The sequence below is a fragment of the Coregonus lavaretus genome, assembly GCF_964263955.1.
Source record: "Coregonus lavaretus genome assembly, chromosome: 33".
Lineage (NCBI taxonomy): Eukaryota > Metazoa > Chordata > Actinopteri > Salmoniformes > Salmonidae > Coregonus > Coregonus lavaretus.
The window spans coordinates 25,609,367-25,662,975 of record NC_140020.1 but is presented as its reverse complement, the minus strand read 5'-3'; the positions used below and the strand labels follow the sequence as shown (position 1 = coordinate 25,662,975).

The 53,609-nt window shown below is 44.1% G+C and overlaps 3 protein-coding genes across 4 annotated transcripts; 2 read left to right on the top strand and 1 right to left on the bottom strand.

The window, feature by feature from the left end:
- The first annotated feature begins 24,389 nt into the window (after positions 1 to 24,389).
- On the top strand, positions 24,390 to 29,088 carry LOC311108540 (ribosomal oxygenase 1-like). The gene is made up of 15 exons (XM_084151187.1): positions 24,390 to 24,657; positions 24,957 to 25,088; positions 25,331 to 25,458; positions 25,552 to 25,651; positions 25,738 to 25,851; positions 26,016 to 26,122; positions 26,316 to 26,423; positions 26,573 to 26,607; positions 26,717 to 26,895; positions 27,135 to 27,239; positions 27,476 to 27,617; positions 27,815 to 27,935; positions 28,265 to 28,364; positions 28,474 to 28,560; positions 28,734 to 29,088. The coding sequence occupies exons 1-15, from the start codon at positions 24,571 to 24,573 to the stop codon at positions 28,800 to 28,802; spliced, it is 1,614 nt and encodes a 537-aa protein (XP_084007313.1). The 5' UTR covers positions 24,390 to 24,570; the 3' UTR covers positions 28,803 to 29,088.
- Positions 29,089 to 29,363: 275 nt separating this feature from the next.
- On the bottom strand, positions 29,364 to 30,580 carry LOC311108498 (NADH dehydrogenase [ubiquinone] 1 beta subcomplex subunit 1-like). Its single transcript, XM_084151130.1, has 3 exons — positions 30,493 to 30,580; positions 29,786 to 29,930; positions 29,364 to 29,542 (listed from the first exon to the last, which is right to left on the bottom strand). Exons 2-3 carry the CDS (start codon positions 29,923 to 29,925, stop codon positions 29,506 to 29,508), a joined length of 177 nt encoding a protein of 58 aa, XP_084007256.1. The 5' UTR covers positions 29,926 to 29,930; positions 30,493 to 30,580; the 3' UTR covers positions 29,364 to 29,505.
- A 187-nt stretch (positions 30,581 to 30,767) lies between these two features.
- LOC311108448 (cleavage and polyadenylation specificity factor subunit 2-like) lies at positions 30,768 to 51,099 on the top strand. Of its 2 annotated transcripts, XM_084151072.1 has the most exons (16): positions 30,768 to 30,907; positions 31,235 to 31,400; positions 31,654 to 31,813; positions 31,999 to 32,104; positions 32,227 to 32,356; positions 36,100 to 36,215; positions 36,424 to 36,611; positions 37,090 to 37,380; positions 40,694 to 40,794; positions 41,012 to 41,215; positions 41,304 to 41,378; positions 41,532 to 41,687; positions 43,365 to 43,587; positions 44,070 to 44,408; positions 48,510 to 48,644; positions 50,498 to 51,090. In XM_084151072.1, exons 2-16 carry the CDS (start codon positions 31,252 to 31,254, stop codon positions 50,588 to 50,590), a joined length of 2,466 nt encoding a protein of 821 aa, XP_084007198.1. In that variant the 5' UTR covers positions 30,768 to 30,907; positions 31,235 to 31,251; the 3' UTR covers positions 50,591 to 51,090. The 2 variants fall into 2 exon arrangements, with proteins under 2 accessions (XP_084007198.1, XP_084007199.1); XM_084151073.1 differs by lacking the exon at positions 41,304 to 41,378 and having other exon boundaries at positions 50,498 to 51,099.
- Positions 51,100 to 53,609: the final 2,510 nt, after the last annotated feature.

Sequence of the window (53,609 nt, the reverse complement as noted above, 5' to 3'; positions counted from 1 at the left end):
CACACCCCTACTAAACTACACCTCCAGTCTTCAGATCTGACCCGCTGGGTCATATCGTAATAACTCAGCACCAAAACACATCATCAACAACCCAACCTGGCTCTTTTTAAAGAAAACCCAACTAAGTGACCCAACGCCTATAACCCAGCAGTTGGGTCAACCAAACAACCCAGCATGTTTTAGTGTAGTGGCTATAAATAAATAGACTGAAACATGGGGTTGCCTATCTGCATTTACTCAATTGGGCTCATCATTAGCTAGATCCCAAATGTGATCTTTTAACTAATGAATTTTATGTCCCAAAGAACTTTCACAAACAGTTCATATAATGTAGGCCTACCTGTTTGGGAAACTTGGGGTAATGTGATTCCAGTTCATCTGTTCTTTTGTATAGTTCCCACAGTTATTCATTGGATGGTTCTCCCATCGATTGGGTTCCCGCCTATAAATATCTGGGCATTTGGATTGACAAACATTTAATGTTTAAAAAACATACGGATGAGCTAGTTAAAAAGCTAAGATTTAAATAGATCCTGCCTCTCCCTAAATAGTAGGAAGCGGATTGTACAGTCAACTTTCCTGCCAGTTCCTGACTATAATGACACCATTCAGCTGTGTAGTGTTAGGGCAAAAACCAAAACGTGCACCCCTTGGGGGTTTGGGAAACGCTGCTAGGATATTCTACACGCAACAGACCGAAGACCGCAGAAGAAGGCACAAGGGTGCTCATATGTTTTGGTAATATGCATCTCGCAGTCTTGTCTTGCAAATTCCCCAAGTAGCCTAAAGTTTGCCTCTTCCTCTCTGCTTTTATTTGAATTACACAACTTCCCCAGGCCTTTATAGCCTATCAGCTATAACATGGCAAATAATATTTTTTTGTGATAACTGAACTGTGATTTGAATTAAGTGGAGAGAAAAAAATGAACCAAAAAATTGGTTAGGGATTTCTCTTAACGTTAATGATCCCAACTTTGTTTAAACGTTTTAATGTTAAAACCTTCGCACCCCTAGTCTCAAATGGTAACTCCCTGCTTAAATAAAGGCAAAAATATACACTATATATACACAAAAGTATCTGGACACCCCTTCAAATGTGTGGATTCGGCTATTTCAGCCACACCGGTTGCGAACAGGTGTATAAAATCGAGCACACAGCCATGCAATCTCCATAGACAAACATTGGCAGTAGAATGGCCTTACTGAAGAGCTCAGTGACTTTCAACGTGGCACCGTCATAGGATGCCACCTTTCCAACAAGTCAGTTCGTGAAATTTCTGCCCTGCTACAGCTGCCCCGGGCAACTGTAAGTGTTGTTATTGTGAAGTGGAAACGTCTAGGAGCAACAACGGCTCAGCCACGAAGTGGTAGGCCACAGAAGCTCACAGAACGGGATCGCCGAGTGCTGAAGCGCATAAAAATCGTCTGTCCTCGATTTGCAACACTCACTACAGAGTTCCAAACTGCCTCTGGAAGTAACGTCAACAATGGTCTGGGGCTGTTTTTTTTGTTGGTTCGGGCTAAGCCCCTTAGTTCCAGTGAAGGGAAATCTTAACGCTAGAGCATACAATGACATTCTAGACGATTCTGTGCTTCCAACTTTGTGGCAACAGTTTGGGGAAGGCCCTTTCCTGTTTCACAATGACAATGCCCCAGTGCACAAAGCGAGGTCCATACAGAAATGGTTTATCGAGATCGGTGTGGAAGAACTTGACTGGCCTGCACAAAGCCCTGACCTCAACGCCATCGAAAACCTTTGGGATGAATTGGAACGCCGAACTGCGAGCCAGGCCTAATCGCCCAACATCATTGCCCGCCCTCACTAATGCTCTTGTGGCTGAATGGAAGCAAGTCCTTGCAGCAATGGTCCAACATCTAGTGGAAAGCCTTCCCAGAAGAGTGGAGACTGTTATAGCAGCAAAGGGGGGGACCAACTCCATATTTCACTCCCGAGTGGCGCAGTGGTCTAAGGCACTGCATCGCAATGCTAGCTGTGCCACTAGAGATCCTGGTTCAAATCCAGGCTCTGTCGTAGCCGGCCGCGACCGGGAGACCCATGGGGCGGCGCGCAATTGGCCCAGCGTCGTCCAGGGTAGGGGAGGGAATGGCCGGCAGGGATGTAGCTCAGTTGATAGAGCATGGCGTTTGCAACGCCAGGGTTGTGGGTTCGATTCCCACAGGGGGTATAAAAAACAAATTAAAAAAAAGAACAAAAAAAAGTATAATAATAATGTGACTTAACTGTAAGTCGCTCTGGATAAGAGCGTCTGCTAAATGACTTAAATGTTAAATGTAAATGTAATATTAATGCCCATGATTTTGGAATGAGATGTTCGACAAGCAGGTGTCCACATACTTTTGGTAATGTACTGTAAAAAAAAAAAAAAAGACACCCATGTCACCAAAAGTAAATGTAGACTGTTTTAGCATCTTTAAAATGGGCCTTGACAGATTTGTTATTTATTTTTCCCCCATATTTCGCCACAGCTAAATGACTTCAGCGGAAACACTGATTCACACACACAGCATTGATCAAGCCAGACACAGTTAATGTGAGAATCAATGATAATCTAATAATCGGCGTTGCAAGGCAGTGTTAAGCTCCTAATAGAGGGCAGCGCCGTGGTGGTGTCCGTTTGCACTTGCACTTTCGGAGAAAGACAACCACAAGGAGGAACCGACTGAGGCTGTAAAAGGCAGCCCGGAACGCATTGCATTACAGCGGCACGCATTAAGATGCTGTTTCTTTGTCTTCACCTTAAAGCGGCTACATCAACAGGAACATGTAAAGCTCAGCTGAAAACGTGAAAGCTTGGGCCAGCTCTATTTCAGCTCATTATCAAATCAGGAGGCAACGGCTCTTCTCCCAGAAGGGGGGAGAGGCAGAAGCACAGTCTGATGACCCAGATAAAGGATATTTTCACTTAACTGCTGAGCAGCCAGTCGATGGGTTAGTCAGCAGATCGGTGCTCAGAGCTGGGGAACAGAGCCGTCTATGCATTTGCGATTTCAAAGTTAATTTCATTTCGGCCTGTATAGAGAGGCTGCTATGAACTCGTGAGCTATTAATGTTTAGCTAACTTTCTTAAGTGATAGAATGTGTGTCAGGTGACAGTGATGAGGCAACTTGATGAAGTTGGTATGAGGAAAGGGGAGTAAAAAGAGAGAATTGAACCTATAATCATGAAAAGGGCTAAATGTAAGCCTAGTTAGTTAGCCTGGAAGGCTTTAGGCCTATATCTTTATGGTAAAGAGTAAAACCAGGCAGGTCTAGACTGGGCTCCTCAGAGTGTAGGGCCCTATCAAATCTGTGATGCGGAGAACACGGACAGAATCACAGAATCCAGATATTAAAATTGAATTCAACAATATTCAAAAATGTATTTAACTTTAGTAGGTAATCAACTGAATGTATTGAACTAGAAAACGTATTTGCCCAAGATTATGATAAGACATGAAGAAAATGCATAAGTGATTCATATTTCCCTTCAACTTTCTGAAGAGGCATTGGCGCAGGAATGCCCGTCTGTGTGTGTGTGTGTGTGTGTGTTTGTCTACCACTTTGTGTAGCTGTTAGCAATGATGCTAACTAATGACAACTGTCTTCCGGTAGATGGAAAGGCTTTCCCAAAACTCTTCTCAATTAAATGTTAAAATTGGACGTTCTATATAAAAAAAGTGTGATTGAGAGTGAAACCTTAAAAAAAGAAAATAAAAAAAAGGAATTGGGGAAAAAATAAAACCAGATTTTATAGGGCCCTAAGAGAAGTGAGTAAGGCAAGCGTCAGTGGCTATAGTTCCAGAGGTTGAGACGAGTTGAGCCACCACTGGCTAACCCTCCAGACATAGTTTAAGAAGCAAACAGTCAGAGGAACAAACTTCCCGGTTCCCACACTATACTTTCGCCAGGCAAGCGACAAGTGCCTCTCTAAATGTTTAAACAGTCTCTCTGCACATTGGCTGGGTGAGTGTGAGAGAGGGAGCCCTAGGACACTTCTGGCCAAAATATCATATCATGGTATTTAAAAGAAATTGGACGGTATTTTTATGTTTTTGAATAAAAGAAGTTCGAAATATGCTTTTTGAGTATTGCGTCACCCTAGGGTGGCAACACATACATTCTAAGTGATTTCAATGGGTCTTTCTCATTCTGATTGTTTTATACTGTTCAATTAAACTTCAACCAAAATCATTTTTCAATTTCTGCATTTCCTGCACTAACTTGAGATCATTTCCACACTGCCACGTAGGGTTGCACGATATGGGCAAACATTCTAGGCCTTATTTTTAACCAAATGTTGCAATTGCGATTTGACTTGTGATTTAGAGCAGAACACTTGGGTGAACTGTTGGAATCATGGAAATATAATGATTATTCTAATTCTATAGTTAGAATATAATAGTGGGCACTTTGAATACAGTGTTTGACATGACAACAAATGAAAATGCCAGGGAGGAGTTATTGTGACAGTGTAGGAACCAAGTGTTGACAAGTGTTTCTTAGGGGACCCTATAATCTTTGGCTAGATTGAATTTTTTCTCTTAACATATTCTTGCTTTGCGTATTCCTCTTTGATTTAGAAGATACTGTTGCACATAAAACATGCAGCTGTAGGTCTGCACCATCACTGGTATTATCAGGCTGTATAGCTAGTTACGTTTGCTCTGACCCAGTACATTTATTAGCTAGCTAGCGATTAGTATTAGCGGTTAACAAGATTTAGGCCCAACTTGCTAAGAAAAGACAAACTTGCTGTTTGCAGATGTAAGATACTAATAGTGTAATTATAGGGCGCTAGTGGATTTATATTAAGATGCAAACTGAAAACACCATCGTTGGCGTCAACATTGTTGCATGTGCTGCATTGACCATGCAGACTGAACGCAAGTGTCTCGTGGTCGAGGAACAACAAATGCACTCCTTGAGTGACAGGGGGCGGGACTAGGTCTGTGTGGAAAGCGGCATTGAGAGAGAGAGGAGAACGATGACTAAAGTAGCGAAGTAAACTATAAAAATGGACGTTGCACACGGCGAATCACATTTAACAAACCAAACATTCAAATACCGTTATAGAAGGTAAAGTAAAAACCCAAACTTGTCCGTGCATCAATATCGGTATATCGTAAAATACGGTATACCATCCAGCCCTAGGAGAGAAGGATGGCAGAGACAGAACTGGCAGTCAGGCACATCCAGAGTGTGTGAGAGACAGAGCGAGAGGAGATTAGATGTGAGTGGCCTCATATAGACCGGGGGGCATTGTTTCAACTAGATTTGGGGATGGCAGGAAGAAAGGTTTTGTAGCTTGTCTGCGGTTGTGTGGGTAATGAAAAAAACACCCCTGAAAAAAGTCTGCACAGACCTGAGGCCTGCCTGGCTGCAAAGTTATTTTGAATGTGAATTTGACAGAGAGCGAGACAGAAAAACAGTGAGATCCGGGGGCAGACAGAAGGAGAGATCACACAGCCTGTATTGTTAATAAGGCCCAGTGTAATGTGTGTACTCCTCCAGATGGGTAACGAGATCTCACTCAAATATTCAGCTCTTTGATTTTTCTGTTATTCTTCAGTTCTTGCATCGGTGTTGAAAAGTAGCCTACAGTCCTGCAACTCGCAACAACTTATTATATAGGTCTTAAAGGAAAGACTCACACATTTAGAATGTTATATTGTTTTTCTGCAATTCTGAGTGATGTTCTATCGATTCCCTGGGTCATTTAATGTTTTCATGTGTTCCTGAGTTATTGGTGTTCAAGAAGGCAGAAATCCGTCCGGTATGACGTAGCACCATGATAAACTCGCTCTCACTACACTGGAAGTTAATAGGAATACGACTTTTAGATCATCTATCATACATGTCAGATTTCAATACTGGCCGATGTCATAACTTGGGAGGATGTCTTCTCTCGAATGAGCCATTTATCATATTTTTTGAAATATTCCTACCTCGAGAAATGTGTAGTTTAACGGAGGGTCTAGCACAGGGGTGTCAAACTCATTTTAGCTCAGGGGCCACATGGAGGAAAATCTATTCCCAAGTGGGCCGGACCGGTAAAATCATGGTATATATAACTTAAAAACAACAACTTCAGATTGTTTTCTTTGTTTTAATACTATCAACATAAAACATAAAGCTGGAGCCTGAGGACAGTGTGTCCAAAATAGTACAAGCACAACATCACTATTAATCATAAAACACCTGAAGTTTATTTGAAAATTCTAAAGAAAAAGAACACACAAACACACAATGCCTCAGTGATTCACATAACTGTTTCACAGATCACAGAACTATATCAGGGTGTCTCATGCAGCACTTTAAGTGGGGTTGCATAGTTTATTTGACTCCTGACACCTGGCATCTTTTAGCTTTCACCAGCGCATCAATATCAGGCGTCACATCCTGAGTGGCAGCCAACTTCAGGATGTGATTCAAGTGCTTGTGCGTGAGCCTTGAGCGCAGCTTTGTTTTATTCATGACGTTATCCATCTTTAATGACTTGCAACACAAAGCCTCCTGGTGCAAAATACAGTGAAAAGTCCAAAAATCACGTCCTCCATTTGCAGATTGCACTTTCTCTCTGAACTTTGTCACAACACCTACTTTTTTCCCGATAATTGAGGGCGCACCATCTGTAGCCAGGCTGACAGCGCGGGACCAGTCCACTCCGACCCTGTCCAGCGCGCCGACGAGTGCAGTGAAAATATCAGCTGCTGTCGTTGTATCTGTCATCGGCACCAACTCCACGAACTCCTCGGTGACGGTCAATGTGTCATCAACTCCGCGGATGAAAATGGCCAGTTGTGCAACATCTGTAATGTCCGTGCTTTCATCAATTGCAACCGAAAACGCAATAAATGACTTTACTTTTTGCTTCAACTGGCTGTCCAAATCCACTGAAAGATCGGAAATCCTGTCTGCAACTGTGTTTCTTGTCAGGCTGATATTTGCAAAAGCCTGGTGCTTGTCAGGGCACACAATCTCTGCTGCCTTCATCATGCATGTTTTTACAAATTCACCCTCACTAAATGGTTTTGAAGCCACTGCGATTTCATTAGCAATGAGGTAGCTAGCTTTCACTGCAGCGTCACTGATGTCTCGGCTGTGAGTAAACACAGACTGCTGTTTCTTCAGACCCACCAACAGTTCATTCACCTTCTCTCTTCTCCGCTGTCCTTGAAAGTTGTCATATTTGTCGGCATGAAGACTCACATAGTGGCGACGAAGGTTATATTCTTTCAGCACTGCAACATGCTGTGAACACACCAAACATACAGCTTTCCCATTCAATTCCGTGAATAAATAGAAGGATGACAATTTTTCTTGGAACACTCTGCGTCCACTTTTCTCTTTTTTGACAGAGACATATTGGGGCAATGAGGGTGCCAAAGCACATAATGTTAAAAGTAGAAGCCGTAATAAATATCGCAGGCAAAACAAAGTAGCTCATCCGGACTGGCTGCACTTGCTTGACCTATTTGCTCTGCCCCGGTATAAACAGTTTGCTTGCTTAACACAATTGCTATTGCGCCATCCAGTGGACACAATTGGAACAGCAGTTTCTTTTATTGAAAAATTGCAGCTAATTTTTATACTTTACAAAATCATCTCGCGGGCCGGATTAAACCCGTTTGCGGGCCTGATCCAGCCCGCGGGCCGGACGTTTGACACCCCTGGTCTAGCACATTTTTCCTATTTGTCTGCCTCTATAGTCCAGGGTGCATTGCATGGTGCCATCGCCAGAGATATTATAGAAAGGAGATAGGAATCCAATGAATGAAGGAACGTATAACGCAGCTAGCTAGCCAGCCAGCCAGCCCATAGAGAGAGCATTGCATTGTGGATTTTGTAGTCGACTTGAGCTGCAACAGATTTCCACAACGATTTTCCATGTTGCTGCCAACCTTACTATAACGCCAAAATGAAACATCTGTTCACAAAAAATATTGTTCACATAGTGTTATTTAACTATGTAAATTAAAGGAATTAGTGGTTTTGGGTGGATTTTTCCTTTAATTCACACTAAGCAGCCTTTATACGATATGGTTAAGCTTGCTGACCATTGAGGACAGGGGGCCTCGATATACCTTGAGGGGGCATCATCGTTGAGCCGATATACGGCCCGTCATAAACAGTGAACAGCACGAGGGATTTAGGAATCCAGAATCAGAATACACAGACTTTGCACAGAATGTCTGAGTTTGCTGCTTGCTGAGGCAGCAACTGGCACAGGCCTCTGGAGGTGCTCTGCTACTGAACAGATGATCCCAGCAGATGACACTGTCTGCATCCCAAATGGCACCCTATCCCCTACATAGTGCATTACTTTTGACCAGAGCCCTATAGGCCCTGGTCAAAAGTAGTGCGCTATACAGGGAACAGGGTACCATTTGGGACACAGCCACTGTGTGAGCGCTAAGTGAGTACTGGGTAAGAACAGTTTCTGAGAAATGCTCAAACTGTGCCTGTGCATGTCTGATTTTCTAATAGGGTCCCTCCCTTTGTGTTTCAGTAAACTACCAACTGAAATCACTGTAATTTCACAGCAAGGAGAAGAAGAACTCTCAGGAGAAGAAGAATGAGGAAGAGGTGGAAAGCAGCTGTGGAGCAGGGCACAGGGCTGTACAGGACTGTGGGAGGGAGTGGAGAGCAGCAGCTGTTCCAGCCATGGCTCATGCCTCATCTGCAGCCAGCTGACTACCCTGAGGGCCTCTCTCTAGCTGAGTTACAGTGGACCCACAGAGAGAGGAGGAGAGACACAGAACTTTCTTCTTCTAGGACTCCTCAATAGCAGATAACTCAGCACCAATAACTAACAATGAGCTGGATTGTGATTAGACTGTGTCTGTGGTGGTGCGCTGGAGCCTCGCATATTGTCTCTACCTTTTTGCTGTTGAGCAGGTCCTGTGTGGCTCAGTTGGTAGAGCATGGCGCTTGCAATGCCTGGGTTGTGGGTTCGATTCCCACGGGGGACCAGTATGTAAAAAGTATGAACTCACTACTGTAACTCGTCTGCTAATTGACTAAAATGTAAAGAAATATGTAAAAATGGTGCGTACAGTGTGTTCAACTGACAGATGGGCCTGGGTGCCTCCAAGCCACCTCTCCAAATATGACAGATTATAAGAGCAGTTTCAGTGTAGTCCTATTGAGATGTGGACAAGAACAGAAGCAAAAGCCATGATGCATAATTTAGCATGTTGAGAAAAACTATGTCCAACCAAGAAATATTGGAAACATAAATGTGCAGGCTAGCTAACTAATTTTGATTGGGCTTTATCTGTAGCTCAGCTGGTAGAGCACGGCGCTTGTAACGCCAAGGTAGTGGGTTCGATCCCCGGGACCACCCATACACAAAAAAAATGTATGCACGCATGACTGTAAGTCGCTTTGGATAAAAGCGTCTGCTAAATGGCTTATTATTATTATTATTATTATTATTATTTACCTTCAACTCCCTCTGCAGAACAGACAACCTATGCTGCCCGTGTCTCCCCAACAACTGGGTTTCTCAATGCAAATCAGTGCACACACATCAAGTGTGGCCAGCTATTGTTCACTGTCGAGCTCTATCTTTGTTTGGCACTGTCTGACACGTCTCGTGACAAATCAATTATAATCGCGTTTCGTTTTTGTTGACGCGAGACAGAATCCTCACACACCCAAGTGAAGAACATTGTAGTGTGTGACCCCCCCCCCCCCCGTGCACACCACTACGGTGGCAACTACAGGAAAGACGGTGGTTTAATGTGAGAGGCTCAGCGATGTTAGGATTCTGAAAGTCGTGCAGTGTCTGCCTGCCATTAGAAAACTAGGCCATGCATGGTCTGTGTGATGCATTGGTGCACCCATCGTCAGGATGAGCATCTTTACAAGCGGATTTACAAACTAAAGGGCTGTGAGTGATTGCCATTTGACCCTTTCATTACTACATTCAAATTACAGACAAAGGCCTCATGGTCCTCGTTAAATCATATGTGCCTGCCTAATTCGGCTAGATAGAGGAGGGAGTGGGGTAAGTTAGTAGACACTAGACTAGCCTACATGTTAAAGTATGGTTCTGTACACAGACAGCTTTATAGAGCAGCAGGGCAAACATCTATTGTTATTAATGAAATACAGCATTAAAAAGGTCTGCAAGCAATACATTACAAGCATGAGAGAGAGAGAGAGATAGAGATAGAGGTGAAACTGCAGTAAATGCAGAAGCACTGACCAGAAAAATAGAGCGAGAACTTTTCAAGACCATTTCCCTAAAATATTTATGACACGAACAGACTGAAAAACACCTCATTTTAAAGCTCCTTGCTTTATTCCCAGTTACCCTCGCAGGCAGCTACATTAAAATAATTTTGAATCATGGGAAACATTTGTTACAGAGGGGGTAGTGCGGGCCCCTCCTGATAACAGCTGTAAATCCACCGGGAGGAGATTCAAGGCCTGAGGATGACCAAGGGCTTCAATTGAAATGCATTACATCTCTTTCCAATCACAGCCTTCTCTCACTTATTCTCTGACCGGGAGTATTTTGCATAAGTGTATTGGCTTTAAAGCTCAACACTCATTTTCTTATGTCATTGAATGCCCCCTTAAAATTGACATTTCTACTCTCTCTTTTTTTTTTTTTTTACACTTTAGGCTGCAGATTAAAAAACAGGCCGTAGGACTCTGACGCAGTTCTAGATGAGGATGCATTGGCGCCCATTAATCATGAGCTGAGGACCAGCGCACGCTTTGGAATTTGAAGGGCAGGGCAACCTTAATTAGTAAACCGGGCTGTAATCAAGCATTATCTCCAGCAATGCGAAGCCAGATATTACACCCCACAAACACTTCAACAGCTTAGTGTTACAGCATTACAACAGTTCATTCAAGGAAAGGGAAAGAATAATTAGAGAGAGAAAAAAGGGGAAGTTCCTTTCTGTATTCTAGAGTGGAGGCGGCTGGCTTCAGTGATTGATTCCATTTCAAATTCCCTGTAGCTGACGCTCTCTCTTGGAGTGTCAGATAGACACGCACGCACACACACACACACACACACACACACACGCCTCTCCCTCTCTCTGGTCAGGATTGACATCCGCAGCGGTGCGAGTTGCAGCCATCCGAGGCGAGGCGCTGCAGTGAAGTGCCCCAGGGCAGAGGGCACAACAGGAGACGCTGGCTGTCTGTGCTAATGGAGAACTGAAGCAGAGAGCAGCAGAGGAAGCAGCACAGGCTAGGTCAGCTCTATCTATGGCACACAGACAGACAGCACTGCAGTCAGCCAGCAGGACATAGTGCCAGGCAGAGCACTGAGACCAGTTTAACCCACAGGCAGGATCTGTCAAGGAGTGCAATAACGAAAAGGCAACCACACAGAAAAAAACAGGTGCTCTGAAAGTTAATGCCACAACATATTAAGTCTACCTGCCGAACATTGTCAGTGTAATGACACAAGCTTAGTCATTATAACTGTACAGTCCTATAGTTTCCTTTTGGGAGGGTGGAGTTTGTGCCAGAACTCTCAATTTCTAACAGGTATGTACACAGAAGTTAATCACGCAGCTGACCAAATGAAAGGGACACTTAGAGATTTTGGCAATGAGGGCCTTTATCCCCAGAGTCAGATGAACTTGTGGATATCATTTTGATGTCTCCTTGTCCAGTATGAATGAAGTTCGAGGTCGTTTCATGAGCCAATGCTACTAGCATTAGCGCAATGACTGGAAGTCTATGGGTATCTACTAGCAGATACCCATAGACTTCCAGTCAGTGCGCTAACGCTAGTTAGCAATTAGACTAGTTAGCAACTTCCTTCAAACTGCACGCAGAGACAAAAATGGTATCCATGAGTATATCTGACTCTGGGGAAGTAGATAAAGGCCCTCATTGTCAACATCCCAAAGTATCCCTTTAAGCAAGATTTTACTTCTGGATTAACAGAGATTAGAAGCATCCCATTGGAAACAGCGGTGTAAAAAATCTGCCAAATTAGCCTAACACTTGCACACTGCAAGCCAGTTCTAACTAAATAAATCCTCCCTCTTGTTCTCTGGCAGCAGCGGCAGCCCTGGTTTCCAGGGCCTCCTGAGAGCCTCTCTCTCTCTCTATCCCAGCCTAGGCAGCTAGCTTAGCCCATCACAGACGGAGGTAAGCCCTGCCAACAGCTGCCAGACCCTAGCCCCAGCCCACCCCCTCCTCCCACCGCCCCATTCTCCAGACACTGATGGATTGTGGGAGAGGAGCCAGGGTGATTAGCCCCTACCATGGGGGAATTACTTCGGTATACCGCCCCAATGGAGATGGCACCCAAGTCTTAATAGTTAACGGAAACATTCACACGACATAGACCTACATTTCACTTGTATGCATTTTGTATGTCAATGAAAGAGCAACAGTGGCAATATTTGGAGTTTGATCCATTCCAGTAACAAGTAAGCACCATTCCAGCAGTATCTAGCGAAACGCTTTTTGTTGTGAAAGGGACCCACGTAGACCATGTCCTGTTCATTGACAGCCTATTCACAGGACTTTATGTTCTGCCATCCCTCTAACACAACACACTGACTGGGCTTCCATTCAAATATTTACCCTTGGCCCGTGCTAGCCTAGCTATTTATTTTTAACTGCTTTCATCTTCCATCGGGATCCTCCGGAAAAAAAAGAGGGCAAACGGGGCTCCGGAAAAATGTAGCTCGGGAGAGGAAGGATTAGCTAAGTAATCCCGATAGTGAAGCGGGGCCAGGATTTAACATGCGTGTTCCTCTGCTATCCACCGTCTCTGCCAAGAGCACATGAATTCTGCCACCTCGCTCTCTCACTCCCTCTCTCATACCAACATTCTATCACAGTGCAATACCTTTACTCTTCATGCTGATTTCATCTGCCACCGATCCATTCATGTTCTCTACCTACAGTTGACTACTCTGCATATTCTTTGTAACGCAATGCAATGAACTACAGAAGTGGCGCTTGGCCCATATAAATACCTTTCCCCTCTGACAGAGCGAGAAAGAGAGAAAATAAAACAGACGTTGATGAGTAAGGGTTTAGAGCCCTCCCTGCAACACGAACATTCATCGACAAACACAGCCAAACTTCTGCACTCTCTCAGCGCTGTCGGGGAGAAAGTCGAGCAGACACTGCAAAAGGCAACACCTCTGGCTTATTTGCTCATTTATTGTCATTAAGCTGGCTCCAGTAGACATACTTACACATTAAAAATGAAGTAATTCCCCACGCACATAGACTCCTGAGCAATGGATCAAACGAAGCAGCTGCATCCATTCTCTCACAGGAGTTTCATCACCAGCCTAAGATCACCATGCGCAATGCCAAGCATCGGCTGGAGTGGTGTAAAGCTCGCCACCATTGGACTCCGGAGCAGTGGAAACGTGTTCTCTGGAGTGATGAATCACGCTTCACCATCTGGCAGTCTGATGGACGAATCTGGGTATGGCGGATGCCAGGAGAATACTACCTGCCCCAATGGCGCCGGAGAAGATGGCTGCCGTTTTATAGCCCTCTAACCAATTGTACTGTTATGTGTGTTTTTTCGCGTTATTTGTCATTTATTCTGTACATCATGTTTCTGCCACCGTTTCTTATGACCAAAAAGAGCTTCTGGATATCAGGACAGCGATTACTCACCTCGTATTGGACGAAGATTTTTTATTCAACGAGTCGGACGCGAAGGATATTCTACAGACACCCAACAAGGCCCAAATCCCAGTCATTTGCATGAGAAAGAGAGAGATATCGTGGACGTAGGTCGGGGTGCCTTGTAAGGATCTGACGGCGAGCGAGTAAACTGCCTCTTCCATCAATCCAATGTTCAATCATTTGAAAATAAATTGGACGACCTAAGATTAAGGTTATCCTATCAACAGGACATTAAAAACTGTAATATCTTATGTTTCACCGAGTCATGGCTGAACGACGACATGGATAACATACAGCTGGCGGGATATATGCTAAATATTTACATTTTAGTCATTTAGCAGACGCTCTTATCCAGAGCGACTTACAGTTAGTGAGTGCATACATTTTCATACTGGCCCCCCGTGGGAAACAAACCCACAACCCTGGCGTTGCAAGCGCCATGCTCTACCAACTGAGCTACACGGGGCCTACATCGGCAGGATAGAATGGCTGACTCCGGTAAGACAAGGGGTGGCGGTCTGTGTATATTTGTAAACAACAGCTGGTGCATAAAATCTAATACTAAGGAAGTCTCTAGGTTTTGCTCACCTGAGGTAGAGTATCTCATGATAAGCTGTAGACCACACTATTTACCAAGAGAGGCAGCGCTCCTAGTGGCCGGGGACTTTAATGCAGGGAAACCTAAATACATGGAAACTAATTTCTACCAGCATGTTAAATGTGCAACCAGAGGAAAAAAATTACTTTAGACCACCTTTACTCCACACACAGAGACGCGTACAAAGCTCTCCCTCAGCCTCCATTTGGCAAATTTGGCCATACCTCTATCCACCCGATTCCTGCTTATAAGCAAAAACGAAAGCAGGAAGCACCAGTGACTCTGTTAATAAGGAAGTGGTCAGATGACGCAGATACTAAGCTACAGGACTGTTTTGCTAGCACAGACTGGAATATGTTCCGGGATTCTTCCGATACCATTGAGGAGTCCACCACATCAGTCACTGGCTTCATCAATAAGTGCATCGATGACGTCGCCCCCACAGTGACTGTACGTACATACCCCAACCAGAAGCCATGGATTACAGGAAACATCCGCACTGAGCTAAAAGGTGGAGCTGCCGCATTCAAGGTGCGGGACTCTAACATGGACGCTTATAAGAAATAACGCTATGCCCTCCATCAAACTGGCAAAGAGTCAATACAGGACTAAGATTGAATCGTACTACACCGGCTCTGATGCTCGTTGGATGTGGCAGGGCTTGAAAACTATTACAGATTACAAAGGGAAGCACAGCCGTGAGCTGCCCAGTGACACAAGCCTACCAGACGAGCTAAATCACTTCCATGCTCGCTTCGAGGCAAGCAACACTGAAGCATGCACAAGAGCATCAGCTGTTCCGAGTGACTATGTGATCACGCTCTCCGTAGCCGATGTGAGTATGACTTTTAAGCAGGTCAACATTCACAAGGCCGCAGGGCCAGACGGATTACCAGGAAGTGTACTCCGAGCATGTGCTGACCAACTGGCAAGTGTCTTCACTGACATTTTCAACATGTCCCTGACTGAGTCAGTAATACCAACATGTTTCAAGCAGACCACCATAGTCTCTGTTCCCAAGAACACTAAGATAACCTGCCAAACTGACTACCGACCCGTAGCACTCACTTCTGTAGCCATGAAGTCCTTAGAAAGGCTGGTCATTGCTCACATCAACAGCATTATTCCAGAAACCCTAGACCCACACCAATTTGCATACCGCCCCAACAGATCCACAGATGATGCAATCTCTATTGCACTCCACACTGCCCTTTGCCACCTGGACAAATCAAATCAAATTTTATTGGCCACATGCGCCGAATACAACAGGTGCAGACATTACAGTGAAATGCTTACTTACAGCCCTTAACCAACAGTGCATTTATTTTTAACAAAAAAGAGCAGAAGTAAAATAAAATAACAGTAGGGAGGCTATATATACAGGGGGGGGTACCGGTGCAGAGTCAATGTGCGGGGGCACCGGCTAGTTGAGGTAGTTGAAGTAATATGTACATGTGGGTAGAGTTAAAGTGACTATGCATAAATAATTAACAGAGTAACAGCAGGGTAAAAAGGATGGGGTGGGGGGGGGGGCAGTGCAAATAGTCCGGGTAGCCATGATTAGCTGTTCAGGAGTCTTATGGCTTGGGGGTAGAAGCTGTTGAGAAGTCTTTTGGACCTAGAGGAAGAGGAACTACTACGTGAGAATGCTATTCATTGACTACAGCTCAGCATTCAACACCATAGTGCCTTCATCACTAAGCTAAGGATCCTGGGACTAAACGATTCCCTCTGCAACTGGATCCTGGACTTCCTGACGGGCCGCCCCCAGGTGGTAAGGGTAGGTAACAACACATCTGTCACGTTGATCCTCAACACGGGGGCCCCTCAGGGGTGCGTGCTCAGTCCCCTCCTGTACTCCCTGTTCACCATGACTGCATGGCCAGGCACGACTCCAACACCATCATTAAGTTTGTCCACAACACAACAGTGGTAGGCCTGATCACCGACAGCGATGAGACAGCCTATAGGGAGGAGGTCAGAGACCTGGCCGTGTTGTGCTAGGATAACAACCTCTCCCTCAACGTGATCAAGACAAAGGAGATGATTGTGGACTACAGGGGAAAAAAAGAGGACTGAGTACGCCCCCATTCTCATCGATGGGGCTGTAGTGGAACAGATTGAGAGCTTCTAGTTCCTTGGTGTCCACATCACCAACAAACTATCATGGTCCAAACACACCAAGAGAGGGCACGACAAAGCCTATTCCCCCTCAGGAGACTGAAAAGATTTGGCATGGGTCCTCAGATCCTCAAAAAGTTATACAGCTGCACCATCGAGAGCATCCTGACTGGTTGCATCACCGCCTGGTATGGCAACTGCTCGGCCTCCGACCGCAAGGCACTACAGAGGGTAGTGTGTACGACCCAGTATATCACTGGGGCCAAGCTTCCTGCCACCCAGGACCTCTATACCAGGCGGTGTCAGAGGAAGGCCCTAAAAATTGTCAAAGACCCCAGCCACCCTAGTCATAGACTGTTCTCTCTGCTACCGCACGGCAAGCGGTACCAGAGCACCAAGTCTAGTTCCAAAAGGCTTCTTAACAGCTTCTACCCCCAAGCCATAAGACTCCTGAACAGCTAATCATGGCTACCTCTACTATTTGCTTTGCCACCCCACCCCCCTCTTTTACGCTGCTGCTACTGTTTATTATTCATGCATAGTCACTTTAACTCTACCCACATGTACATTTTACCTTGACAAACCGGTGCCCCCGCACATTGACTCTGTACCAGTACCCCCTGTATATAGCCTCCCTACTGTTATTTTATTTTACTGCTGCTCTTTAATTATTTGCTATTTTTTACTTAACACTTTTTATTTTCTTAAAAACCTCACTGTTGGTTAAGGGCTTGTAAGCATTTCACTGTAAGGTCTACACCTGTTGTATTCGGCGGATGTGGCAAATTAAAGTTGATTTGCAGTGCCAACTGTAAAGTTTGGTGGAGGAGGAATAATGGTCTGGGGCTGTTTTTCATGGTTTGGGCTACACCCCTTAGTTCCAGTGAAGGGAAATCTTAACCCTACAGCATACAATGACATTCTAGATGATTCTTTGCTTCCAACGTTGTGGCAACAGTTTGGGGAAGGCCCTTTCCTGTTTCAGTATGACAATGCCCCCCAGTGCACAAAGGGATGTCCATACAGAAATGGTTTGTCGAGATCGGTGTGAAAGAACTTGACTGGCCTGCACAGAGCCCTGACCTCAACCCAATCAGACACCTTTGGGATGAATTGGAACGCCGACTGCGAGCCAGGCCTAATCGCCCAACATCAGTGCCCGACCTCACTAATGCTCGTGGCTGAATGAAAGCAAGTCCCCGCAGCAATGTTCCAACATTTAGTGGAAAGCCTTCCCAGAAGAGTGGAGGCTGTTATAGCAGCAAAGGGGGGACCAACTCTATATTAATGCCCATGATCTTGGAATGAGATGTTCGACGGGCAAGTGTCCACATACCTTTGGCCATGTAGTGTATTTTTTAGAGGTGGAATGAAAAACAGACCTTTCTTTCACAAATTGTGCTCTAAAGGATTAACAGATACGCTAAAAAATGATTATTTAACTAAATATTTAAATGTATATCATTTAAGAAGATTTTATTTGTGGTTTACATGATAACCACTAAAAAGCAACTAAATCCTCTATAAATACAAAACACTTGTTCAGTTTACCTTAGGTACAACTTAAAGATGTGTCTATCTATGGCAGTGGATAAGAATGCAGAAGTGTTTGTGCTGAAGCACACTAATAAACAAGAAGGCTGAATGAATTAACCTCTACTGGATCGGTGTCCCTTATACGGGACGGTTGTTGCTCAATATGAGATATGTGACTAGAATGGTGTTGTAAACAACAGCCAACTTTCCGGGACATAGACATGTCTTATATGGGCAGAAAGCTTAAATTCTTGTTAATCTAACTGCAGTGTCCAATTTACAGTAGCTATTACAGCTAAAACTACCATGCTATTGTTTGAGGACAAAACAACAAAACACTTATCAAGGCAACTGGTTTGGTACATTCACCTGTGAAGGTAAATAATGTACTTACATTCAGTAATCTTGCTCTGATTTGTCATCCTGAGGGTCCCAGAGATAAAATGTAGTGTGGTTTTGTTTGAAAAATCAATTTTTATATTCAAATGTAGGGAACTGGGTTCTACAGTTTGAACTGAGTCCACACCCACCCCGCCATCTAGATGTGTGAAGGTTAGTGTCTTTTCTGTAGGGAAGCTAATGATCTATCATTTATGACATTCATGGGAGTGTGCAAACTTACATTTTGTATTACCATAGCATTTTTGTATGTTCTCTATAGTTACAGTGGGGAAAAAAAGTATTTAGTCAGCCACCAATTGTGCAAGTTCTCCCACTTAAAAAGATGAGAGAGGCCTGTAATTTTCATCATAGATACACGTCAACTATGACAGACAAATTGAGATTTTTTTTCTCCAGAAAATCACATTGTAGGATTTTTAATGAATTTATTTGCAAATTATGGTGGAAAATAAGTATTTGGTCACCTACAAACAAGCAAGATTTCTGGCTCTCACAGACCTGTAACTTCTTCTTTAAGAGGCTCCTCTGTCCTCCACTCATTACCTGTATTAATGGCACCTGTTTGAACTTGTTATCAGTATAAAAGACACCTGTCCACAACCTCAAACAGTCACACTCCAAACTCCACTATGGCCAAGACCAAAGAGCTGTCAAAGGACACCAGAAACAAAATTGTAGACCTGCACCAGGCTGGGAAGACTGAATCTGCAATAGGTAAGCAGCTTGGTTTGAAGAAATCAACTGTGGGAGCAATTATTAGGAAATGGAAGACATACAAGACCACTGATAATCTCCCTCGATCTGGGGCTCCACGCAAGATCTCACCCCGTGGGGTCAAAATGATCACAAGAACGGTGAGCAAAAATCCCAGAACCACACGGGGGGACCAAGTGAATGACCTGCAGAGAGCTGGGACCAAAGTAACAAAGCCTACCATCAGTAACACACTACGCCGCCAGGGACTCAAATCCTGCAGTGCCAGACGTGTCCCCCTGCTTAAGCCAGTACATGTCCAGGCCCGTCTGAAGTTTGCTGGAGTGCATTTGGATGATCCAGAAGAGGATTGGGAGAATGTCATATGGTCAGATGAAACCAAAATAGAACTTTTTGGTAAAAACTCAACTCGTCGTGTTTGGAGGACAAAGAATGCTGAGTTGCATCCAAAGAACACCATACCTACTGTGAAGCATGGGGGTGGAAACATCATGCTTTGGGGCTGTTTTTCTGCAAAGGGACCAGGATGACTGATCTGTGTAAAGGAAAGAATAAATGGGGCCATGTATCGTGAGATTTTGAGTGAAAACCTCCTTCCACCAGCAAGGGCATTGAAGATGAAACGTGGTTGGGTCTTACAGCATGACAATGATCCCAAACACACCGCCCGGGCAACGAAGGAGTGGCTTCGTAAGAAGCATTTCAAGGTCCTGGAGTGGCCTAGCCAGTCTCCAGATCTCAACCCCATAGAAAATCTTTGGAGGGAGTTCAAAGTCCGTGTTGCCCAGCGACAGCCCCAAAACATCACTGCTCTAGAGGAGATCTGCATGGAGGAATGGGCCAAAATACCAGCAACAGTGTGTGAAAACCTTGTGAAGACTTACAGAAAACGTTTGACCTGTGTCATTGCCAACAAAGGGTATATAACAAAGTATTGAGAAACTTTTGTTATTGACCAAATACTTATTTTCCACCATAATTTGCAAATAAATTCATTAAAAATTACCACTCCCATTGTTTCAATAGCAGCGATGCTAATGCTGGCTGTGGGGTAATTAAAGAAAGAAAACTAAGCCATATTCTCTATCACTTTCTCTTAGGATCAATGGATGAATCACTCAATAAAATGAAGTATATATATACATTTTTGGTGTACCGCCCCTTTTACAGAATATACAAATTAAGTGTAATTTTGCTCTGTTTTGATTATTTTAGATTACATGTCTAATTATGTTTTTGCTATGATTGTTGCTTTTCCCACTAGTTTCTTATTGGTAACAAAATAACTCTAGTTTGTAACCCATACATGTAAAATATCAATATAGCTAACATATGAAATACAAATAAACTATAGTGCTAAGGCAAACTGAGGTGTGCAATTACCTCTAGTTAGTACCACTATTACTAAGGGGTATCTTTTTTTGGGACCGCTACTGAAGCTTACTGTAACAGAACAATATAACATAATTATCCTAAATCCTTGTTGTTGGTGTGGTGTCACCCTTCTTTGTACCATGATTCACTCCATGCCAATGGTACTGAATTGGCAAAGTATTGTGGCAAGCCAACTTCATTGCAGCATGCAAATCAAATGGGGAAAAGACTAACAAGTTGCATTGACTAGGTAACCAGCTAGCTTACTAGTTAGCTGCAATAAACAGCATTTTGCTGGCTTGTAACACAGACACCAAGTACTTTTGTCACCTTAATCATTTAACGTTTATTTTAAAAAAGATCAGCTAGCTAGCTAATGACTTACTGCTGGGTTGACGTATGTTTCGTGTCAGTCAGAGGGAGAGATCAAAGCAAACACGCTCGCGAGGGTACCAAGAACGACCGACACACACACAGTGCTAACGCGCCAGCTAGCTGGCTTTTAAGAGCATAATACTTGAGGCGAAATAGCTAAGTTCATTACTGAATAGTTAAGAGTAATAGACGTCTCCGCACAACAAGAAAAATACAAGAGAAGGGGGTTGGAGAAAAGGCAAAGGGGAACCATGTCTCATCTGAACAATAAACCAGCTAGCCACAACAGGCATGTATTTGCTAGCAGACGAATGCTAGTTAGCTTGCTACTCACCCGGTATGAAGCTCCAAAATGTCTCCAAATAAAACCTTCAAAAGGCTTCAAAATATATGTCGCGTTATGCAAGTTGATAACAAAATGGCATGCTCGGTCTTGAATGTAACCATGTACGCGTAGCTAGCAAGATCTCCCTATGTGCACGATCAATTTTACAGTAAGCTGCATTGTTGGAGAAGGCTAGGCAAACATACTGAAGCATTCTGGGAGTGGGAGTTGCTGTACCTTGGACAAACTGTAGGTGAAGTGCTACACCCTGTGGCCATAAAAGGTACTGAGCAGTTGTGGTCGTACTCAAAATCAAATCAAATCAAATGTATTGGTCACATAGACATGGTCAGCAGATGTTATTGCGAGTGTAGCGAAATGCTTGTGCTTCTAGATCCGACAGTGCAGTAATATCTAGCAAGTAATATTTAACAGTTCCACAACAAATATCTAATACACACAAATCTAAGTAAAGGAATGGAATAAGATTGTATAAATATATGGATGAGCAATGTCATTGTAAGAGCGGCAGAGGCTAAGATGCAATAGATAGTATAGAATACGGTACATACATATGAGACGAGTAATGCAAGATATGTAAACATTATTAAAGTGGCATTATTAAAGTGACTAGTGTTCCATTTATTAAAGTGGCCAGTGATTTTCAAGTCTGTATGTAGGCAGCAGGGCCTCTGTGCTAGTGATGGCTGTTTAACAGTCTGATGGCCTTGAGATAGAAGCTGTTTTTCCAGTCTCTCTGCCCCAGCTTTGATGCACCTGTACTGACCTCGCCTTCTGGATATAATGAGTATGCCCACATGATGTACAGTCGTGGTCAAAAGTTTTGAGAATGACACAAGTATTGGTCTTCACAAAGTTTGCTGCTTCAGTGTAATTAGATATTTTTGTCAGATGTTACTATGGTATACTGAAGTATAATTACAAGCATTCCATAAGTGTCAAAGGCTTTTATTGACAATTACATTAAGTTTATGCAAAGAGTCAATATTTGCAGTGTTGACCCTTCTTTTTCAAGACCTCTGCAATCCGCCCTGGCATGCTGTCAATTAACTTCTGGGCCACATCCTGACTGATGGCAGCCCATTCTTGCATAATCAATGCTTGGAGTTTGTGGGTTTTTGTTTGTCCACCTGCCTCTTGAGGATCGACCACAAGTTCTCAATGGGATTAAGGTCTGGGGAGTTTCCTGGCCATGGACCCAAAATGTCGATGTTTTGTTCCCCGAGCCACATAGTTTTCACTTTTGCCTTATGGCAATGTGCTCCATCATGCTGGAAAAGGCATTGGTCGTCACCAAACTGTTCTTGGATGGTTGGGAGAAGTTGCTCTCGGAGGATGTGTTGGTACCATTCTTTATTCATGGCTGTGTTCTTAGGCAAAATTGTGTGTGAGCCCACTCCCTTGGCTGAGAAGCAACCCCACACATGAATGGTCTCAGGATGCTTTACTGTTGGCATGACACAGGACTGATGGTAGCGCTCACCTTGTCTTCTCCGGACAAGGTGTTTTCCGGATGCCCCAAACAATCGGAAAGGGGATTCATCAGAGAAAATGACTTTACCCCAGTCCTCAGCAGTCCAATCCCTGTACCTTTTGCAGAATATCAGTCTGTCCCTGATGTTTTTCCTGGAGAGAAGTGGCTTCTTTGCTGCCCTTCTTGACACCAGGCCATCCTCCAAAAGTATTCGCCTCACTGTGTGTGCAGATGCACTCACACCTGCCTGCTGCCATTCCTGACAAAGCTCTGCACTGGTGGTGCCCCGATCCCGCAGCTGAATCAACTTTAGGAGACGGTCCTGGCGCTTGCTGGACTTTCTTGGGCGCCCTGACGCCTTCTTCACAACAATTGAACCTCTCTCCTTGAAGTTCTTGATGATCCGATAAATGGTTGATTTAGGTGCAATCTTACTAGCAGCAATATCCTTGCCTGTGAAGCCCTTTTTGTGCAAAGCAATGATGACGGCACGTGTTTCCTTGCAGGTAACCATGGTTAACAGAGGAAGACAATGATTTCAAGCACCACCCTCCTTTTAAAGCTTCCAGTCTGTTATTCTAACTCAATCAGCATGACAGAGTGATCTCCAGCCTTGTCCTCGTCAACACTCTCACCTGTGTTAATGAGAGAATCACTGACATGATGGCAGCTGGTCCTTTTGTGGCAGGTCTGAAATGCAGTGGAAATGTTTTTTGGGGATTAAGTTCATTTTCATGGCAAAGGGGGACTTTGCAATTAATTGCAATTCATCTGATCACTCTTCATGACATTCTGGAGTATATGCAAATTGCCATCATCAAAACTGAGGCAGCAGACTTTGTGAAAATTAGTATTTGTGTCATTCTCAAAACTTTTGACCACGACTGTACAGTGCAAGCAAAATAAAACAATAGATCCATAAACAGTCGATGTTATCATTTAAACAGTTAAATTATGTAAACTAAGGGGTATGTAGCAGGGGCATCATATTAAGCACTACAGCCTCTGACAAAAGGTATTGACTAGTCTTGACGCATGGTACATGGCACAGGGCAGGAGGCACTGTTTCAAACCCTCTCCAAACACTAAACTATTATGGCATTAGGCTTAGCAAGTATTGAGGGAGGCAGCCAGCTACCAATAAAAGCACATCTATCATGTTACATAGTGAGAGGCATTCAAACTGCCCTGTTTGTAGACCATGCATACCTCTTTTGAGCAAAGGAAATTCATACATACATACATTTTATTTACTTATTTTGTATGCTTTTTCGTCATTAATTAAATCTAGAGCAGCATTAATAAAGTAAACACTCAGGAAAGGCTTTAAAAGTAGCCTACACCTTAGAAACACAGATGAAAGGGGGTTAGTTATCATAATATTAGGTACAAACCAATTATGTGTTTAAACCCTGCATGACACATGGAAGCCACCGCGCAGCCATCTTGGGACTCCAAGTGTAAAATATTTAGGAAGCTATAGAAATGCATTTATCAATTTCTACATTCGTTTTTGACACGTTTATTATATTGCAGACACCTTAATGCATACTTTTACATTATATTATGTGAGCAAAACATAAACAATTACAAATTAAAAAACAGTACTTTTTTTTTGAGTACTAATGTAGCTGTTCTCACTACTTAAACACATATAATTTTATCCTTGAAACATTCCATTGAAATACTGTAGAATTCCGTTAATTCCTATGGACTGTGCCTACTAGGGAGGGGCAATATGGCCAACCCGTGGCGTCAAAGCCACTCAATGGCCAATACAAAGCAATTAGCAGTCCAGGGTTTATATACGTCATTGGGACAAACAATAGGAGTATGACCAGAGATTGCTGCCTCTGACAGCCTGCACAGTAGAGGACGATAAAGTGCTTTATCAAACTGGAGTTTGCTGATTTACAATAAAATAACTGTAGGAATATCCCTGTTGTCGCACTATTGATGACGTGAGGAATGAGAAAATATTCGACAACATGGAGAAGAAACATGTGTCAGCTTTTGCATTGTACCAAAATGCGCTATTAGCATCGACTCCTGAAGTTAAAACATCAACTGTGAAGGTACTTGGGGTTAAGTTATTACTACTGGTGTTTGCTCGCTTGCAATTTCAGATAGGCTATGTTTTGTAAAATGTACTTTACAGTGTCCTGTTTTGTTAGCCGGCACACATCAACTGTGTTGCCAAACCAACTGAAGTAGCTAGCTAGCAAATGTATGTAATTTGAAGTAGTGCAAATGTGCATATAAGTAAGGATCATCTGTTTAATCTGTTATTGCTATATGCATCTGCTCAAGTGACTGCTGATTGCCTAAAACCATTTCAAGGCTGACTGCCTCTGCCTACTGGATGCTTTTATAGATTACAGCAAAGAAGCGGAAGGAAAATGGTATCCAGCCCCCCAAATCCATCAAAAAGACCAAAAGGAAACAGATGGGCAAGCAGGTCATCAAAGCGGCACAGAGAGAGAAGAGTGTGGAGAGACTGGCAGAGGTTAGTTTGGAGCATCAGCATATAGCCTATGTAATTGTATGACTGTGGTTCCCTAGGTTTTTCAGTCATTGTGAGTGTTTGAGATAAACTACATTGTATTCAGACTAAGCAGAATCACTGATCTACAATCGCTTTGCATCCCCAAATAGATCGCTACTCATTTTGATCAATATAAGCTATTCTGTGCCTCGCCTGGTCAAACTGATCAACTTAAAACACACTGATTGTCTGGTTGTATGCAGGAGGTACAGTGCGGAGAGGGACTAGATGCTCTGCTGAGTGAACTGGCTAAAGTCAGCAACAGCAGGGAGAGAGCAAGCAAACTTTTCCAGTGGCTCATCCACCCCATTCCTTCCAAGAGCTTCTTCAGGTAAGGATGCCTGTGTAGCCTTTCACAGTACAGTATTGTACTAGATTGCACAGGGAGATATCCTTTGTTAACTATTGACTTCCTTGATCTTAGAGATACATGGGAAAAGAAGCCAGTTTTGATCAAACGTCAGAATCCAGACTATTATACGGGACTGTTCTCCACAGCAGAGTTTGATTGCATTTTAAGACAGGTAAGGTGTCATGACTACCTACACATCTTCTGTGTTTAGTGTCATTTTTGTTGATCAGATAAGGTTTTTGCTATTGATATTTTCAGGATGATGTTCAGTATGGGGTGAACCTGGATGTCACCAGCTACACAAATGGCAAAAGAGAGACACACAATCCTCCAGGGAGGGCGCTCCCATTCACTGTATGGGACTTCTATGAGGTAAAAAGCCAAATGAAAGTCTCCTGATTTGTCAAGTTTCATTTACAAAGTGTGAGCAAGTGTTGGTTAGATCATACCAATATCTGTGTAACATGTTCTAGTTAAAGTCCTTAGTACCTCAACATAATATTGAAACCCAACCTGTTATGTTCCATGTCATCCAGAGTGGTTGCTCCCTGCGTATGCTGAACCCCCAGGCCTTCTCCTCCACTGTGTGGAATGTGCTGTCCATCCTCCAGGAGCACTTTGGCAGCATGGCAGGAGCCAACGTGTGAGTGACCCTCTCTGACAATCTATCTGACCAGTGAGATGCTCTCACACAACATTGAAAGTTATTGAACATGTATGGGACTGAACATAATTTCCTCCTTGGATGACAAACTATTATATTGTATTCTTACCACATGCTGAATGCTGATGCACTTCATGACATTTCAGTAAAAATGTATTTTTTTTGTCCCCAGGTATCTGACACCTCCAGGAACACAGGGCTTTGCTCCACATTATGATGACATCGAGGCCTTTGTGGTTCAGCTGGAAGGGAAGAAGCACTGGAGAGTTTACAACCCCAGGTGACTGAGTTAGTCTAAATCTAGTTTGTCCCAAAAAGGTGATCAGCACCTATTGCATGCAGCAACCCATTTTGAACATGATTCATGTCAGTACACTCTGCTGAGAAACTAATATATTTTGTGGGATGTTTTTTCCTGTCACTTTTCAGGTCAGAAAATGAGGTCTTGCCTGTCGTTTCCAGTCGTAAGTAGTCCTTTGTCCACTATTGTGCCTATGAATAGACAATCACGACAGATCACTCCCTTGTACCTCAGCCTCAGTCCTTACAGATGGCTTGGTATTCCTCCTCCAGCTAACTTTAGCCAGTCAGAGATTGGGAAGCCCATCCTGGATGTAGTCCTGGAGGCTGGGGATCTCCTTTACTTCCCCCGAGGTTTCATCCACCAGGGGGACTGCCTGTCGGATGCTCACTCCCTCCACATCACTGTCTCATCTTACCAGACGAACAGCTGGGGAAACCTACTGGCAAAGGTTTGTTATTAACCCGCTTAATCCTATGCATTGCTTGTATGGGACACTGTCCAGTTCTTTGTCTAATTTTGTATCAATAAATACATTTTGTGATGTAGATTGGTCATGGATTAATTTACAGAGTTTAAAAAAAAAAAATGAAAATATTGCAGGATATAAAATATCTATACAAAAACATGCCTTTACTTGTAATTATAGGCTTGTATTTTGTATGATGCAGAACATGATCTCTTTGACAGGTGGTCCCAGCAGCCCTAGAGATGGCCATGGAGGATGATGTGGACTTCAGACGAGGCCTGCCTGTGGATTACCTGACTTACATGGGGGTACAGAACTCTGACAAGGTACTTCAGACACCACCATTTACCTGTGCCTGGTTTCCAATGTACAATGAACCTCTAAGCACCCACTCTCAGCAGGGGTGTGTTCAGAAGGGTGACATGTTGAAGATAGAGATGTAACAGAGCTGACGCCTATGCCCCATTGCAAAGAACGTCTGTTCTACACAATATATTTATATCTGAACATAATGTAACGTTGCACCCTCATAATGGCCCTCAATCTACCTGTGTGTGTATAGGAGGATCCACGCAGGGCCCAGTTCCTATCCAAAATAGAGGGTCTGATGAAGAAGCTATCAACCTTTGCCCCTGTGGATGCTGCTGTGGATCAGAAAGCTAGGGACTATCTCCATGACTGTCTACCCCCAGTGCTCACCACAGGTACCAAATAAGGTTTTACTTGAAATTGTGATAGGTGGTTGTTTTACCTACTTTAGTTGAACACTTATTGTAAGTCACTCTCGATAATAGCTGCTAAATGACTAAAATGTAAATATTTACTCTAAAATGTCACATTAAATTGACTACTGTGACTGCTCCACATGGCCAGTGTAACTGATTCTGGTGATTATCCACAGAGGAAAGGGCCAGCAGTGTCCAGGGAGCTCCTTCCAGGTGGCAGGATGGAGAGGCTGTGGACATGGGTGTGGCCATCAGGGGCCAGACCAGAGTCAGACTTGTCCGTTCTGGAATCGCCAGGTAGATCTCAGCATGAAATACAAAAGCATGGCTCTAAAGGGATGACATTTTCAGAAAAGACCCTGGCTCTGTCGTAGCCGGCCGCGACCGGGAGACCCATGGGGCGGCGCACAATTGGCCAAGCGTCGTCCAGGGTAGGGGAGGGAATGGCTGGCAGGGATGTAGCTCAGTTGGTAGAGCATGGCGTTTGCAACGCCAGGGTTGTGGGTTCGCTTCCCACGGGGGGGCAGTATGAAAACTAAAAAAAATAATGTATGCACTCACTAACTGTAAGTCGCTCTGGATAAGAGCGTCTGCTAAATGACTAAAATGTAAATGTGCCGCCGCAGGTTATGCAGTGATGGAGAAGCAGTTTGGCTTTACTACACTGCCGACAACTCCAGAGTCTACCACAAGGAGGAGCCCAAGAGCTTTGAAATAAAAGCAGAGGTATGAATGATTCGGTCTCTGTAATTGCCTTGCTAATATAGCAGTGATGTGTGCCTGTCTGAGATGACGCACTGCAGTGATAGCCTTTGTTATGATGTAACTCTTTCAGCACACAGATGCCATGGAGTTTCTGATCCATGCGTATCCAAAGTTTGTGACAGTGGGCAGCTTGCCATGCGAGTTGGCTGAGGACAAGGTGTGTTTCTCAACATGTAATGCAACATTGCTAAAACATGTATGCTTTCTTCTGCATAAAATCTAACCACTTATGCATCTCTGTAGTGCATGGTCAAGCCTTGATGATATACAGTGATTGTGTTGGAGTCTGCAATGCAGTTTTCTTAAAGATGTAATTCCCTGCTCTTCCAGGTGTCCTTGGCTGAGCTGCTGTTTGAGAGAGGGCTTATTCACACTGCAGAACCTCTGCAGCGATCCTGAAGGGACTCTAATACAAGTTTCACAATAGCTATCTGCTGCGCTAGCATCATTCACGTCACACTATGTGTAGGTAGAATTGTTATCTGATTTTAGGACAGCAGTCAAATTAAATGAGTAGTGCATCAGCATTGCCCTCTACAACAAACTCGTCTAGACTCTTCAAACTATATTGTGCAATGCTGGCACTCAAAATTATCTAAAGTCATAGATATGTAATAGCCCTTTAACAATGTTACCCTTTACCTGTTCAGTAAATATTGAATTAAACTCAATTGCATATTGGTGTAAAAGAATCCTTGTTTTTGTGTGTTGCAAATGTCCAACTATGCCTTATTACAGGGTTCTTCAATTCCGGTCCTGGAGGGCCGAAACACTTCTGTTTTTTATTTCTACCTGGTAGTTAATTGCACTCACCTGGTGTCCCAGGTCTGAATTAGCCCCTGATTAGAAGGAGAGGATGAAAAACAGAGGTGTTTCGGCCCTCCAGGACCAGAATTGAAGAACCCTGCCTTATTACTATAGTTGTGTATACTTAAGTCACAAATTAGTGACTAGAGGGTGTTTAGATGAAAGGGACATGTTTATTGGTCGATACAGTGACGGAAACGTATCGGGGTGCTTAATTTGAAGACCATCCAGAAAATGTAAATCACACAACAGGAGATGTGCCTTCGGCACAATAAATATTCAGAGACAGGTGGGTCTACTTCCAGGTGACTTCCTCGCCAGGCTTCAGCTCCCTATAAATTGGGGAGAATATTCAGAGAACCATTAGTGCCCACTTAGATTATTGCTAAGAATGTATCCTTTCTTATGAAGTCTAGATACTGTCATGCCTGATTCACACTAGGCCAAAGCCATATTGGCCTGGTTTCGCATCCACTATAGTTGCGGGAAAGGACAATGTGAAAACAAAATATCTGTGCCAGCACAGTATGGTTCGCATCTATAGTATCAGTGTGTGCTGCAGATTTATAACTTACCTGCTGTACAATGCGCTTTTGTTTCTGAAAGCGGTAAGCTTCTGATCCTGTGCTCTGTCCATGTAGATCCCGATCACAAAGCCAAGGGGTACAAATATGTTCACCCAATGGTCACGCATCAGGGCAGCAAAGTTCACCATACTTCCTGTTGTTGGTGTCAAAACACACGACATTGTTTGTATACTGTACAACAAATCTTTGGTGCAGCTATAGCTGTGTGGCAGCATATCAAGTTAGCATACCAGTCTATTTCCGATGCCAATTTCATAATCAGTTGGTAAAGGATGAACGTCATAACATTACGTTGTGATTCATTTGGCAATCAATTAACTTGCTACAGTAGTTTAAGATAGCTAGATAGCTACCATAGCTAGTTTGTGTCCACATAACCACATCAGCAAATACACTCATTCAGGTAGCTACCGGTAACCATTTATTTTAGTTAGCTAATAACTATCGTTTAAGTTATTAACATATGTGTTATTAATCTAAACCAGCCAAGTTAGCTCACCATGTACTCAAGAGGACCAGCTGGCTAACGTTAGCTAGCAAGCAATATGCCTCGGTTCTTCCCACAATAATTATACAGTAGGTTGCAATTGCATGATATACATTTTAAGTATTGCACTGCTATAGAAAGACATAACGACTTCAAACTAAGAAGTAACTTATAGGAAGGCATACAAAAAAAAAAGGTGAAATTGTACCTTGCCTTGGCCTTCTGCTTCTCTTGCTCACTGGCTCTCAGAGGACGTTAGACCGTACCAACTGCTCTAAAATGGTGCTGTTGCCTTCTAACAGTAAAACATCTAAATACTTTTGAATTCAATAGGCCTTGAACTTGAGAATATTACAACATTCGTCTGGGGAATAATTTTAATTTCAATGTAAAAAAAACTTGTGCCTTTCTTCTTTGAAAATAAAAGTTATTCTATTGACGACACGATAAATATGATTTGATGGTACCTCCCAGTGACCTTTCACATTTTCAGCGGCAAGCTTCCGCTTAGTTGAAAGACGTTGACAATCGTTGCTGAAAATGTCATAATATTATAATGTTTGACTGTTCATGTTATTGATTTCTTTGCTCAATTTTAGTGATAACTTATATGGCACTTTATGGTATGTTACTCGTTAATCTATGGCCCATTTTTATAGGACAATTTGTCTGATAGCCAACTTGGCATGCTAGCTAACGTTAGCTAGCTTGGACTGCTAACATTCAATAGGTAGCTTGGCATCTCTAGCTAGCTCTGTATGATGAATAGTGTTAAAAATTGCTGTGTAGGTGTATCATGTCCATGGACCATTTATGGACCATGTCTGTTCACATTTTTATAAAGATAAGACCTGTTCGTTGTCAGTCATATTTGCTGCATGTGAAAGTGGTTCCAATATAGCCATATTCTTGATAACTATTTGGAAATGGTATGTGTCTTGTCCCTGCAGTATGACAGGTGAGGAGAATGACTTCTATTATCAAACTGACCGCCGTGTCGGGGGTGCAGGAGGAGTCTGCCCTCTGCTACCTGCTGCAGGTGGATGAGTTCCGCTTCCTCCTGGACTGTGGCTGGGATGAGAGCTTCTCTATGGACATCATTGATGCCATGAAAAGGTAGAACACACATCATAATCTAAGCCAGTAGTTCTCAATGGGGTACTTGGCCTGTCCAAAGGGAGTACTTGGTAAGACTCAGAACATAGGCCTAATGATTATTTACACATGAAGGGGTACATCGGGCAGAGCAAAATGTGATTGGAGGTACGGATTAAGCTATCTAGACATCCCATTGATTCCTGAAGTCAACAACTAGAACTTGTCACTGTCAATCAGATCTCTTACGGGCCATTCCTTCTCTTATCAATAGGTATGTCCACCAGGTTGATGCAGTGCTCCTCTCTCATCCCGACCCCTTGCACCTGGGGGCTCTGCCCTACGCCGTGGGCAAGCTGGGCCTCAACTGCCCCATCTACGCCACCATCCCCGTCTACAAGATGGGTCAGATGTTCATGTATGACCTGTATCAGGTAAGGGCAGGAGCATGTTAACCTGGTTCCAGATCTGTTTGTGCTGTCTTGCCAACTCAGCAGGACAGCACAAACAGATCTGGGACCAGGCTAGGGGATGTGGGTGATGTCCAACACCCTATTGAACAAGAGGTGACCATGCACTGTAAAACTATTCTCACTATTGTGATCTGTTGTTTTGGTAGTCGCGCAACAACACTGAGGACTTCAACCTGTTCACCCTGGATGATGTGGACTGCGCTTTCGATAAAATCCAGCAGTTGAAGTACTCCCAGATTGTAAATCTGAAAGGTCAGTAAACCATGTATCAGTCTTAAATAATGATTGAATGATGATGATATAATTTCTATTGAGTAATCTCTTTGTTCAAGCTGAAACACTGGTTCAATCAACCTTTCTACTTTTCTGGACAGGGAAAGGACATGGTCTGTCCATCACTCCACTTCCTGCTGGTCACATGATTGGAGGGACAATCTGGAAGATCGTGAAGGATGGGGAGGAGGAGATTGTTTACGCGGTGGACTTCAACCACAAGCGAGAGATGTGAGTAGAGACTGGATAGAGCATGTTTATTTAGCTGCTGAACCTTCAAGGTACAGTACATTACCAAAGGTATGTGGACACCTGCTCATCGAACATCGCATTCTAAAATCATGGGCATTAATATGGAATTGGTCCCCCCTTTGCTGCTGTAACAGCCTCCACTCTTCTGGAAAGGCTTTCCACTAGATGTTGGAACATTGCTGCTGGGACTTGCTTCTATTCAGCCACAAGCAATTGTGAGGTCAGGCACTGATGTTGGGCAATTAAGCCTGGCTTGCAGTCAGCGTTCCAATTCATCCCAAAGATGTTCATGAGGTTGAGGTCAGGGCTCTGCAGTCAAGTTCTTTCACACCGATCTCGACAAACCATTTCTGTATGGACCTGACTTTGTGCACGGGGGCATTGTCATGCTGAAACAGGAAAGGGCCTTCCGCAAACTGTTGGAAGCACAGAAACTGTTTGAAGCACAGAATCGTCTAGAATATCGTTGTATGCTGTAGCGTTAAGATTTCCCTTCACTGGAACGAAGGGGCCTAGCCCGAACCATGAAAAACAGCCCCAGACCATTATTCCTCCTCCACCAAACTTTACTGTTGGTACTATGCATTGGGGCAGGTAGCATTCTCCTGGTATCCGCTAAACCCAGATTAGTCTGTCGGACTGCCAGATGGTGAAGCGTGATTCATCACTCCAGAGAACGCATTTCCACTGCTCCAGAGTCACATGGCGGCTAGCTTTACACCACTCCAGCCGACGCTTGGCATTGTGCATCATGGCTTGTCTGCGGCTGCGCAGCCATGGAAACCCATTTCATGAAGCTCCTGACAAACAGTTCTTGTGCTGACGTTGGTTCCAGAGGCAGTTTGGAACTCGGCAGTGAGTGTTTGTGTTTGTATTTATTATGAAGCTCGGTGCATTCAACATGTCAATACCTCTCATAAATACAAGTAGTAATGAAGTCAGTCTCTCCTCCACTTAGTGCCAGGAGAGATTGACATGCATATTATTAATGTTAGCGCTTTGTACATCCAAGGGCCAGCCGTGCTGCCCTGTTCTGAGCCAATTGCAATTTTCCTAAGTCCATTTTTGTGGCACCTGACCACACGACTGAACAGTAGTCCAGGTGCGACAACTAGGGCTTGTAGGACCTGCCTTGTTGATAGTGCTGTTAAGAAGGTAGAGCAGTGCTTTATTATGGACAGACTTCTCTCCGTCTTAGCTACTGTTGTATCAATATGTTTTGACCATGACAGGTTAAAATCCAGGGTACACAAGCAGTTTAGTCACCTCAACTTGCTCAATTTCCACATTATTTATTACAATATTTAGTTGAGGTTTAGTGAATGATTTGTCCCAAATACAATGCTTTTAGTTTTAGAAATATTTAGGACTAATTTATTCCTTGCCACCCACTCTGAAACTAACTGCAGCTCTTTGTTAAGTGTTGCAGTCATTTAAGTCGCTGTAGTAGCTGACGTGTATAGTGTTGAGTCATCCGCTTTACTCAAAGCCAGTGGCATATCGTTTGTAAAGATTGAAAAAAGTAAGGGGCCGCTGCCCTGGGGAATTCCTTATTCTACCTGGATTATGTTGGAAAGGCTTCCATTAAAGAACACCCTCTGTGTTTTGTTAGACAGGTAACTCTTTATCCACAATATAGCAGGGGTTGTAAAGCCAAAACACATACGTTTTTCCAGCAGCAGACTGATCGATAATGTCAAAAGCCACACTGAAATCTAACAAAACAGCCCCCACAATCTTTTTATCAACAATTTCTCTCAGCCAATCATCAGTCATTCGTGTAAGTGCTGTGCTTGTTAAATGTTCTTCCCTATAAGTGTGCTGAAAGTCTGTTGTCAATTTGTTTGGTCGAACACAATTTTTTCCAAAAGTTTACTAAGGGTTGGTAACAGGCTGATTGGTCGGCTATTTGAGCCAGTAAAGGGGGCTTTGCTATTCTTAGGTAGCGGAATGACTTTTGCTTCCCTCCAGGCCTGGACGCACACACTTTCTAGTAGACTTAAATTGAAAATATGGCAAATAGAAGTGGCAATATCATCCACTATAATCCTCAGTAATTTTCCATCCAAGTTGTCAGACCCCGGTGGCTTGTCATTGTTGATAGACGCCAATAACCTCTTCCACACTCACTTTACGGAATTCAAAATTACAATGCTTGTCTTTAATAATTTGGTCAGATGTACTTGGATGTGTAGTGTCAGCATTTGTTGCTAGCATGTCAGGCCTAAATTTGCTAATCTTGCCAATGAAAAAGTAATTAAAGTAGTTGGCAATATCAGTCGGTTTTGTGATGAATGAGCCATCTGATTCAATGAATGAGTTTTTTACAAAAATTTCATTTAAGGTGCTCCAAAGCTTTTTACTATCATTCTTTATGTCATTTATCTTTGTTTCATAGTGTAGTTTCTTCTTCTTTTTATTCAGTTTAGTCACATGATTTCTCAAATTTGCAATACGTTTGCAAATCGGGTGTGCAGCCGGACTTATTTTTACATTTTAGTCATTTAGCAGACGCTCTTATCCAGAGCGACTTACAGTTAGTGAGTGCATACATTTTTCATACTTGCCCCCCGTGGGAAATGAACCCACAACCCTGGCGTTGCAAGCGCCATGCTCTACCATTCCTTTTGCCTCATCCCTCTCAACCATACCATTTTTCAATTCCTCATCAATCCACAGGGATTTAACAGTTTTTAGTCATTTTCTTAATGGGTGCATGCTTATTAGTAACTGGAATAAGTAATTTCATAAATGTGTCAAGTGCAGCGTCTGTTTGCTCCTCATTACACACCACGGACCAACAAATATTCTTTACATCAACAACATAGGAATCACTACATGACCTCTTATACACTATATTTGGCCCAGCCTTTGGAACTTTGGTTTTCCTAGATATGGCTACTATATTGTGATCACTACATCCGATGGATCTGGATACTGCTTTCAAGCACGTTTCTGCAGCATTAGTATAGATGTGATCAATACATGTTGATGTTTTTAATTCCTGTGCTGATTGTAACTACTGTGGTAAGTTGACTGATAACCTGAACCAGGTTGCAGGCACAGGTTACAGTTTTAAGCTTTTTCTTGAGTGGGCAGCTTGATGAATGCCAGTCAATATTTAAATCACCCAACCGAGGACAGATGATTTTTACGTGGTTGTGTGGCCAACGATTTTGCGGCTGAGCCGTTGTTGCTCCGAGACATTTCCACTTCACATTAACAGCACTTACAGTTGACTGGGGCAGCTCTAGCAGGGCAGAAATTTGACGAACTGACTTGTTGGAAAGGTGGCATCCTATGACAGTGCCACGTTGAACTTCACTGAGCTCTTCAGTAAGGCCATTCTACTGCCAATGTTTGTCTATGGAGATTGCATGGCTGCGTGCTCGAGTTTACACACCTGTCAGCAACGGGTGTGGCTGAAAGAGCCGAATCCACTATTTTGAAGGGGTGTCCACACTTTAATATAAAGTCGTTTTTTTTTTTTTTTACTAGTTTGTCTGTTACCTCGTCACCTTTTTTTCCCTTACATATTTTGTATTTTCTATCGGATAGAGGAGAGACAGTGGGCAAGATGATATATGTTACGAAGGCAGTAGGCCAGTTTCGAACCCACTCCAACATTGGCGTGCTGTAGGCGGCGGCACTGACCGCTAGACCACCCAGGCCACACCTCAACACTTGTCGCCTATTTGACGTATTGTAAATCTTTCCTCCAGCCATCTGAATGGGTGTACATTGGAGTCAGTGAGTCGTCCCTCTCTGCTCATCACAGACTCCTTTAACGCTACATACGTGCAGCCACGTCGCAAACAAAGGGACGAGCAGCTTCTAAGTAAGTTAATCAACTCTCAATCGTGTGCAGTAATGCTATCCTGATCACAAATGGGTTTATGCTGTCTTGCCAACTCCTGTAGTCACTGTCACGTCATGGCCATGGGAGTTGGCTAGACAGCACAAACATATCTGGGCCCAGGCTACAGTAATACCTATTAGTTAAATATGAAAACATTTTCTGATTCGCCAATCATTACCCCCTTTAGCCAATGTGATGGAGACGCTACGCGGCGATGGCAACGTGCTGATTGCCGTGGATACGGCGGGCCGTGTGCTGGAGCTGGCTCAGCTGCTGGACCAAATCTGGAGGACGAAGGACGCTGGGCTCGGGGTCTACTCTCTGGCCTTGCTCAACAACGTCAGCTACAACGTGGTGGAGTTCTCCAAATCTCAGGTCTCGGCCACACACACACCCTTTCATTACATGGTCACCCAGTACAAGACAATCTTCAAAATACTTTGTTTGTTTCAGCCTTCCTGCAGTGCCAGATGGGTGGGATTTGCTCTTTTGGGACTATTCCATTGGTTCAGTTGCACCATGCAAGCTCAATGAAGCAGAGCTAAAGTATTTGAAAGATCTCAAATAGTATCTGAACCCAGGTCTGTAGCAGATACATGTCTCTAGCTCACTCACTATGAGGAAATGTGATCAAATGTGTGCTAATGTTCACTTTTCAATAGTGCTCACTGATCAGTCATACATTTTGTGAAAAATATTAAAACGATAGCATTTTGTGGCATGGAATTCATATTTCTCACAATGTTGTTGTTACAAACGGCGCCTGTCCTGCTAATATTGTGTGGTTATCCTGTCATTGTAATAGGCATGGTAACAATAGTCGTGATTCTGACTGTTATATTCTCCCCTACAGGTGGAGTGGATGAGTGACAAGCTGATGCGCTGCTTCGAGGACAAGCGCAACAACCCCTTCCAGTTCCGCCACCTGTCCCTATGCCACAGCCTGGCCGACCTGGCCCGGGTGCCCAGCCCCAAGGTGGTGCTCTGCAGCCAGCCCGACCTGGAGTCTGGCTTCTCCCGCGAGCTCTTCATCCAGTGGTGCCAGGAGGCCAAGAACTCAGTGATCCTCACCTACCGCACCACGCCCGGCACCCTGGGCCGCTACCTCATCGATAACCCCGGGGAGAAGATGCTGGACCTGGAGGTGAGACTAGGACAGAGGTCGCCAACTAGGTTTGGCTTCGGGACAATTTTTCTGAGCTAGTGGTTGCAGGCCAGAACATAATTAGCATAATAGCAGCCCAATTCATAGGCCTACACTACAAATGTAACACCATTGGTCCAATGCAGCCATTTTAATCTCAATATCAAATAATTTCAGTACCTTACTTAGATTGTTTCCAATTAAAATGGTCAAACAAAAATAGTTTCTTAGCAAAGGGCAATTTCTCAAGCAAGAATTTTGCTAGGAGTGGTCTGAGTGTGGAGGGGAAGACTGAAAATTAGCTGTTATTGGCCAAGAAGAGGTTTGGAACTCTCTTCTTGGTCTATTAACTAATTTGCCGCTTGATGATGTCACCATTGAAGGCCAAAACTCCATCCCAGCAAAACGGGCAGAAAGTTTTAAACAGCTCTTACACTAAAAGGGCATTATCATTATTTTCACAATTTCACAGTATTATTCCAACCTCATAGTGTGGAAATATATATAAAATACAGGACAATCACGCTTTTGACTGCACAGGGCCTTTAACACATCTGGTTAGTATACTGAACAAAAATAAACGCAACATGCAACAATTTCAAAGATTTTACTGAGTTACAGTTCATATAAGGAAATCCGTCAAATGAAATAAATTCATTAGGCCTAATCTATGGATTTCACATGACTGGGAATACAGATATGCATCTGTTGGTCATAGATACCTTAAAGAAAAGTAGGCGTGGATCAGAAAACCAGGGAGTATCTGGTGTGACCACCATTTACCTCATGCAGCGCGACACATCTTCTTCGCATAGAGTTGATCAGGCTGTTTATTGTGGCATGCTCCTCTTCAATGGCTGTGCGAAGTTGCTGTATATTGGCGGGAGCTGGAACACGCTGTTGTACACGTCGATCCAGAGCATCCCAAACATGCTCAATGGGTAATATGTCTGGTGAGTATGCAGGCCATTGAAAAACGGGGACATTTTCAGCTTCCAGAAATTGTGTACAGATCCTTGCGACATGGGGCCGTGCTTTATCATGCTGAACCATGAGGTGATGGCAGCGGATGAATGGCACAACAATGGGCCTCAGGATCTCATCACGGTATCTCTGTGCATTAAAATTGCCATCGATAAAATGCAATTGTGTTCGTTGTCCGTAGCTTATGTCTGCCCATACCATTACCCCACCGCCACCATGGGGCACTCTGTTCACAATGTTCCCAAACACGTGGTCTGCGGTTGTGAGGTCGGATGGATGTACACTCTCTCCCTCCCTTCCACACACACACACTCTCTCCCTCCCTCCCTTCCACACACACACACTCTCTCCCTCCCTCCCTTCCACACACACACACACTCTCTCCCTCCCTTCCACACACACACTCTCTCCCTCCCTTCCACACACACACTCTCTCCCTCCCTTCCACACACACACTCTCTCCCTCCCTTCCACACACACTCTCTCCCTCCCTTCCACACACACACTCTCTCCCTCCCTTCCACACACACACTCTCTCCCTCTCTTCCACACACACACACTCTCTCTCTCTTCCACACACACACACTCTCTCCCTCTCTTCCACACACACACTCTCTCTCCCTCCCTTCCACACATACACACTCTCTCCCTCCCTTCCACACATACACACTCTCTCCCTCCCTTCCACACACACACTCTCTCTCCCTCCCTTCCACACACACACTCTCTCTCTCTCTCTCCCTCCCTTCCACACACACACACTCTCTCCCTCCGTTCCACACACACACTCTCTCTCCCTCCCTTCCACACACACACTCTCTCTCTCTCTCTCCCTCCCTTCCACACACACACACTCTCTCCCTCCCTTCCACACACACACTCTCTCTCCCTCCCTTCCACACACACACTCTCTCTCTCTCTCTCCCTCTCTTCCACACACACACTCTCTCTCTCCCTCCCTTCCACACACACACACTCTCTCTCTCTCTCTCTCCCTCCCTTCCACACACACACACTGCTCCCAACTTTTAAAACGTTAGGCACCAAACAGAATGTAAGGAGCACCAGAAATACATAATGTTTGATATAGTTTAGTCTTTCATTAGGCCTATATGAATCCTACCTTTAAAGCACATCTCATGAGTAGCAGAACCTTTTCCTTTCTTCCTGTGCCAATCAAATTTACCTAAACCTTGTGTCAAGTTACCAGGTTGTTAGCTAGCTAGGTAACGTGACTGAACAACGTTGTTTGTTATCAAACCAATAGTTAGCGACCCGGGATTAGTTTAAAACGGCCCGCGACATGGTTTCTGAAGTTATATAAAATGCGTGCGAATCTCGATAATATGGGTAATCATTTTTAACCGTATAGGCTAGAGACAAGCCGTTTTCTTTGCTGTAAAGCTGCAAACATTCTTGTTGCGGTGCTCCATTTCCCCTCCCTGACACTGAGGCAGTGAACTTGCAAACTCTACTCAGACTGGTCTGTGCTCTTTGTTATAACAGGTGATGAAATGATACAATGTGTCAGCATTGCTCACTTTGCGCACTAATCCAATGTAACAAATGTACAATTCTAACAACAGAAGACTCATCAGGGTCTGGGTCTGCATCCCCGCTCGCCATCACGGTTAAATTATATTTAAATAAACTGACGGAGGAATAGATGCGCGCAAAGAGCAGACAGAGAGAAGGATGCGGCTGGCTGATTACAGCTGACACAGGTGATATGCGCTTGAAAGGGAAGTGGATATTATTGGACTAGAGACTAGTGGCTGTTGCTTAAATTCAACCGAATTTATAAACCAAACTAAATGTATAAACATTTTATAACAGGCGCCAGCAGGTTCTTTATATCGGTAGGGCGGAAAAAGTTGGTAGTATCATTTGAAACTGTACTAGTATCATGAGGTTTTGGTACCGTACCGTGGTACTGGTATACCGTGCCACACTTCAGCACAACAAAGCACGCTTGCCTTATCATTATTTTGGTGGGGTAACTTCTTCTTGGGACATTACATTTGGATCCGATACTTAAAAACAACATTTTATGCATAATTAATATGGGGGGCTTTGGGGGGCCCAAAAAATAGGAGACCCCTGCTATAGGAGAAGGCTGTAGGGGGCAGAAGAGCAGCCGTGCGGCCATTTTGGCACAGAGTGATAGCGTTTTGGATGTATTTATTTTGGTGTAGCGTGTCCCTAGGGCTCTTTCTGTCTCTGTTTCCGTCTCAACTCAAGCGTGGAACAGCTTGATGTGTCACTGGCGTTCGCGCTGTTCCTCTCCCTTATTTATTTTTGTCATTTCATTTTCTTGTCATGTTGACAGATTAGAAAACGGGTAAAGCTGGAAGGCAGGGAGCTGGAAGAATACCTGGAGAAAGAGAGAATGAAGAAGGAAGCTGCCAAAAAACTTGAACAAGAAAAAGAGTGAGTCACTGACACTGTTTCTGTGTTTTGGGCCTCAGCTTATTTACAATATTTGGGCACTGTGTGAATAATATTCCCAGAGGTGGGTATCGTTCTGTGTGTGTTGCGCGCATGTGCACAGATTCATAAAGTTGGTGTCCGGGAATGAAGATGTTTTGTCTTTGAGTTGAAGAAAGACAGCGAGATTGTGTGAGTCTAATATATTTGTGTCTCTCAGGGTGGATGTGGACTCCAGTGACGAGAGCGACATGGAGGATGACCTGGAGCTGCCAGCGGTAGTGAAGACCAAACACCACGACCTGATGATGAAGGGAGACGGCGTCCGCAAGGGCAGCTTCTTCAAACAGGCCAAAAAGTCCTACCCCATGTTCCCAACCCACGAGGAGAGGGTCAAATGGGACGAGTACGGAGAGATCATCAGGTACTGTAGTCAGTTCACTATTACCCTTTTCACACTAAGGCACTGATCCAAACTGAGCTGTGCTGACCTGGTTATGCATCAACCATAGATGCTGGAACCGTGCTGGACAAGACGATGTGAAAGGGAAATATCAGCGCCAGTACAGTTCAGTCGGCACAGAAGTGTAAACATGCTCTGCACACACTGACTTTTACCTCACTAGAACCTAGAAATCGAAACATGAGATCCCTTTGAATAATGACCTATGCATTGGATTTTTTGTTGAAGCGGAGCTAACTTCACAAAATGATGTATTAATGAATATGACTGTCTCCAGACCGGAGGACTTCCTGGTACCAGAGCTCCAGGCCACAGAGGAGGAGAAGAACAAGCTGGAGTCAGGCATGGCCAAAGGAGACGAACCCATGGACCAAGACTCCTCATCCAAAGTACCCACCAAGTGTACCTCCACTACAGAGAACCTAGAGATCAAGTAAGTGGGCCCCACCCACCTACATTTAAAGCAGACTTCTTCAGAGAGCCTCTCATTGCAAAAATCTATATGACTCATATTTATATTCTAATGATTTACAAGGAAGACATAGTGCTGAAACGTGTACGTTTGGGATTTTAATGATCCTTGTGGACATGCCAAGACTAAAAATATATTTTAATTTGCAAAGAATATTAAAAGCGCCTTATTATTTACCTTTATTTAACCAGGTAAGCCAGTTGAGAACAAGTTCTCATTTACAACTGCGACCTGGCCAAGATAAAGCAAAGCAGTGCGATTACAAAACAACAACACAGAGTTACATATGGAATAAACAAAACACAAAGTCAAAAATACAACCGAAAATATATATACAGTGTGTGCGAATGTAGTAAGTTATGGAGGTAAGGCAATAAATAGGCCATAGTGCAAAATAATTACAATTTAGTATTAACACTGGAATGATAGATGTGCAAGAGATGATGTGCAAATAGACATACTGGGGTGCAAATGAGCAAAATAAATAACAATATGGGGATGAGGTAGTTGGGTGGGCTAATTTCAGAAGGGCTGTGTACAGGTGTAGTGATCGGTAAGCTGCTCTGACAACTGATGCTTAAAGTTAGTGAGGGAGATAAGAGTCTCCAGCTTCAGAGATTTTTGCAGTTCGTTCCAGTCATTGGCAGCAGAGAACTGGAAGGAATGGCGGCCAAAGGAGGTGTTGGCTTTGGGGATGACCAGTGAGATATACCTGCTGGAGCGCATACTACGGGTGGGTGTTGCTATGTTGACCAATGAGCTAAGATAAGGCGGGGATTTGCCTAGCAGTGATTTATAGATGACCTGGAGCCAGTGGGTTTGGCGACAAATATGTAGTGAGGACCAACCAACAAGAGCGTACAGGTCACAGTGGTGGGTAGTATATGGGGCTTTGGTGACAAAATGGATGGCACTGTGATAGACTACATCCAATTTGCTGAGTAGAGTGTCAAGGACCCCCTCTCAGGCAAACCGGCGACCCAGGGACCCCCATCATACGTTAGCAAGAAAAATAAACATTCACATGTCTTGTCATCAGGTGAATGTTAATGGCATGAAAAAGTAATCAACTTTTTTTTTAATGAATAGCTTTGGTAGATCATTTTTCATTATTTTGATCTCCCCACATAATTGGAATAGGAAGTATTAGCTAGAAAGGTAACTCAAACACATTTTTTGCTAAGAGTAGCTGGTTAAAGAAAGGTTAGCCATGTTTTGGCAAAAATGTATGTCCAAGTCAAGAAAGCTTACCAGCAGCCAGTGGCACTTGTAGCCTGTTCACGGGTGCTTTTTCAAAGCCTATGCCAGATACTCCAGTGAGTGTAATTTGCTCAATATTATGAGTTAAGAGATAAAGTTGGCATCATTAGAAAGAACATTCTCCTCTTTTCTACTGTAGGTACGTCATTCAAAATGTGTTTATTCTACTGTTCCTAGCGATATTAATAAAAACATTGAAATAAAACATGTTTTATATAAATTATAATTTTCGCGGACTCCTTACAGTATCTCTGCGGACCGCCGGTTGAATACCACTGATAGTATTTTTTTTACATCACATTTAAAATCACTTTATCCTAATAATGCATATTTCAAATATATGGAAATGATACATTCTTATCTGATCATTCTGTGCAGAGCCAGGGTGACGTACATCGACTACGAGGGGCGTTCGGACGGCGACTCTATCAAGAAGATCATCAACCAGATGAAGCCGCGGCAGCTGGTGATCGTGCACGGCCCTCCCGAGGCCAGCCTGGACCTGGCCGAGTCCTGCAAGGCCTTCACCAAGGACATCAAGGTCTACACGCCGAAGCTGCAGGAGACTGTGGACGCCACCAGTGAGACACACATCTACCAGGTCAGTCAGGGGTTAGGATTTTATACAAAATGCCATGGTAATTCAAGATATTTTGGGACAGATGCCCTGTATGATTGTGAATAATTGACCAATTGACATAGAATTTTGTGTTATCACAATTCACCAATCAGAAAGTTGATGTGCTTTAGTAACTGTAACTAATCTAACCCAGGTCAAGCCATCTTAGAATTCTGAACATGACAATGGGTCAATTGTGTATAAGGTTTATAATAATATTATTATAATATATGCCATTTAGCAGACGCTTTTATCCAAAAGCGAGTTAGTCATGCGTGCATAAATATTACGTACAGGTGGTCCCGGGAATCGAACCCACTATCTTGGCATTACAAGCACCATGATCTACCAACTGAGCTATATGGGACCCAGTTAAGCAGTTTGCTTGTGTACAGAAACATTTTAATGTTAAGCTTAAGCACTTATACTATATATACATAAAATATTGTATTCTTCCTCCCCAGGTGCGGTTGAAAGACTCGCTGGTGAGCTCGCTGCAGTTTTGTCGCGCCAAGGATACGGAGCTGGCGTGGATCGACGGCGTGCTGGACATGCGCGTGGTCAAGGTGGACACAGGTGTGCTGCCCGAGGAGGGCGTGGTGAAGGGCGAAAAGGGAGCCGGCGAGGAGGCCGCGGAGGATGGTGAGCTGGACATGGAAGTGACCCCTGCTGACGACGGTGCCACAGACCACAGCGTGGTGGCACAGCAGCGCGCCATGAAGACGCTGTTTGGCGAGGACGTGCGCGAGCCGTCGGAGGAGAGTGATGTCATCCCCACCCTGGAGCCCCTGCCCGCCCACCAGGTGAGAGATAGAGGGGAAGAGGAGATGAGAGAGGAAGAGAAGTACCTTAGCGAGATACTGTGGATAGACAGAGAGGAGGGTAGAGAAGAGGGGAGGGTTGGCTATAATCCCTTAGTTCAGCTAAAGGGAGAGAGGTGATGGGAAGAGTGCAAAAAGAGGTGGCTTTGTCCTCAGTAGAAGAGGATGGGAAAGAGCTGACCCCAAGGGAGAGGGAGACAAGAGAGTTGATCCCAGGACCGTTTTTTATTCAGAGAGGGAAATGATGGGTTGACCTTGTTGGGACATAAAGGCGGAGACAGATCGAGGAGTGCCAATATGACAATAGACCCAAAGAGCAGTAGAATGCACAGGAAGAAAGCTAGCCTGTGGTTAATTTAGCAAGCGAGAGAAGGGAGTCCACCGAGTTCAACTGATCTGAGATCAGATGTATAGAAAATATTAGTAATGGGGGGAAATATCGATAGTTACATATCGCAATATTATTTTTGGATGATATGATATCGATATTTGACTCCCAAGTATCGATTTGTATAAAAAATAGAATCTATTTTATTTAGCTAGATAGCGTTAGCTAGGTAGCGCTAGTCGGCTGTACCTGCGCCAAAACTCTGGTATTTTTCATCCAATAGCTTGTTCTCCATCTTCTTTTTAAATAGTGAGCCAACATGTTTTCAGCACTTTTGGTTCCATGACTGATCAAAACTCATTTTCTCATGCTATCTTGTCTCTGCAGCAGACATATAGTGAGCAATATGTTTGGAACATGAAATCGCAATACATATAGAATCGTGAGAATCACAATACATATCGTATCGGCACCGAAGTATCGTGATAAAATTGGATCGTGAGGTCCCTGGCAATTCCCAGCCCTAGAAAATATGGTTATGGTTCCACAGAGTCCACAGTCAGAGTCAAGCTGATCTGAGATCAGATGTAAAGAAGCTATGAAGTTGTAGTTGCACTACAGGGCCAAACTGCGGCCAAAACACTTGCATTTGCGACCCTTTGATTTGGCAGTGCGACACCAATTGTTTATTGATCGCTAGGGTGCCAGTGAAAAAAGATTTCGCTGGTCCCGTCAGTTTTTGGTTCACAATTTCCTTTAAAAATATTTATTATCATAATTTATTCAAACAGCAATCAATGTGTATGCAAACCAGGTATTCAAAAAGTTTGGTCCAAAGTCTTGGTTGAATCTTTGCGATGTGCAATTCGGTCATCAATTAAATGTTCCCAATTAAATGTTGACTGCAAAGTAGGCCTACCTGTCAGAATAATTTAATGATGATTTGTATCAATCACAGGGCATTTGTTTTGCAAACTCTGCCATCACATGTAGCCTACACTGTACATTGTAACCTACAGTACAAAAACACAGCTAGCCAAACACAACAGTCTCTTACTAGGCGTGGAATTGAATTAAAGGGCAAAACAAATTGTTTGTTTTTTATTGTTCCCAGACCTCTAAAGTGGTCTGCTGATGTGGTTCAAACATTGTTGTGGACTTGGAACATCACATTTTTGTATTTTTTTTCTATTAACAAAAAGTGTGATTTTGAGAGTAAAATCCTGAAAAACTAACTCGGAAACCTGGATCATAAAACCGGGAAAACAGAATTTTCCAAAAGATAAAACAGATTTTATAGGGCCCTACAACTGTAGAGTGACTGTTAAGAATCGCTACCAATAACACCCTTTTTGAGATTGCATAAAGGTTTTATTTTTTCCCCTCCTAACAACAATGTACACTATATATACAAAAGTATGTGGACACCCATTCAAATGAGTGGATTTGGCTATTCCAGCCACACCCGTTGCTGACAGGTGTATAAAATCAAGCAACGGCTCAGGCGCGAAGTGGTAGGCCACACAAGCTCACAGAACGGGACCACCAAGTGCTGAAGCATGTAGCATGTAAAATCGTCTGTCCTCGGTTGCAACACTCTCTACCGAGTTCCAAACTGCCTCTGGAAACAACGTCAGCACAATAACTGTTTGTTGGGAGCTTCATGAAACGGGTTTCCATAGCCGAGCAGCCGCACACAAGCCTAAGATCGCAAGATGCGCAATGCCAAGCGTCGGCTGGAGGGGTGTAAAGCTCGCCACCATTGGACTCTGGAGCAGTGGAAGTGCGTTCTCTGGAGTGATAAATCACGCTTTACCATCTGGCAGTCCGACGGACAAATCTGAGTTTGGCGGATGCCAGGAGAACGCTACCTGCCCCAATGCATAGTACCAACAGTAAAGTTTGGTGGAGGAGGAATAATGGTCTGGGGCTGTTTTTTATGGTTTGGGCTAGGCTCCTTAGTTCCAGTGAAGGGAAATCTTAATGCTACAGCATACAATGACATTCTAGACCAGGCCTGGGTAATTCCAGTCCTCGGGGGCCTGATTGGTGTCACACTTTTGCCCCAGCCCCAGCTAACACACCTGACTCCAATAATCAACTAATCATGATCTTCAGTTAAAAATGCAGTAAGTTTAAATCAGCTGTGTTTGCTAGGGATGGGGCAAAAGTGTGACACCAATCAGGCCCCCGAGGACTGGAGTTGCCCAGGCCTGTTCTAGACGATTCTGTGCTTGCAACTTTATGGCAACCGTTTGGGGAAGGCCCTTTCCTATTTCAGCATGACAATGCCTCTGTGCACAAAGCGAGGTCCATACAGCAATGGTTTGTCGAGATCGGTGTGGAAGAACTTGACTGGCCTGCACAGAGCCCTGACCTCAACCCAATCGAACACCTTTCGGATGAATTGGAACGCCGACTGCGAGCCAGGCCTAATCGCACAACATCAGTGCCCGACCTCACTAATGCTCTTGTGGCTGAATGGAAGCAAGTCCCCGCAGCGATGTTCCAACATTTAGTGAATAGCCTTCCCAGGAGCGTGGAGGCTGTTATAGCAGCAAAGGGTGGACCAACTCCATATTAATGCCCATGATTTCTAAATGAAATGTTCGATGAGCAGGTGTCCACATACATTTGATCATGTAGTGTACCTGAATGTCATGTTAATTTAAAAGATGGCTAGTCATTATTAGCCTGGTTCTATATGAAATGCAGGTTCATTATGGGACGCAAGTCAGGTCATTATTGCCACGCAGCCATGAAAAATTGGTGCGATCAAATCATGTGCTGGTGCCATCAACTGAAAAAGTGGAAAAAGTTTGTCTAGAGCCCTGAACTAATCCACAGAGAGTCCAACTGATCTGAAGTCAGATTTACCAATATATAAACTGTACGGTTGTGGTTCCACAGAGTCCATTCAGTTCAACTGATTCAATAAGGGATATACTTTGTGAACGTTAGCTAACACATTCCATTTGTTTTGTGTTAGCCATGAAGTTGCGAAATGTCACTATCGTTAGCAAAAAGCCTGAGAAGGTAGTGTGCAGCGAACATGGGTGTCTTTTTCGGCTCTAAACTGCCACTGCTATTACATGTAGTAGGAATAGCAAAGTAATTTGCAGTTTGATTATTGCCTCTAAAATGCCACAGTATCCTTAGAAAATATTTGATGTTTGATGTTTCACTGTAAGATTTTGGAATGTTCATACCCTGATGAAGACAGCTTGTCTGTCGAAACGTTGGTTATTAAATTATTGCATCTGAGCTCCTAGAGTGTGAGGCTCTCCTTTTTCTTTTTCAAGCATTCAAATTGTTTAACTGAAATTGTTACTCAAAGGCTGCATTTACACAGGCTGCCCAATTATCTTTTTTTCACTAATTACATATTTTGACCAATCAGATCAGCTCTTTTGCCAATAAATGGTCAAAAGATCTGAATGGGCTGCCTGTGTAAATGCAGCCTTAGTCAAACATAGTCCTTAGAGTCATACTGATCTGAGTTCAGATGTACAGAAACGGTATGGTTGTGGTTCCACTAATCCACATAGGTTGCGTTTACACAGGCAGCCCAATTCTGATATTTTGGCATGACCGTGGCAAAAGAGCTCATCTGATTGGACAAAAGACCAATTAGTGGAAAAAATATCAGCATTGGGCTGTCTGTGTAAACGCAGCCATAGAGTCCAACTGGTCTAAGATCAGTTGTATAGAATGTGTTCTGGTTCTAACCAATACACACCCTGTCTAACTCACAGATCCCAGGCCACCAGTCGGTGTTCATCAACGAGCCGCGACTGTCCGACTTCAAGCAGGTGCTGCTGAGGGAGGGCATCCAGGCTGAGTTTGTGGGAGGAGTGCTGGTGTGTAACAACATGGTGGCCGTCCGCAGGGTGAGTTGTCTGTCCGTCTGTCCTTCCCCCCCCAGCACAGTACAGCCACAGTCATTCATTCAGTTCATTCAGCTCTCTTTGACAGCATTAGCCAACACCATCCCTGACCTGCTGTATGAGAAAGGGGAAATGGGCCCAAAGGGTGCATGGGGTGGCATGTTTTTCAACAAAAAGCTGGGATACAAAATGGCATCCTATTGCAGACCTATTATATACAGTTGAAGTCGGAAGTTTACATACACTTAGTTTGGAGTCATTAAAACTCTTTTTTCAACCACTCCACAAATGTCTTGTTAACAAACTATAGTTTTGGCAAATCGGTTAGGACATCTACTTTGTGCATGACACAAGTCATTTTTCCAACAATTGTTTACAGACAGATTATTTCACTTATAATTCACTGTATCACAATTCCAGTGGGTCGGAAGTTTACATACGCTAAGTTGACTGCCTTTAAACAGCTTGGAAAATTCCAGAAAATAATGTAATGGCTTTAGAAGCTTCTGATAGGCTAATTTACATCATTTGAGTCAATTGGAGGTGTACCTGTGGATGTATTTCAAGGCCTACCTTCAAACTCAGTGCCTCTTTGCTTGACATCATGGGAAAATCAAAAGAAATCAGCCAAGACCTCAGAAAATAATTGTAGACCTCCACAAGTCTGGTTCATCATTGGGAGCAATTTCCAAATGCCTGAAGGTACCACGTTCATCTGTACAAACAATAGTACGCAAGTATAAACACCATGGGACCATACAGCCGTCATACAGCTCAGGAAGGAGACGCTTTCTGTCTCCTAGAGATGAACGTACTTTGGTGCGAAAAGTGCAAATCAATCCCAGAACAACAGCAAAGGACCTTGTGAAGATGCTGGAGGAAACGGGTGCAAAAGTATCTATATCCACAGTAAAACGAGTCCTATATCGACATAACCTGAAAGGCCGCTCAGCAAGGAAGAAGCCACTTCTCCAAAACCGCCATAAAAAAGTCAGACTACGGTTTGCAACTGCAGATGGGGACAAAGATTGTACTTTTTGGAGAAATGTCCTCTGGTCTGATTAAACGAAAATAGAACTGTTTGACCATAATGACCATCATTATGTTTGGAGGAAAAAGGGGAACACTTGCAAGCTGAAGAACACCATCCCAACCGTGAAGCACAGGGGTGGCAGCATCATGCTGTGGAAGTGCTTTGCTGCAGGAGGGACTGGTGAACTTCACAAAATAGATGGCATCATGAGGAAGGAAAATTATGTCAGGAAGTCAGTTTGACCCAGTTGAACAATTTAAAGGCAATGCCACCAAATACTAACTTCTGACCCACTGGGAATGTGATGAAAGAAATAAAAGCTGAAATAAATAATTATCTCTACTATTATTCTGACATTTCACATTCTTAAAATAAAGTGGTGATCCTAACTGACCTAAGATAGGGGATTTTTACTAGGATTAAATGTCAGGAATTGTGAAAAACTGAGTTTTTAAATGTATTTGGCTAAGGTGTATGTCAACTTCTGACTTCAACTGTATGTATGTACCTATTATCTAACTTTAATTTAATTGAAAACCAATTCTTATTTATTTACAAGAATGCTCTGGGGAAGGAACGATGACACAAAGGATTAAACAATCTATTTTACTCTGTTGTAAGTAGTTTGTAGACTGAAGGGGCAAGACTTAGAACCTATGTGCAAACAAACAATTTCTGCTGCGTACAAAAGTCAGCACCACTCCATCTCTATTCCACATCTATTTGTGGATGTAAAAGGAGAAAAAACAGTTGTTGGGAGCTTTCGGTGATTATGCGTGTGACCCCTCTAACCCTTGTCAATATCGCCATCCCCCCTGTACAGACGGAGGCAGGGCGCATCGGCCTGGAGGGTTGTCTGTGTGATGACTACTATAAGATCCGTGAGCTGCTCTATCAGCAGTATGCTGTGGTATAGGAGAGAGGAGCAGCCGCAGAGACGGCGTCGGCCATTACATGATCACACAGAGACATTCCGTTTGGAGGAGAGAGAGTGGAGAGGAGAGCAGACTATACCCAGAGGACCACAGTGTTCTAGGTGTTCTCCACACACAGGCTACCTGAGCTCCCCTCGAGCGTCTCCAGCTGTTTTACTTCCAACCGCTGTGTTGATTTTTCCTTTTTTTTACCCCCTTTGTCTGTTTACTGTTGTTATTTTTATTGTGCGTCTTTCCCCCTGCAGTGAGAGACAGATGGGCTCTCCCGTAGTGACCTCTCCTCCATGCGAACACATGATGTGCGAACGAACGGTAACCCTTAGGGTCTTTTTTACCTCTCCTCAAACACCCTCTGCTCTGCACTGGACTGGAGAAAGCTCACCACACATACGCTGGAGAGTGCCAACATCGCTTCACATAGGCTGGAATGGGTAATCTTTTTTTTTTTTTTTTTTTACGTCTCATTAAATTCCCTTTTCTGAACAATTTCATTGGTTTGTTTCCTATATATTTGCTGTGGGTTGAGAGAGGGGAGCCAGACTTGTAGGTGTACTGTATGTAGGTTTGGGGTCAATTCAGTCAATGTTTCAATGAGGGCAGTTTACTTCCTGAATTGAGTGAATGGAAAGGGAATTGACCTCAACCCTGACTGAATGTAGTACCATTGCATGGGCTTTGCTCTACTGTACTGCTGCAGTTACGGTGTGATAACACCAGATGGAGACGTTTTTCAGCCATTCTCTCCCTCTGCCTCTCTCTCCCTCTGCCTCTGCCTCTCTCTCCCTCTGCCTCTCTCTCTCTCTCCCTCTGCCTCTCCGTCTGCCTCTCTCTCTCCCTCTGCTTCTCTCTCTCCAAATGCCTCTTTCTCCCTCTGCCTCTCTCTCCCTCTGCCTCTCTCTCCCTCTGCCTCTCTCTCCCTCTGCCTCTCTCCCTCTGCCTCTCTGTCTGCCTCTCTCTCTCCCTCTGCCTCTCTGTCTGCCTCTCTCTCTCTCCCTCTGCTTCTCTCTCTCCCTCTCTCTCCGAATGCCTCTCTCTCCCTCTCTCTCCGAATGCCTCTCTCTCCCTCTGCCTCTCTCTGCCTCTCTCTCCGTCTGCCTCTCTTTGCCTCTCTCTCCGTCTGCCTCTCTTTGCCTCTCTCTCCGTCTGCCTCTCTCTCCCTCTGCCTCTCTCTCCCTCTGCCTCTCTCTCCCTCTGCCTCTCTCTCCCTCTGCCTCTCTCTCCCTCTGCCTCTCTCTCCCTCTGCCTCTCTCTCCCTCTGCCTCTCTCTCTCCCTCTGCCTTCCTCCCTCTGCTTCTCTCTCTCCCTCTCTCTCCGAATGCCTCTCTCTCCCTCTCTCTCTCTCCGAATGCCTCCCTCTCTCTCCAAATGCCTCTCTGTTTGCCTCTCTCTCTCCCTCTGCCTCTCTCTGCCTCTCTCTCCCTCTGCCTCGCTCTGCCTCTGCCTCGCTCTGCCTCTGCCTCGCTCTGCCTCTCTCCCTCCCTCTGCCTCGCTCTGCCTCTCTCTCCCTCTGCCTCTCTCTCTCCCTCTGCCTCTCTCTCTCCCTCTGCCTCTCTCTCTCCCTCTGCCTCTCTCTCTCCCTCTGCCTCTCTCTCTCCCTCTGCCTTCCTCCCTCTGCTTCTCTCTCTCCCTCTCTCTCCGAATGCCTCTCTCTCCCTCTCTCTCTCTCCGAATGCCTCCCTCTCTCTCCAAATGCCTCTCTCTCCCTCTCTCTCCAAATGCCTCTCTCTCCCTCTCTCTCCAAATGCCTGTCTCCCTCTGCCTCTCTCTCTCCGTCTGCCTCTCTCTCTCCGTCTGCCTCTCTCTCTCCGTCTGCCTCTCTCTCCCTCTGCCTCTCTCTCCGTCTGCCTCTCTCTCCCTCTGCCTCTCTCTCCCTCTGCCTCTCTCTCCGTCTGCCTCTCTCTCCCTCTGCCTCTCTCTCCCTCTGCCTCTCTCTCCCTCTGCCTCTCTCTCTCTGTCTGCCTCTCTCTCCCTCTGCCTCTCTCTCCCTCTTTCACACACAGCAGCAATTCCAGGGTTGAGAGATGACATTGTCCCTGCAGTGATATCTTGGGGAATTAGCATAATTCACTCAGTCATGTAAATAACAAGCTAAAATAGTTAATTCTCTAATGCTTATATTTCAGGTAACTGAATTGAGGTTATATAGTTAAGATTATGAGACTGAGAGAAAAGTGAAAATATATTTAAAATGGCTTGCTGATTTGTGTTATCTTCTAACCACGTATAAGGTCAATGTTATTATCCCTGTGAAGTTTAAATGAACCATTGTATCAGGAGACTGCTTGGGGGGGGGGGGCTTTTTTCTCCTCGGCTGCGGTGTGTCATTGGCTGGCTAAAGTCCGCTGCTGCAGCAGTGGTGGCACGTCTCAGCCCATTACGCTCACAGACAGTCAGCGTTGTGCGAATCCCCGGGGTGGCCCCTTGCCTAGCCGCCTTACCACATGGGCAGCTGTGGTATGTCACTGCCGTGGCTCTACCCACAACAAAGCAGCCCCCCTTACCATACACACACTCTCTTTCTCTCACATACACTACACACACACATACACTCAGTGACCTATCATAATTGGTCAAAGCACCTCCCCTACCATACACACACTTTATACACACTCAGTGACATCACTTCACCCTCAGTCATTGTAGACTACAAAACTCCGCCCCACCTATGGCCCCGCAGCCAGTTGGAGTACGGTGGGCCACAAACATTTTAGTCTGGGCCGACCCGACGAAGCGAACGGACGGTGGGCAGAGGGAGAGGGGGATCATGCACATGGATGGAGGGAGTTACAGGCATGAGCAGCATGGATGGCTGGCCTACTGATGCGCAGCTAGGCTAGTTTCATACAGAACAGTTGCGTAACATATAGTTTTGCACTTTAGGAACATTAAAATTTAAATGCCCTTTTTTATAATCCATGGCACAAGCACACACAAAAAAAATATGCCTTTATTCTCTCTCTCTCTCTACCTCTCTCTCTCTCTCTCTCTCTCTCTACCTCT

Excerpts from the sequence above, each read along its gene's own strand:
- LOC311108540 (XM_084151187.1), top strand. The coding sequence starts at position 24,571 with ATGGAGAAGAAACATGTGTCAGCTTTTGCATTGTACCAAAATGCGCTA. Across the intron at positions 26,896-27,134 it reads GGGGAAACCTACTGGCAAAG|GTGGTCCCAGCAGCCCTAGA; the intron begins GTTTGTTATTAA and ends TCTCTTTGACAG. Across the intron at positions 27,240-27,475 it reads GGGTACAGAACTCTGACAAG|GAGGATCCACGCAGGGCCCA; the intron begins GTACTTCAGACA and ends GTGTGTGTATAG.
- LOC311108498 (XM_084151130.1), bottom strand. The coding sequence starts at position 29,925 with ATGGTGAACTTTGCTGCCCTGATGCGTGACCATTGGGTGAACATATTT. Across the intron at positions 29,543-29,785 it reads AAAAGCGCATTGTACAGCAG|GGAGCTGAAGCCTGGCGAGG; the intron begins GTAAGTTATAAA and ends CCCAATTTATAG.
- LOC311108448 (XM_084151072.1), top strand. The coding sequence starts at position 31,252 with ATGACTTCTATTATCAAACTGACCGCCGTGTCGGGGGTGCAGGAGGAG. Across the intron at positions 36,216-36,423 it reads AAGGGACGAGCAGCTTCTAA|CCAATGTGATGGAGACGCTA; the intron begins GTAAGTTAATCA and ends TACCCCCTTTAG. Across the intron at positions 48,645-50,497 it reads ACATGGTGGCCGTCCGCAGG|ACGGAGGCAGGGCGCATCGG; the intron begins GTGAGTTGTCTG and ends CCCCCTGTACAG.